General features: G+C 44.5%; 1 protein-coding gene across 13 annotated transcripts; it reads right to left on the bottom strand.

Annotated features, from left to right (window-relative positions):
- Window positions 1–25,961: 25,961 nt before the first annotated feature.
- LOC148525412 (uncharacterized) lies at window positions 25,962–45,019 on the bottom strand. 13 transcript variants are annotated; one of them, XR_015878283.1, is made up of 5 exons: window positions 44,078–45,019; window positions 40,005–43,994; window positions 39,262–39,311; window positions 29,998–30,171; window positions 25,962–26,440 (listed from the first exon to the last, which is right to left on the bottom strand). XR_015878283.1 is itself a non-coding variant. In XM_088471021.1 (4 exons), the coding sequence occupies exons 1-4, from the start codon at window positions 41,380–41,382 to the stop codon at window positions 26,335–26,337; spliced, it is 309 nt and encodes a 102-aa protein (XP_088327147.1). In that variant the 5' UTR covers window positions 41,383–44,992; the 3' UTR covers window positions 25,962–26,334. The 13 variants fall into 13 exon arrangements, 1 of the variants encoding a protein (XP_088327147.1); XR_015878284.1 differs by having other exon boundaries at window positions 40,005–41,551; window positions 43,929–45,010; XR_015878286.1 differs by having other exon boundaries at window positions 40,005–40,079; window positions 41,353–44,995.
- Window positions 45,020–72,089: the final 27,070 nt, after the last annotated feature.

Raw genomic sequence — 72,089 nt, 5'->3', positions numbered from 1 at the left:
AACAGCAAAGCCCCGCCCTGAAGGCAAATCAGTTTAATTAACAAGCCCAAGGCAGGAGCAGGATAGGAGAGAAGGAAGACTGGTACACTGTAGAATCACACTCTCAAACAGAGAAGGAAACAAGTGACCAAGAGAAGAAAGCCATAGAAGCCAGGTGCATCAGGGCGGGTGCCCTATGGACCCTATGGACTTCAAAGAAAGAAAGTTAATAAAGGTAAGTTTTACCATAACTCTCCTTTTCTTCTTCAGGGTCCATAGGGCTCCTCAGGAAGACAGTGGGGATGTCCCAAAGTAGTTGTTCAAGGTTGGGGATGCTCTTGAGCTGAGAGGAGAACGCAGTACCAGAAGGAAGCATCCTGAGAGGCAAATGTATCAAATGCATAGAACCTAAGAAAGATGTGGACAGAAGACCATGTGGCCACCTTGCATAGTTGTTCGGCAGACGTGCCACGGCAGGCTGCCCACGAGACACCCACAGAATTAGAATGAGCAGATACTGTAGCCAGCGCAGGAAGGCCAGTCTGCGTGTAAGCCTCTGAGATAGTCATGCGAAGCCATCTGGCCAGAGTCTGTTTGTTAGCTAGCCATCCCTTCTTGTGGAATCCATATAGGACAAAGAGGGAGTCCGATTTCCTGATGGAACTAGTACGGTCCACGTAAATCTTCAGAGCACAGACCACATCCAAAGAAGCCGCTCACCTGCCGAGAGGTCTGGTGATTGAAAGGCCGGAACCACAATTTCCTCATGAAGGTGAAATGGAGAAACCACCTTGGGAAGGAAGCCAGGGTATTCCAAATGGAAGGTCCACCTCATAGATAATGCATTCATGAAGGCTGCATCAGAGTCCCTCATCCTGATCCTGTCCACTGGAAGCTTCTGGTTGTGTCATGAGGCCATGAGGTCCACGTCCGGTAGACTCAATTTGTCCACCAGGAGCTGAAAGACTTCTGGATGTAGAGACCACTCCCCTGTATGCATGTCATGATGGCTGAGGAACTCCACCTCCCAATTGAGAATCCCAGAGAAGAACACTGTGGAGATGGCTGGGACTCAGGCCATGTGAGAATGTGGGACACTACTACCATTGCTGACTGACTTTGAGTGCCTCCTTGGTAGAGGTAGGCCACTGCGGTGGTGTTGTTGGACTGTACTTGTACTGGTCTGCCCTGATGAAGAACTTGAGCCAGAATGAGGGCTTTGTAAATGGCTCGGTGTTCCAATACGTTGATTGGTAAAACTGCCTCAGTTGGAGTCCAGCGTCCTTGGAAGGAGTGCTGGCCAGTCACTGTGACCCAACCGTGGAGACTTGCAACTGTGGTGAGGAGTGCCCAGTCCAGGATCCAAAAAGGGCAATCCCTGTTTAAGTGGGATGTCTGTAGCCACCAGGAGAGGGACAGGCAAACCTCAGAAGAGAGGCCCATTGTCTGGGATCTGCGCAGATGGGGCAGCCCATTCCACCTGGAAAGGATCAGGTGTTGTAGGGGCCTGGAGTGAAACTGAGCAAACTCCACCATGTTGAAGGAGGACACCATGGATCCCAAGATTTGCATTACAGAGTGAATTGACACTCGGCGACTGTGGAGTAATCTGCGCACTTGTTGCTGTAATGCACAGATTTTGTCTGCTGTCAGGAAGATTCTCTGAGCCTGAGAGTCCAGGAGGGCTCCCAGATGTACCATTCTTTGAGAAGGAGTCAGGGAAGACTTTTTCCAGTTGATCAGCCAACCATGCATTTGTAGAAAGGCAATAGTTACCTGTAGATGGCGGTGAAGAATTTCCGGGGAGCTTGCTAAGAGCAAGATATCATCCAAGTATGGGAGCAGTCTGATCCCTTGATAATGAAGATAGGCCGTCATAACTACCATGATCTTGGTAAAGACCCAAGAAGCTGTATAAAGCCCAAAAGGCAGAGCTTGAAATTGGCAATGTTGCTGTAGTATAGCAAATCGGAGATACTGCTGATGAGAAGATGCTATAGGTACATATAGGTGAGCGTCTTGAATGTCCAGAGACACCATAGAGTCCCCAGGCTTCATAGCCAGGACAATAGAGAGGAGGGTATCCATACGAAACCTCGGCACCCTGATAAACTTGTTCAGAGACTTGAGGTTGAGGATAGGCTGATGAGACCTGTTGGACTTCTGAACCAAGAAAAGGGTAGAATAATAGCCTTTCCCTTGCTGTGAGGAGGGGACCGGAATTATTACCCCCAAAAGCAGTAAGGACTGAATAGCCTTCTGGAGCAGCAGTGCTTTGCTTGGGTCCGATGGAGGTCCTGTGCAAAAGAACTGCTGGGAGGGGCGCCTCAGGAATGAGAGGGCATATCCTTGGGAGATCACTTCTTTTACCCAGATGCCTATGGTGGTCTGATGCCAGTACTGGGCGAACTGAAAAAGTTGGCCTCCCACACTGGAAGCCCCCAGTGAGAGGCCCACCCCATCAGGCTGAAGGCTTGTCCTCAGATTTGGTAGGTGGATGTCTAGTAGCCCAGGCCTGTTTGGTCCTAGGTTTGGAGGACTTAGTGGATGCCGACTGCCTTGGAAAGGACTGACCTTTAGCTTTTCCCTGAGGACAAAAGGACCGAATGGATGACATCCGAAGCTCCGTAGTAGATGCAGATGGCAAGAACGCCATCTTCGAAGCTGCCAAGATAGTCACAATCTTGTCCAATTCTGGACCAAACAGGATCTCCCCAGAATAAGGCAGAGACTCCAATGCCATTTTAGTGTCTGAATATGCCTTCCATGAGTGAAGCCAAACAATACAGTGGGCTACGGGCTACCACGAAGTAGCAAATGCCTTGGAAGCTAGGAGACAAGTATCCAAAGCCGCTTTACCTAAATAGGAGGCTGCATCTCTAATGTGAGATATGTAGGACAGCTGTTCCATCGAAGCATCAGAGGGAAATGTATCTCTAGGCCCTCTGCCCAAATCTCAATGGCTTTTGCCACCCAGGCCATATCCCTGGCAGGATGAGTAATAGCTCCTTTAAGAGATTATATAGATTTCAGGCAATCTTCAGTCCTTATATCCGTAGTCTCCTTTAAGGAGGTTGCAGTAAGGATAGGTGAGGTAGCGTTCTTAACTAGGCATGTAATGTGGGAATCCACTGCAGGGGGAACTTCCCATTTAGTAAAATCAGTAGCTGGAAGAGGGTAAAAGGAAATTTAGCATTTAGGCAGCTGAAACCTTTAACTTGGCATATTCCATGCCTCACTCATATGATCAGATAGCTGATAAGAGTGAGGAAACTCTGGCAAAATGACCATCTGTCACTTAAATAGTGGCTCTTTTGCCTTAGGAGTTGGTTCTGTCTCTTCTATTTGAAGAATAGATTTTATAGCTCTCCCATGTGCAGGTATATTTAATTTAGAGGGGAGTTCCTCATCTCCCTAGGGGGAGTCAGAGTGAGATAGGTCTGCGTCTTCTGCCTCCCCAGATGATAATTCAGAATCTGATAGCTGGGTGGACTAGGAACACAACACAGCACACTTAGTAGGTTTACTAGGTAAGGGTTTCTCTTTTTTTGCAGCATTTGTTTAAAAGCTGTAGTAGTATCCACCAGACTCTGCACTGAGGTAGAAAGTACATCTACCCATGGGGGAGGCAAATAATGTGCAGGGAGTACCTGCTGTGGCCATCCCATAGGGGGAGCTACCACAGAGACCTCTAGGTGGTCTGTAATTTTTGCCAACACCTGTGAAAAAGAAGCCATTGGGGGGTCCTGAGGAGAGGATGCAGGGGCTGAGGGCCAGGTGCCGTATAACAAGATGCAGTTGAGAATAAATAAACAGCAGCACTAGCACAAGTCACATACAATGCAGAGTATACAATATAACTGCAGTGGGCACTAAAATCAACTACACAGACTGCAGTGGCTGGTAGGAAATAACGTTGTATAACCTGGCTCCTAGGAAGAGAGGTATACAGGGAGACCAGACCCAGCATTCCCGAAGACTGAGGCTATAGCAGAAAATGGCTGCTGTGAGTCTCTGAGGGGGTGGAGGGTGAAGGAGGAGCAGCTCAGTGGTGGCAAGACTGCTGGGGAAGGGGCTGCAGGGAGAGTGCCTTCTCCCCTATGCTGACATCAACCACCGGGTCCTTGACTTTTTCTCTGTCCCCTGCGCCAGTATAGATTATGCCCTGGTGATCCAGTGGAGTCCCGGTAGAACCAGTGTCCACATCAGTGCCTCCAGTCTGTCTCCTGAGACCAGAGGTAAGACTGCCATTACCTGTCCCCTTGAGTCTGGGCAGCAGTCTGGGGTTCGAGGAACCCTGCTAGCTAGGTTCCCCTGGAGCCCCGCCGAGAGTACCTAGCCAGGGGCTGGAGTGTTGGCACCATGGAGGGGTGATGGAGCAGCATTGCAGACATCCAGAGGACTGTCTAGCGCTGCTTGTTCTGAAAAATGAAATAAAAAATAAATCTTAAACATAAAGCTTGGGCTGCTTTACAGCAGCCCCACTGTTCTGTTGTCATCCAGCTCCTGCCGGACACCAACAAAACTGATTTGCCTTCAGGCTGTGGGCGCAGTATAAGAGGAAGGACCAGAGCATCCTGGGATAGGAAAAAGCTTTGCTGTTGGTGTCATCCTCCAAGTACCACCTACACTCCATTGTCTCCTTGTGGAGCCCTATGGACCCTGAAGAAGAAAGATGTAATTATTTTTTTTTATAACCACTACAAATAAATACTTTGGGCAAAATTTACTAAGCAGTGGGTTCTAAACCCCCGCGGTTTGGTGGCGGTTTGACGGTGGGTTCTAAACCCCGAGGGTTTGGTGGCAGTTTGGCAGCGGTTTCTAAATGACAGCCCTGTTCTATTCTATAATTTGTTTTGACAGCGGTTTTGACCTTGGTAAATCTGTGGACAGCAAAACTGCCACCAAACCGCCGGGGTTTAGAACCCGCTGCTTAGTAAATTTTGCCCTTTGTTGTTAATCCACATTTCCAAAAATAAGAGTTATGGTAGTTAACCTTAGTTAACTCTTTTTCTTCGTTGTCCATAGGGAACTCAGGGATACAATGGGGGAAATGTGGCTGGAGTGATGCAGGCACCAAATAGTTAAGCATTCAGCTCCCAGGTTGCCTCAGTTCCTCCTCCACATACAGTTTTTGCTATCTCTCTGATGGGCTTGTTTTGATTTTTCAGCCTAATGATGGCTTGCTTCACTGACAGTGACAGCTCTTTGGATCTCATATTGAGAGTCGACAGCAACTGATTCCAAATGCAAATGTTACACCTAGAATCAACTCCAGACCTTTTACCTGCTTAATTGATAATGAAATAACGAGGGAATAGCCCACACCTGTCCATGAAATAGCTTTTGAGTTGATAGTCCCATTACTTTTGGCCCTTTAAAAAGTAGGAGGTACATATTGAAACTGTTGTAATTCCTACATCGTTCACCTGATTTGGATGTAATTACCCTCAAATTAAATCTGAAAGTCTGCAGTTAAATCACATCTTGTTTGTTTCATTTCAAAGCCATTGTGGTGGTGAATAGAGGCCAAAATCTGAAAATTCTGTCAATGTCCCAATATTTATGGACCTGACTGTATACCCTGCCCCCTGGCCACAGGCATTCAGTTTTATTGCAAACAAGCCTAAGGCAGGAGAAGGAAAGAGGAGAAGGAAAGATAATGTACACCAGAAACACTCTCACAGAAGATGAGGGAATCCATGACCGAAAGACAAATTACCCAATGCAGCCAGGTGAGTGGGTGCCCCGTGGACACAATGGACCTCGAAGAAAAACAGTTAACAAAGGTAAGTCTACCATAACTCTTTCTTTCAACAATACATTTTTATTGAATTTAAAAAGAAAATAGAATGGGGCGGGTTACAGAAGGAAAAGGGGACGGGTTAAAAAAAAGGGGGGGTAATAAAAGAAAGACATTAAAAAAAAGTACACAGTATCAAAACGTATGTAAAATACACCAATAATAAATTCAATAGTAAACATTAAGCAGTACAATGGTTTATCTATTATACGATTAACAATAAAACTGGAAAATCACAAGAGAAAAATTGCAATTAATCCCCAGATTTCGCTTCCTAATATTCGTTCCATCCAAACCATCTAATAAAGGAGGAGGAATAGGATACTCCCGCCACTTCAAACTCGTAATGAGATTATACATCTTTCTCAATAGCATCCAAACTGGGTTAATAGGGTGAACGCCAGTGTCGCACTAGCATTAATTTAGTGGCATGGAGGATATGACCCATAACATAATGATCATTATTGGTCAAGCCACCATGATATAGATGGAATATTGATATTAATGGATGAGGTGGGATAGATACATTCAGTATTTTGGAGATTAGACCAAACACTGATGACCATAAAGCAGTGATATGTGGGCATGACCAAAATATATGGGCTAAGGAACCCACATTTCCGCAGTTGCACCAGCATAAATTAGATTGGGAGGGCCAGAGATTGTGCATTAATACTGGTGTGAAATATAAACGATGAAGCAATTTATAAAATTGTTCTGAGTGGGAAATACACTTAGAAAGGTTAAAACAAGTTCTGAATCTTATATACCAATCTTCCTCAGGTATTATACAAGACAGGTCTGCCTCCCATTTCAGTAAAATATTACATTTGGTAAATTTGTGGGGTTTAGTTATACTGTATATGAATACCACCACTTAAAACCTCCTCTACTTCCAGTCTTACACAATTGATCATTAAGAAATGTGGGTAGTTTCTGCACTATATGTGGAGAAGGGGTAATACTACAAAGGCAATGTCTCAATTGTAGATACTAGAGGTCCCTGGAAGGGAGTGAATATAGTGATTGAATCTGGGTGTGTGACAATAAGGAGTCAGGGGTAGTTACTTCAGCCAAGATAAAAATTCCTCGAGCTCTCCAAGTATCAAAAGATACATTCGGGATCAAGGTGGCTAAGCCCTCAATGGAAAAATTAGTAGAGGGAAGGAGAATGTCCGGTGTCAGCATGGTTAATTCCATCCAGGCTTTGCGGGAGTTAGAGACAGACACTGACCTTTCCAAAGCCTTTACTGTAATTGATGAGGGTAGCCAAAGACAATCTTTAAGGGGGAATGGGGAGACCATACTGCTCTCCAATAACATTGGATTTATGACAATATAATTATGCATGATTCAGGTGAATTGATCACAAGTTGATATATTGAGATAAACTTTAAAATGTCAATTATAAAAGATAGAAAAATGATAATTAAAAATTAAAAACAGATAGCAAATAATCGTGACTGCATATTGAGAAAGTCTGATGGACTCCTTTGATTGTTTGGAGAATATAACCGTAATGTTGTGTCAGAATGTTGATTTAGGGGTTGCAACATTCAGACATAAATAGTCAGATTAAAAGTTATTTAATATCCAAGTGGATATACTTCCACAATGTAGTGGGTATAGGTAGCTGGTGACCTGTGAAATAGGTAATGGATAATACCTGACATCCGCGTGATCGATCTGCAGCAGCTGCAGATCGATCAGCCCATGTGACACTGCCCGGACTCATCCACACTTCACAGGACTCGGTCTCAGGAGGAACGGGCAGCCTCCACATTCGGAGCGGCAATCCGGACACTGCCCTCCGTTTCACCTCATCCGGCTAATACCACGCGGATGTCAGGTATTATCCACGACCTATTTCATATATTATCCATTATCATGTAGGATTTAAGTATTTTTTTGTTGATTCTGCTACAGTGTGCTGGAGGGCAAATCCCTTTTTTCTGTGGACCTCAGAGTCTGCATGCAAATTATACAAAGTAGTATAGTACTCAGCAAAAGTATCAGCTATAGAGAAGGGGTCCGTCACCTTCATGCCCTTCGTGTTAGTTATCAGTCCCTCACTCTTCCACCCCTTACTTTTCTTACAAGCATACGACCTGCCCTGTCTCCCTGACCATAAAACTTTTGCTTTAATCTGAATAGTGTTTTGTGAACCTCTTTCAGTGCTAAGGTCTTCCACTCCTCCTCCTTCCACTCCTCCTCCTCCTAAGAAGTTCACAATAGAGTTTGTTATTGGACAGGTCAAACTTATGTTTAGATTGTAATTCAGTTAGTATGGATTCAAAATCATCTTGGAATGACACTGCTGTTTTACGTATAGGCGCCGCTGCTTGAATGGCCGACCCTCTAACTACTGCTTTTAATGCACACCAGAATGTGAAGAAGGATGTATCCTCTGGTTTATTAGTCTCTAAAAATAAAGAGAGGGAATTGGAGATAGTTTGTTTAGCTTCTAGCTTGGAAAGGTGGTGTTCACCCAAACGCCAGGGACCTGGAGGGGTTCGGGAGCAGGTAACATCCCTGCATAGGCTCAGTGCTACATGGTCAGACCAGGCGACTGGTAATTTAGAGGATCGAGTAATGTGTTGTATGGTCCATTTGTCAGAGAGGGCCAGATCAAAACATGAATGGGATTTATGGATGTGAGAATAGAAGGTATAATCCCTCTCACCGGGGTGTTTGGCCCTCCAAATATCATATAAATCGTATTCACATAAGATATGTCTAAACGTGTGGGAATGATCCTGGGTGGGGTGAGAGCGGACTTTAATTTTTGTAGAAAATTTATCAAGAGAGGGGTCTATAGCCATATTAAATCTCCTAGGAGCAATAGTGATCCTTTACTACAAGATTGGAGAGCCGTACAAAATTTCCTAGTAAAAGCGGATTGTTTGGTATTGGGGACATATACCGATATAATTGTCACTGGTTTATCATCCAAGTGACCTATAAGTATTATAGGCCTGCCTTCCTGGTCTGTTATCTGATCCTGCAGGACAAAATTACAAGAATTGGAAATTAGTATCGCGACCCCCGCTTTCTTAAAGGGTCCATTAGACATATAGCAATTAGGCAATTGGAAATTAGAGAACTGGGAAGGAGAAGATTGGAGGAAATGTTTTTTCTGTAGAGCTACAATATGAGCCTTTGCTTTGGCAAAATATCTAAGGGCCAACGTTCAACGAGAGAACCTTAACCATTTAATGAAATACAAAGACATGCTGAGAACCATTGCATACAGAGATAAAGAAAAAAAATGTTGATCAGTGTCCCAGAAAAAGGGAGAAAAATTAAGAGACAAAAACAATAGGTAAGGAATACATGCATAAAAGGAATGAAAATAGTATCTAAAAATACCACCTCCAATGGTGATACATTGGGGCTATGTGGCAGAGGAAATGGACCTCCATCCATGAACAACTATACTAAGAAAAAAAAATATATGGAAAATAGCACAAATTACAGTGTATATTATTAAATAAACTTTGTCCGAATATATCTTGAACCCAGTAAAATTGAAGAGCTGTTACAAATCTGCACACTAATAGTGAGAATTATGGATTACCATGGGAAAAGAGAGAACAATTCCTACCCTGTAGTGGGTGGTATGCGAAGAAGTAAATGAAACCAATAGGAAAACCTATGGGGTATTTTACTATCCGTAACAGCAGAAATGAATAGGTAGAATTCATATACCCCGTAAAACCAGATATAGTAAACAAAACAAATCTCACAGTTTCCTCAATGGCTGTGGAAAGAAGATGGTTAAGCTCTTAGAGCAATAGTTTAAAATAATGGAAGTAAAGACAACCTTGGTGGTCAGTATCAATAATAAGCCCAACCTATTATAGAGCTTATATACTCAGGTGAGAATGATATTACATAAAAAAACACAGACATATAACATGAGCTGGGACTACAGAGTTGTTAGAATGATGTAAGTGAAAGGATATCAGGTCAATGAGCCTGCTTGCGACCAGTCCCTATAAATCCGCGGACTGCATGGGATCTTTAGTGAAATGTCCTGCAAGTTCCAGGACACCAAAAGCTGTATACCATCATCCGGGGTAGGAATGATGTTGGTAGAACCATTTCTCCTTATCAGCAATTTGGTGGGGAATCCCCAACGGGGAGCCCTAGTGACTGGTAGAAAGGATCTTCGAAGAGCCAGGGTAGCTGCAGAAAGGTCTCCAAATATTTGGAGGTCACCAAGGATCAGAGTAGATAGATCTGATGGTCTAGAGTATTGATTCTTTGATGTGGAAATAGTGAGATGCATTAAGGTGTCTCTAGGGGCTCCGATTAGTGCAGTACGTGCCTTGGGTAGGCGATGAATGCGATCCATGAGAAAGTCATTAATCGGAGTGGTTGGGAGTAGCTTTATAAACATATCTGTTGCATATTCTTTCAGATTAAATCTGAAAAAAGAGTGCTTGTGTCTGCGTGCAATTATTTAAAATATACCACGATGTAATTGTTGTAAAAAAAGATTATAAATGAATATTAAATGAATAATAAATTGCTTTCCACACCCCACTTGTTGTTTATAGCTCTTTTGTGAATTGTGGTGTGGAGTACAAGTTTCCATCGGTAACCGGGTAATGCTGGACTTTTAAAGCAGAACTAGCCCTATTCTTACCCTAGTAAAGCCGTCCCTCCGGTGTCCGATGTTTATAGGGAACATATTTTTTCAGGTCCACATTGGAGACTGGCTCCGGGATGCCGCAGATTTTAATAGTATTGCGTCTTGACCTGTCTTCGAGGTCCCCCACCTTACTTTTGAGTGAGGTTACTTCTACCTGAAGTTCCTCATGTTGGGTGATCAATTCATTGTGAGACTTAACCACCTCCTCTAATTTGTTCTTGAGAAGATCAGTGCGAGACCCCAAATCGTCAACTGATTGTTGGCACGTTTGTAGAGCGCCTTTGAAATCAGTGGAGATGTCTGCTTTAAAGGAGGCCAACAGCAGTTTCATGGACCCCAATGTGAGGAGGGCATCATCCGCCATATTGCTCTGTTGTGATGATGTAGGGGAAGAGTAGTCAAAAGGTGCAATGAGTGCAGACAGCTGTTTATTACTCCTATCTTGCGTTGAGCCTGCTTTAGAAGATTGAGATGATGGAGAAGGCTTAAAAAAGCTTATAGGAGGAACAGATGGGGGATGTTTACGACGTTTAGGTGCCATGGATAAATCGGACAGCAATCAGATGGAGAAAAAAGGAACTGATGATAGTTAGCAGTAAATATATCAGAATTAATGCAGACTGTGGTGTAATTTATACGTCAATAAAGTATCACATCACATCATAAAGGAGCGATGGAGGTCAGTAGCATATTTAATGCAGAAACATTTTCTAGGTAGCCGAATCAAGGGTATTATATATGTAGATGATAAAATGGAGGTCCTTTGGGCTGCTATGGAAAAAAGTGCCCACACTGCACAGCTCTTTGTATTGGGCCAGAGTGACCTCTAGATATCCCAGCTTAGTATCCCTCTACAGTAGCCCCTCTAATGTTGGAAAGATAGTCCAATTTACTACTTCAGTGAGGACTTGTGGGCTAGATGAAAACATCCACTAAGTAAGTGGGTAACACAAAGGGGGGGTACCTGTAGGTGCAGGGGTCCGTAGTCTTTAGTGTCTGTCCTCCGTGCTCTATGCAGCAACAGCGGCAATCAAGATAGCAGCCCTTTCCTGAGAGATCCATGCTCTTGTTCCGTAGCTGGGAGCAGTGCAGGATGATGCTGCTGGGTAAGGTTCCCGGCAGCATAGGTCCAGACAAAACTGCAGCTGTTGGCTGGGGGCACATTGCGGAGTCACAGGCCCAGGTTACCGGCAGTCACTAGTGACACTGCAGATGAGGGGGGAAGGAGGGTGCACCGCCAACCTCCGATGATGCCCAAGAGCTTAGTCGGAGAGTCGTGGGCAGGGAGACCAGCTACCCCACCCATCCAGGTACGTACTCTGGTAAGGGCGGGGGGCTCCGTCGATGGTGCAGCAGGGGGAGGGAGTCCGGAACAGGGAAAGGCAGCTGGGAGCAAAGGGCTCAGTATTCAGCCATCTCTATTCAGGGTCAGCCTCACTTCTGAGGTTCCCCCAACTCACCAAGCAGGGCACACAGGCACTCAGTAGGTCAGCGGGCACAAAATGAGGGGGTTCCCAATATGCTAGGAGCAGGCAAGGGTTACTTCTCTAGGAATCAATGTGGAGCTCAGGAGAAAGCATCCATCATCTTAGGCTACCAAGCCACACCCCCAACTCTTATTTTCTTCTTCAGGGTCCATAGGGGGTCCACAAGGATACCATGGGGATGTCCTAAAGCAGATCCCCTAAGGGTGGGGATGCTCCTGAGCAGAAAGGAGAATCCACCACCCAAAGGAAGCATCCTCAGAGGCAAAAGTATCAAAGGCATAGAACCTAAGAAAGGTGTGGACAGAAGACCACGTGGCTGCCTTGCAGAATTGTTCAGCAGAGGCATCATGTCAAAATGCCCACGATGGTCCCACAGACTGAGTAAAATGTTCTGTCACTGTGTTTGGAACAGGGAGATCAGCCTGTGTGTAAGCCAGAGAGATAGTCATGCGCAGCCATCGAGCCAGAGTCTGCTTGTTAGCTAGCCAGCCTCGTTTGTGAAAACCATAAAACACAAAAAGAGCATATGATTTGCTAAAAGAGTTTGTACGATCCACATAGATACGGAGAGTGCGAACCACATCCAGGGAGGCTTCACCTACAGAACGGTCTGAAGACTGGAAGTCTGGAACCACAATCTCCTCATTCACATGAAAATGGGATACTGCCTTAGGAAGGTAACCCACCCATGTATGGAGGACAGCTCTATCCTGGTGAAAAATCAAAAAGGGGGAGCCACAAGAGAGTGCTGCCAAATCAGAGACTCTGCGGGCAGAGGAGATAGGAGAAAAAGTGTCTTCACTGTCAAACACTTCAAATCTAAAGGTTCAACTTGGGGAGCCTGTAGCCCCCTGAAAACCAAAGACAAATCACATGGTGCCACTGGTGGGACAAAGGATGGCTGAACTCGGAAAACACTCTGAAAAAAAAAAATCTAACATCCGGCAGGGAAGCGATCCTTCGCTGGAACCAAACTGACAGTGCAGAAACCTGTACTCTCAGGGTGGCCAGGCGGAGACCGAGGTCTAACCCAGCCTGGAGAAAGGCAAGTACCCAGGAAACCCTAAAAACATTAGGGTCATACTTTCTGTGGGAACACCATTGACCAAAGGAGTGCAAAACTCTGTAATAGATGCGGGCAAAGGACGGCTTTCGTGCCCTAAGCATCATCTGAATCAGAGAAACCTTTGACTCTTAAGATGGAAGACTCAAGAGCCACGCCGTCAAAGACAGATGAGGTAAGTCTGAATGCAGGCAGGGACCCTGCACTAACATATCTGGCCATAGAGGAAGAGGAAACGGAGTGCCTATAGATAGATTCCGTATGTCGGTGAACTAATGGTGCCTAGGCCAAGCAGCTACTAGTATTACTGTGCCACCTTAATGTTTGAATTTCCTGAGGATCCATGGAAGGAGGGAAATTGGAGGAAAGAGGTATACCAGCTTCAAGTCCCACCTCACTGCCAGCGCATCCACGGAGGCGACTGAGTGATCTCTGGTCCTGAACCCCTACCTGGGAACCTTGTGATTGTTACGCGAGGCCATGAGGTCTACATCTGGTAGGCCCCATTTGTTCACCAGGAGTTTAAAGACTCCTGGGTGGAGAGCCAACTCTCTGGCATGTATGTTCTGACAACTTAGGAAATCTGCTTCCTAGTTGAGGACTCCCAGGATGAAAATTGCAGAGATGGCAAGAAGATGACGTTCTGCCCAAATCAGAATGTTTGAAACTTCCCTCATGGCTGCCTGACTTCGTGTGCCTCCCTGATGATTGAGATAGGATACTGAGGGCGTATTGTTGGACTGGATCTGGTCCGGCATGCATGGAGGAGGTGCTATGCCAGGATGAGTGCTTTGTATACTGCATGAAGCTCCAGGATGTTCATAGAAAGGTGACTTTCCTGATTTGTCCATCTTCCCTGAAAGGTATGATGACCTGTAACTGCCCCCCATCTGCAAAGACTGGCATCCTTGGTGAGGAGCACCCAATTTGGATTCCAGAATGGGCGACCCTTGTCCAGATGAGTCTTTTGTAGCCACCACGAGAGAGCCAAACCTCTGGAGTGAGAAGGATCCTCTGGGACCGTATTAGATGGTACTGCCCATTTCACCAGGAGAGAATCAATTGTTGCAGAGACCTAGAGTGGAAATGAGCATATTCCACCATGTTGAAGGTGGATACCATTGACCCCAGGACCTGCATCACTGAAAAAAGGATACCCTATGCTTACAGAGCAATTTGCGCACTCACAATAATAGGGCCAAAATATTGTCCTCTGGCAGAAACACCCTTTGTGCCTGGAATCCAGAAGTGTACCCAGATTCCCTATAGATTGTAAGCTTGTGAGATGGGCCTTCCTACCTATATATCTATCTGTTATTACCCAGTTTTTGTTCTATTTGTTTCCAATTGTAAAGCACAATGGAATATGCTATATAAGAATCTGTTAATAAATAAAATGTACCATCCGCTGTATTGGAGAAAGGGAGGATTTCTTCCAATTGATGATCCAGCCATGTGCTTGTAGGCAGCCAATGGTCAGAAATAGTGTTGTAATACAGCTGGATACTGTGCCAATATCAGTAGGTCATCCAGGTATGGCGGTATTCTGACTCCCTGACGCCTGAGGCCGTCATAACTGCCATTATTTTGGTGAAAACTAGAGGGGCCGTTGAGAGACCAAAGGGCAGTGCCTGAAATTGGTAATGTTGTTGCAGGACAGCAAACCGTACAAATTGGTGGGATGGCATAATAGGCACATGCAGATATGCATCCTGAATGTCCAGGGAAGCCATAAAATCCCAAGGTTCTATCGATAAAATAATTGACCGAAGAGTCTCCATACGAAACTTGGCTACATGGATAAACTTGTTGAGAGTTTTCACATTTAGAATAGGGCAATGAGACCCATTTGGTTTCTGAACCAAAAAACAGATTGGAATAATAACCCCTTCCTTGTTGAACCACAGGAACTGGGATTATCAAACCTGCCCGCAGCAGGGAGTAAATTACTTCCTGGTGGGCCAAGGCCTTGATAGAATCTGATGGGGGAGTTGTACAAAAAAACTTCTGGGGAGGATGCCTCCGGAAATTGACGGCATACCCCTGAGAGACCACTTCTCAGACCCAGGCATCTGTTGTTGTTTGATGCCAGCAGTCCGCAAAATGAAGAAGTCGGCCTCCCTCCCTGGGATCCCCCAGGAGGAGGACCCTCCCATCAGGCAGGGGGTTTGTCATCCTGCCTGGCAGCTGGACATCTGACCGGCCAGGACCTTAGTTTGCTGCTTGGTGGTCCTGGGAGGACTAGACGGTCTGGAGAAAGGCTGTCCTTTTCGGTTCTGTCACCCTCAGGGAAGAGCAAAAGAGGACTGCCTAGACTTTGATGTAGCTGTTGATTGCAGACCTGAAGATTTTGATATCTTATCCAATTCTCCAAAAAGTATGTTTCCAAAAAAAGGCAAGGATTCTTGGATCCAGCATCTGCTTTCCAGGACCTTAACCAAAGGGCTCTACGAGCAACAACCGATGCTGCAGATGCTTTAGAAGCCAGGAGTCCAGTATCTATTGCAGCTTCTCCCAATAGGAGGCCGCTTCCCTTATGTGGGAGATATATGTCAGCTGTTTTCTGGTAGCATTTTGTAGAGTATCATCCAATGCTCCCCTGTCCATTCTTAAACAGCCTTTGATACCCAGGCCACAGCCATAGCTGGCCGAGTAACAGCGCCAGACAATTAAAACACTGATTTAAGACCTGTTTCAAGTTTTCTATCTATAGGATCTTTAAGGGAAGATGCGGATGGTATAGGCAAAGTAGCACTCCTGACTAAATGTATCACATGAGCATCCACAGTAGGAGGGACTTCCCACTTAGTACATTCAGTAAGTGGGAAAGGATACAAAGATGCTAATCTTTTTGTAACATGGAACCATTTATCCGGAGTACTTCATGCTTCTCCCATAAGTTCAGTGAACTGCTCAGACTTAGGAAATTTAGCTATTACCAGCCTCTGGTGTTTAAACTATGGAGCCTTAGGTCTAGGAGCTGGCTCATCATCCTCTATCTTTAGGATTGATTTGGCTGCCCTCACCAAAGAAGGGACATATACTGTAGAAGGATGGTCCTCCTCTCCTGAGATAGTCCCTGGAGAAGAAGCTGGCGCATCATCTGACTCCTCCAATGATGTGTCTGAATCTACATTTTGGGCAGACTGACCAAATTATATCGTCCGCTTAGCCACTTTAATGGCTACCGGTCTGTTTGCCTGCAACATTAGTTGAAATGCAGCAGCTGACTGAGCCGTACTCTGACTTGAGTGGGCATAAACATCCTTCCAGGAAGGATGTATAGGGGGAACAAACATAGCAGGCTGGAACTGCTGTGGGTATCCCATTATGGGAGGCAGCATGGGAGTAGCCAAACAGTCCACCAGCTGCATCATAACCTGAGACAAGGAGGACACCCAAGATGGCTCCTGTACAGGTGCTGGTAGACTGGACTGGTGAGGTGGTTCTTTGTAACAAATAGCACACAAACCATCCTGTATAAAGTCCTGAGGGGACAAGCCGCTTTTACATGAATCCAGCACCGAGGCCAGTTTCCTGTTTACCCTTATTTTTTAGACATAATAAATAAGTGCAAATGTGACCACCTTCACATACAACAATAAATGTGAAGTACAATTTTGAGAACAATAAAAAAATTATTCCCCACACACCTGTAGCAAAGGATTGAGGAGAAATAGCAGTGATAGCTATACCTGACAGTACAGAAAATAAAGGCAGTAACAACACAGCAGAGCTAGCAAAAGTCACATACAATGCATATACAGTATACTTGCAATGGGCCCTGAATCAGCTACTCAAAACAGAAGGCTTGGTAGGATTTTGAACACTGTATAACCTGGCCTCTGGGGAGAGGTATACAGGGAGACTTCCCCAAAACCTCCTGAGATCAGCAACTTCAGCAAAGCACTGATAGTGGTCGCTGGGCATCTCATAAATAGAGGAGGGTTGGAGGAGCAACCCAGACGCGGGAAAACCTTAGCCGGATAGGTGTTATGTTCTGGGTTGTTTGTGGACCCGGGGTGGTAGCAGGAGCGATCACAGAAGCAGATTTGAAAATAAAACTAGGATTTTTAATAAGTGCTTGAGTAGACATAAAATGGCAGTAAATAAAAGTCCAGGAATAACAAGAGATATGGTAAGAACTTACCTTTGTTATCTCTGTTTCTACGAAGTCCATAGGGTCCACAGGGTTGACCTTGGGGTATAGCTGGATCTGGATCCACGGGCACCACGCAGTTAAAGCTTTGCTGCTCCCAGGATGCACTTGGGTCCGTCCTCCTCTATACCCCGCCCCGGCCACAGGCACCTCAGTTGGTAAGCAGCTAAGGCCGGAGGAGGAGACTAAACAGAGAGAAGGAAGACTGGAACACACAAGAAACCATACTCACAGAAATGGGAGACGGAAAACCGGTGACCAGCCACACAGCCCATTTGAAGCCAGGTGCGTCAGGGCGGGCGCCCTGTGGACCCTATGGACTTCGTAGAAACAGAGATAACAAAGGTAAGTTCTTACCATATCTCTTGTTTTCTACTTCAGGGTCCATAGGGGGTCCACAGGGTTGACCTTGGGGATGTCCCAAAGCAGTTTAACTAAGGGCGGGGACGCTCCTGTGCTGAAAGGAGTACCCGGCGCCCAAAGGATGCATCCTGAGAGGCGAAGGTGTCAAACGCATAAAACCTCAAAAACGTCTGAATTGAAGACCAAGTAGCCGCCTTACACAGCTGAACAGCGGAGGCGCCACGTCTAGCAGCCCAAGAGGGACCCACAGAACGAGTGGAATGAGCCTTAACAGAGGCTGGCACAGGTAAACCCTCCTGCGCATAAGCCTCACAAATAACTGAACGAAGCCAACGGGCTAACGTTTGCTTGTTGGCAGGCCAACCCCTCTTGTGAAAACCGAAGAGGACAAACAAAGAATCCGACTTCCTAACCGAAGCAGTCCGGTCCACATAGATTCTAAGTGCCCGGACCACATCCAAGGAAGCCTCACCAGCAGAAAGATCAGGTGACTGAAAAGCTGGCACAACAAGTTCCTGATTAATGTGGAACTTTGAAACCACTTTGGGCAAAAACTCAGGACGCGTGCGGAGCACTGCCCTGTCCTGGTGAAAAATCAGAAAAGGAGGGCGACAGGAAAGCGCCCCCAATTCTGAAACCCTCCTGGCCGAAGCAATTGCCAGGAGAAAAATGGTCTTAAACGTCAGCCACTTGAGCTCCACCGACTCAAGCGGCTCAAAAGGAGGACCCTGCAAGACCCTCAGTACCACCGTCAAGTCCCACGGAGCCACCGGAGGCACGAAGGGAGGCTGGATCCTGAGAACACCTTGGAAAAAGGTGTAAACATCTGGCAGTGTAGCAATCCGTCGCTGAAACCACACGGACAAAGCAGACACATGAACCTTCAGAGAGGCTAGGCGTAAGCCGAGGTCCAAACCCGATTGAAGAAATTCCAAGATTCTGGAAACCCGGAACACCTGCGGATCATAGTTTCTGGATTCACACCACTGAAAATAAGTGCGCCACACCCTGTGGTAAATCCGCGTGGAGGCAGGCTTGCGTGCCCTAAGCATGGTACCAATCACTGAACTGGAGAAACCCCTAGACCTCAAGACGGCTGTCTCAAGAGCCACGCCGTCAAAGACAGCCGACCCAGATCCGGGTAAAGGCAGGGCCCCTGAGACAACAGGTCCCGACGCTGAGGAAGAAGGTACGGAGCGTCGATGGAGAGGCACCTCAGATCGGAGTACCAAGGACGTCTGGGCCACGCCGGAGCCACCAGCACGAGCGTGCCGCCGTCCTGCTTGAATTTCCGCAGAACCCGAGGAAGTAAGGATATCGGAGGAAACAGATATGCCAGGTGAAACGTCCATGTCACCGACAGCGCGTCCACCAGACTTGCACCTGCGTCTCTTGTCCTTGACCCGTAAACGGGCAACTTGTGATTGTGACGGAAGGCCATCAAGTCCAGCTCCGGCAGCCCCCACCTGTCCACGAGTAGCTGAAACACCTCTGGGTGAAGCGACCATTCCCCGGGATGCACATCGTGACGGCTGAGGAAGTCCGCCTCCCAATTGAGGACTCCGGGAATGAAGACTGCCGAGATCGCTGGAACGTGACACTCCGCCCAAGCAAGAATGCGAGACACCTCCGACATTGCTGCCCGACTGCGAGTTCCCCCTTGGTGGTTGATGTACGCCACCATGGTAGCGTTGTCGGACTGCACCTGAACCGCCCTTCCGTGAAGAGCGGGGCCGGACGACTGCAGGGCCCTGTACACAGCCCGCAGTTCCAGGATGTTGATGGGGAGAAGTGCTTCTTCCGCGGACCAACGACCCTGAAGCGATAATGAGCCGGTCACTGCCCCCCAACCCCGAAGACTGGCATCTGTCGTGAGCAGGACCCAGTCCGGGATCCAAAAGGGGCGCCCCTCGACCAGATGCACCGTCTGAAGCCACCAAGCCAAAGACTGCCGAACCTCCGCGGACAACACCAGCATCTGAGAGCGGATCCGGTAAGGTAACCCGTTCCATTCCGATAGAATCAGCGCCTGCAGGGGCCGTGAATGGAACTGGGCAAATTCCACCATGTCGAATGTCGACACCATGGACCCCAGAACTCTCATAGCTGAATGGACCGACAGGCGGCAACTGCTCAGGCAACTGTGTATCCGCAGCTGCAGGGAGGAAACCTTCTCTGGAGTCAGGAAAATCCGCTGCTGACGAGAATCCAGCAGGGCTCCCAAATGAACCATCCGCTGTGATGGAATCAGGGAGGACTTCTTCCAGTTTATCAACCACCCGTGTGCTTGAAGACAAGCAATGGTCAGGTGGAGATGTCGAAGAAGCACCTCCGGGGAGCTCGCCAGCAGCAGAAGATCGTCCAGGTACGGCAACAGACGTAGACCCTGACCCCGAAGGTGGGCAGCCATAACCGCCATCACCTTGGTGAACACCCTCGGAGCCGTGGAAAGGCCAAAAGGCAACGCCCGAAATTGGTAGTGATGGTTCAGGATAGCAAACCTCAGATACCGCTGATGTGCCGGTGCTATGGGCACATGGAGATAGGCGTCCTGGATATCGAGGGAGACCATATAATCCCCGGGTTCCATCGCCAGAATGATGGAACGTAACGTTTCCATCCTGAACCTGGGAACTCTGAGGTATCTGTTCAGAGACTTCAAATTCAGGATAGGGCGATGAGAACCATTGGGTTTCTGTACCAGAAACAGAGTAGAATAGTACCCCGTCCCGCGCTGAGACTGCGGAATGGGAACAATGCCCCCTGCTTGTAGCAAGGATTCTATAGCTACCTGAATCTGACCAGCTTTGGTCTTGTCCAGAGAAGGACTCGTACAGAAAAACTGGTGGGGCGGCCTGAACCGAAAAGACAGGGCGTACCCCTGAGAGACTACTTCTCGAACCCAGGCATCCGTGGTGGTATTGTGCCAACACTGGGCGAATTGGAGAAGTCGGCCTCCCACTCTGGGGTCCCCCAGAGAGAGGCCCGTCCCATCAGGCAGCAGGCTTATCCTCCTGCTTGGAAGAAGGGCGTCGAGCACTCCATGCTTGCTTCTTGGGCTTGGGTGCGGCCTTGGTCGCCGAATGTCTCGGGAAGGACTGGCCCTTGGCCTTACCCTGAACCCGAAAGGACCGAAAGGCAGAGCTCCTCACTTTAGCCGGCGCAGAGGCCGAAGGGAGAAAAGCCGACTTGGACTTAGCCAAAGTATCCACTATTCTGTCCAAATCCGGACCAAATAGTAAATCACCATTAAAAGGCAAGGCCTCCAGACCCTTTTTTGAATCTGCATCAGCCCTCCAGGACCTCAGCCACAGGGAGCGCTGAGCAGATACCGCTGCAGCCGACACCCTAGAAGTGAGCAGGCTGGCATCCAAAGACTCTTCCCCAATATAGGAAGCTGCATCCCGCATCTGTCCCACTAACGCTCTCTGGATTTCCGGAGCCTCATCAGGAAAGGTATCCTCCAAGGCATTGGCCCATGCCTCAATGGCTTTAGCCACCCAGGAGATAGCCATGGACGGGCGAGCCACCGCCCCGGAAAGAGAATAAATGGACTTTAAACAAGTCTCCACCTTCCTGTCCGTGGGATCCTTCAAAGAGGAGATAGACGGCAATGGCAACGTCGCGCTTTTGATCAAGCGGGTAACGTGGGAATCCACCGCCGGCGGAGTTTCCCATTTCCTGCAATGAGCTTCAGGAAAAGGATAGTTCGCCGCCAACCTCTTCTGTGGATGGAACCTCTTACTAGGTAATTGCCAGGCCGCCGCCATATGATCCGATAATTGATCAGACAGGGGGAACACAGTTGAGGTCACCTTGGCCTTTTTAAAATTAGGAAACTTCGACCTAGGAGCCGGCGCATCATCCTCAACATGTAGGATAGCCCGCACCGCCCTAACTAAGGCTGGAACATTAATGGAGGACTTAGCTTCCACCTCCTGCCCCATGACATCAGAGTCAGAGTCCTCATGGATTTCTCCATCATCTGAGGACACTTCCGAGTCCGACAACTGCGCAGCTAGTGAACTCACAACCGGACGTTTAGACACCCTTGGTGGCACATCACCTTGCAACATGGACTGAAACGCCGAGGATGAAGCCGCCAGACTCTGTACGGAGCTGGATAGAACATCCACCCAAGGCGGAGGCTGCAAAGGCACTACAGACTGACACGTCCCTGGGGAAGACTGCACATACACAGGCAGTCCCGAGTAAGGACCCACAGTCTGGGCCCCGGGGGAAGACCGCAACATTTGTGGAACCCTCGGGGAATGGGGGATGGTGGGCTGCGGTAACGCCCTAGAAGGGACCGCTGATGGGACCGATAACCGGTCCGCAATAGACGCCAGCACCTGTGAAAACATCGCCCAAGGAGGGTCCTGTGATACAGGGGGGTTGGAGGGGCCCGGTACCAGCTGGCACCGCCCGCACAGACCATCCTGAGATAAGTCCTCCCCATCAACTCCAGCAGCACAGCGTCTGCAGGAAAATAGCACAGGAGCCACAGAGCGCTCAGTCTCCTCATCAGACATGATACCGTAAATCACAAGAAACAGGTATCACCAGAGGAATTACGGTTTTAACACCCGCGCACTCACCAGTATGTGACACAACAGCCCAGATATGGTACTGTGTAGCACACAACAGTATGTGACTGACCCCACAAATACGTGTTTTATATAAGTGAGGGTCTCAGAAAAACGCCCTTCCCCCACACACCTGCCGGGCCGTAGGAGAAGGAAAGGGATAGGTATAAGCTGACAGTAAAGGAGAATAAGTCACAGACAGGCAGCACTAGCAATAGTCACATACAATGCAGAAAAGTTATACTCACTGCACCTTCCGCTACAATCAACCGCCCAGATTCAGTGTCTGGGAGGGCTATAGCGCTGTGTACACTGTCCTTTAGCAGGGGAGAGGTACACAGGGGGACCGGTCCACTTGATACCGCCTGGGAGTCTGCGATGTGCCAGTAAAGATGGCCGCCGGAGACCTCAGAGGAGGAGTGGCCGAGAGATAAGAGCAGCTCAGCGACGCCAGACTCCTAGTTGAAAGGCGCGCTGAGCTGAGGGGAGGAGCCGCTAGACAGGGAAGGCTGCCTCCCCTGGCTAGCAATTAACCCCCGGGTTGCCGGTCCCGCTACCAGCCTGATACCCTGGTGGTCTAGCGGACACGCGGGGTATTCCTCAATTGAGGGGGAGCCCGCCGCCGCCGCTAGCGCCTCCGGTCTGTCCCCAGAGACCGGAGGCTCCTGACTGCATTGAAGTATCTTACCTGATCCCCGTCGCGTCCGGCAGCAGTCAAGGGAGTCCCCAGAGCCCGGCTAGTACAGGCTCTGGGGTCCCGCCGCGATCCCCAGAGCTGTACTGGCGTCACGGCGCCAGCGGGGAGAAGGAGCGGCAGCGTGGACGTCCTAAAGGACAGTCTGATGCTGCCGCTCTAACAGTGTAAAAAAAGAAGAAAAAAATAAAAAATTTCTCTTTTAAAATAAAGCTTAGGGGCTGCTCCTGCAGCCCCACTGCGACAGGGTGACCCGACTCTGGCCGGGCACCAACTAAAACTGAGGTGCCTGTGGCCGGGGCGGGGTATAGAGGAGGACGGACCCAAGTGCATCCTGGGAGCAGCAAAGCTTTAACTGCATGGTGCCCGTGGATCCAGATCCAGCTATACCCCAAGGTCAACCCTGTGGACCCCCTATGGACCCTGAAGTAGAAATATAAATGTGCACAAGAGTTCTGTGGTGGGAGTAAGAGGGTTAATGTCCAAGTAGAAACAATTAAAGCTGTCCAGGTGTGCAGGTAGTGAAACTGAAAATAATCAAGCCAGGTATGCAGGTAGTGAACTGAAAATAATCAAGCCAGGTATGCAGGTAGTGAACTGAAAATAATCAAGCCAGGTATGCAGGTAGTGAACTGAAGCACAGGATGTCAGCAGGCTCAGGCACTCAAGGATGGGCAAGGGTGATGGAGGAAGCGGGGTAGTCCAGTGGGAGCTAGGAGCTGACAGGCAGACTGGCAGACAGCGAATTCACAGGAACAGGATAAGCACAGAGAACTCCCTCTCAGCTAGGCTGAGATACACGTTGCACTGGCAAAGAAGGAAGGCACTGACCCTTCCTAAATACCCCATGCCGTGCTGTTACTGGCCGGAGGGAACATGTGACTCACCAGGATTGGCCACCCGCATCACATGGCCAGAAGGCAAGATGGTGGCGCCCATGCTGAACGGAATGGAGACGCCGCCAGGCCTTACCAGCACAGAGTGACAACAGGCCCGCACAACAACGCGCGCAGCCAAAGCCCCCCGCCAGACACCAGCTCCGCCACCAGACAGCCCGCGCCACAATGACCTCACAGGTAACACTAGCCTAGCGCCATGCTGAAATACCCTGGCCGCGACAATAGGCATCTGGGTTGGGGGAGGGGCTGCCAGGGAGAGCCTACCTCCCCTATGCTGTTTTAACCCCCCCTTATAACATGGCTGCTGCCACTGTTTCAGTTGCCAGACTGACTTGCCCCGGTGGTCTAGTGGGGTAGTGGACGCCCCACTATAGCAACCTCTGGCAGGTCTCCAACCACCGGAGGTACGGACTGCCACGTAGCTCCCCACTAGGAACCACCTTACCTGCATCCCTGTGCTTCAGGCTGCAGTCCCGGGTCCCAGCATTGCCACTAGCCAAACTCTGCTGGTGCCCACCATAATCACCAGTCCTGTTACTGGTGTTGCGGCTGGAGTAAGTGGAGCTGCAGCAGCACAGGCGTCCCTTTAGGATGCCTAGTGCTGCTTGCTCTGAAATAAACATAAATAAAATAAAACAAAATAAAAAGCTTGGGACTGCCTGAGCAGTCCCGCTGTTATAAAGGTGCACCTGAATCCTGCCACACCAAATGAAAAAACTGAATGCCTGTGGACAGGGGCGGGGTATATGTGGAGGAGGACCTGAGGCATCCTGGGAGCTTAAAGCTTAACTGTTTGGTGCCTGGATCACTCCAACCACATTTCCCCCATGGTATCCCTAATGACCCTGAAGAAGAAATAGCCGACTAGAGGCTTATACATGTAAGTTTACACCAAAAAACATGCACTTGAAAACTATTATCCTTTTTTTTTTTTTCTTAATTTTTTACATCTCAAGTTAAACTCTTACTATGTGTAGGAATAATATTGTGGCCCACCAATGCCTACAATTTCTTAAAATAGACAATGAGGGTAAACGTTTTCTTATTTGACACAAGATGGGCTTTAGATCCCACCCTCTACTTTTCCAGTTATTGTCTTGCGATCATCAGACAATAATTACAAAAAGCGCACATTGTTTGAAAGAAGAGACTCCCCTCTTTCAATGCAGTGTGCCCCATGTGTGTGCAGGCCAGTATGGGGAATACAGGACACAATGTTCCCTTCACCCATCTATGGAAAACTGGGTGATATTGCCTGGTGATCAGCAGACAATAGCTGGTAAGGAGACCACATCATTTGATCTGTTGCAGCTGTGATAGGATGATAGGATACATAGTGAGTTACCCCGACATAAGGAAAAGTTATGTTTTCCATAGTGTGGGGTAAAAAGTGATCACTAGACAATAGGAGCCCCAAAATTTGAAAGAGGGGATCCTCCTTTTTCTAAAATGGATACCCCTTAAATATTTGTAGCCAGGTTGGGAAGATCTTCCCCCATGCCAGCACTACATTATTTTTCTGTAGAGCTAGTGGTTAATGTCTAGTGATCAGTGTGCTCACCAGACATTAACTTTTATATGGGCATAAAGTTTGAAAGCGGGGACTTCCCATCTTTCTATGTGATATATGATGGGGGAGATAGAGGAACTATTCTCCATCCCATCACCATTTTTTTTCCCTTTGACAACAGTGCTGCCAGCACACCTGTGTGCACCAGCGGTCCTTCCATCTTAATTGCTGGTGTTATAACCGCCACTGCAGAGTATGAGTAGGGCTTGTACTCCTCATTGTGGGTGTATATACGAGGATGAGCCCCATTAGCAGTCCCACAGTGAAGTGGTTAAAATTACAATTAAACACACACGGGTATTTTTTCCCCAAAAGTATGTTTCTGTTATTTTTTAGGAGACAGCACATACCCTTTGCACCCTTGGCTCCTCACTACTATATTACATCCAGACACAGGGCAAGAAAATTAAATACAAAAGCTTCTGCCAGGTTGGTCATTGAACACACTTTTGGGGCTCTAAAAGTCTGGTTGAGTCCTCATGTATGCAATATTATTACATTTACCCTTATTCATAACATTGATATTAGAAGTAGGGTGCCTTTGGAGTAAGAGGTTGCTGTCCTGGGAACAGATGACATTGACAGAGCATGGGGACTTTCAAGAGCATCTTAGTTACTGTGCTTTACCTATAACTTTAGTTGTAAGTGCAGGTTAATCATACATTTAATGAAAAATGAAGAATATACACAATAACTTTTTATTTTAATGGGTTATTTTAATTATCTAATTGTAATAGAATAAGAATTATTTTCCTTTTTATCAAACTTTTCCTCCCAGGGCTGATGCCAGATGGAGCCCTTTGTCTGAGCACTGGGGGATGCAGGAGCAGAGGCAGGTATTGAGCCCTCTCCTCCTTCAGTCCCACTGGGGACAGGTGGGTGGTCACTACATGGGCTGCTGGGACCAGCAGCTGATTCAGAACTGATGTGCCAATTCCCTCTATAGCTGTTATTATGCTCTCCTGTTGGCCCTCCATCGCTTGTAGTCTTAGACTATTGTCTTTCATAATGTCTTTAGTCTCAGTTGTACTATTTTCAGATGCCTCCAGGAGGTGCACAGATTGTGAAAGTGCACTATCCACAAGGGAAGAGGAGCTTCCTGAACCATGGGAGGTCCACATCCACCTTTCTCCTCCAAACCCTCCTCTGGTTCCTTCTCCTATGGTCTTCCACAGTGCAACTAATAATACAAAAATAAAATGTAAACATTTTTAACTATTTATTTTCACTTGTACAGTTAATTTTTAAAAGATATTCAAATACAATGATTAAGAAATATTAATGTTATACATTTCTACATATATATATACACACATCTTTGTACTAATAAGTCATCTGGGCCTGATTCAGCTTGGATCGCAACTGCTGACACGCACGCAATCGGCCGATTGTTGCGTACTGCACATGCATATGCATCCCAGTGTGAGAGCGCAAACCGGCCACTGCGATCGGGACTGCGATCACAGTGACTATGCAGACCCATCGCAGAGTGATTGACAGGAAGTACCGTTTGTAGGTGGTGACGGGGGGGGTGGTCGGGGAAACGCAGACGTGCCAGTGTCCCGGATACACTCTGTATTGGCTCCCAGGCAAAACCTCCAGACAGGTAACTCGTCCAACCAGGGTGAAGTAAATTGAAGTAAAGGCATTGATTGAATACTGTCGATGCGTTTCGAGATGTCCCAGTCTCTTCTTCAAGGCAATAAGTCTTCCTCAGCCACTTTTTTTTATTATTACTCATTTATATGTTTTGTTGTCTATGAAATGATGACTTATATATGAAATATTTTTTTACTCGATTGTACCGATGGTTTTGCAGTCTTGCTAAACATTATGGATGTGTGTAAGGTAAAGTGGGCGTCCGTATGTAGTGCTGCGGCTGCATAGCGATTGCAATGAATTAGCATATGATCACAGTGAGACTGCGTGCGCAATCGCTATTGCAATCGCAGTTGTGATCCTTACTGAATCAAGCCCTCTGTGCATTATTTTATCTGATATTTAAAACCTTGGTCCTAAACGCTGACAACACTACTGGGAAATTATAGAATCAGACATATTGTGTGTAATTTAATCAAGTCAGGTCATGATGAATAACCATTTAAGGTGGGTTTTGATTTACAAACACAGGATCATATTGTAGGACAAACATTTAATTTGGAAAAAGTACCAAAAGTGGTATAAGGGTCAATTGCTAGATTCCTTAATGGTTTTGTTAATATTGATGTTTATGGCCAAATATTCTCTGTAAAGCGCTGCGGAATATGTGTGCGCTACATAAATAACTGGTAATAATAATAATATTGACATTTGTCTGTTTATCTTCCTCTCTATTTAATATTTTTCTAGCTTACTTTAATATGTAAATTTCCCATAAAATACCAACAAATGTACTTAGACAAGACCTATAATCAACATTTGAACCTTCATCACCAAAATTACTATTTATCACCTGATTCAGAGCCGCTCGTAAGCGGCCGCTCGCTCGCTCCGTGTTCGCACATCTGCGCATGCGTATGGGCCAACCAGTCATTGCGGTCGGAAATCGTGCACTCGCAAAACAGCGAGGGCCTGCTAATTTGAGTGACAGAATGAGGCATTTGTGGGTGGTAACAGGGGAAGGTGCTTGAAAACGGGGAGTGATCCGAACGCAGGCGTGCCAAACGGTCAAAACGGGCGTTTAATGGGTGTGCATAATTAACAAAGCAGCGTCATCAACCACGTCACTTGGTTGTCTTTTAGCCTGAACTGCTCGCAGTGATTGCGGGAAGTAAAAGTAAAACCTACCACAAGCACTGCGAGCAGTTCAGACGCCTTTTGATGTACTCGATTAATCTAATAAATAGCGGAGATGACGTATGATGCGAACGGCCAGGGGGCGTCTTTACAAAATAGCGAGCATATGTTTTGTTCGCTCGCTCAGACATAGAGGCGTCAACAGACCGCAAAGAGCAAGCGCTCAATTTTAATAGCCGGACCCTTTTTCTGAACGACCGTTCGCAAATAGCGTCCGGCTCTGAATCAAGCCCACTGTTCAAAACAGTTTAATCCACTAATACTAAAGGCACTCATTTTATATTGTACAATCAGGGGTGCGGAATGGGGGGCGGGCAAGTTTGGTGGGGCCTGGCCGGGGACCGGTTCCTGTAGCCTAACCCCGACGCTACTACTTTGTTCGGGCAGGGAGAGAGATCTGACTGCTGCTGTAGCTGCCTCTCTCCCCAGCCCAGCACACACGCTGCTGTCACACTGTGCTGGGCTAGGGAGAGAGGCTGCTGCAGTAGCAGTCAGATCTCTCAATATATGTGAGGGGGGCGATTTCACCGCGCACCCCAGGACACTGGCACCCCCCTGTGCGAACATGTTACTTTTTTATTTTTGGAAGGATGGCATCTGGCCACACCTTCCCAGATTGGCCACACCTCCTCCCTGTACGTGGGCCCGGTAGAGCTGTAGGCAGCCCTGTGTACAATAATATAGGACTATTCACACTCCCCAACATAGTGATGTAGTCAATCGTTATCTGTGCATGCTTAGTTCTGCAGGGGGGGGGCGGGGGGGTAATTCACTCAAGTGGTGACAAATCCAGTAGTGCAAGGAACACCTGTTAAGAGGAAAAAAGAACTCATGTCTTGTTTTGTAAAACTGAATACAAAAGGAGGAGGGAGGGAGAAAGAGAGGTACAAAAATAGAGAGGGAGTGGTAATATAACATACATGTAGAGAGAGGCAGATATGTGCCTGGGTTTTTTTTTGTACAGATATAATTGGCCCAATTACAGGACAATAAAACCTATAAACATCTTATGATAGTAAACAAATAAGTCTATGTAGTTACAAATAAGTCTGTTTCTTAAAAAAAAAAACTCCATGACTGCCCTGATAATTAGAGATGTGCGAGTTCTTTTCAACCAGATTAGTTCGGATTTATCCTATTGGCTATCTAAAACACGCGAGAGTCTGATAGCCAATAAGATAAATCCAAATTAATCCAAACTTGCGCTAATGAACCGATTAAAACCGAACCCGCACATCTCTACTTACAATGGGTAGCTTATCTTCTAAGTTAGGTAGAGACAGCTAGATAGAAAAGAAAAACCGCAGTTGGATGGTAAATAATGTGGCTCAACCTCTTTCCCTGTGTCTTTTTTTTTTTACTTCCCAGCCTGCCTCTGAAATATATATAACGTCTGAACAACGTGGTTGGGAAAACAGTATATAGGAGAAAGAGGAATTATTGGTAACTATTTTTGCTGTTTTTCCCCACAATATTCCATGGAATGTACCCAAGCAATGCATTAAAATGTGCCACAAAGAAAAAACAAAATCACTTACAGTATGCTTCATAATCAAACAACTAAATGGCTATGTGGAGAATGTGTATCCCAAACTGAGAGTCAGTATAGGATAAAACAGTGGTTCTCAAACTCAGTCCTCAGGACCCCAAACAGTTCACGTTTTCCAGGTCACATAGAAAGATCCACAGGTGGAGCTAATGATTTCACTTGTGATTCTGTGAGGGATCTGGAAAACATGCTTGGGGTCCTGGGGGCCGAGTTTGAGAACCTGTGGAATAAAAGATCCAAATGATAATGACCACAGAAGGTATGTGATAGATATTCATCTGCTGCCTTGCAAACATCTGTCACTAAGGCCAGGGCACTATTTGCCCAAGAACTTGCCACCACTTAGGTTGAATGAGCTGTAATTACATATTTCTGTCACCTTATGCACCCACCTTCTTACATGACTGTATGAATAACTCCTGTAACCCATCTGGAAATGGCTTCTTTGGAAGGGACATGACTGTTCCAGGGTTTTGTTGGAATCTCTAATAACTGTTCTGTATCCCTGTATGAAATACATGAATTGCTCTCACTAAATTCAGTTTCTTCTCTTTCCCATCCACCGGCTGTGGGTAAAACATGTTAAAACAATCTACTGGTTAATATAAAATATGGATAAAATAGTTTGTCAAGAAAGTTAGATTGGTTCTTAGAAACACTTTGGGTTATATTTACAAAGTGGTGGCTTTTGTAAGTTGCCACTTCTCAGTGGCAGAGCCGGCCCTAGGCATAACAGGCAAATGCCTAGGGCATTTGCAATGCCTTAGGGGCATTCCACCGCTTGGCAGCAGGGCCCACAGCCAGCAGTACTAATAATGAGTTAAACTGACTCATTATTACAGTACTCTCTCTGCGCTGCCTGCGGCTGGCCGTACCGAGGAAGCAGGATGAGGGGGGGGGCTTCTTATCCTCACTGTACATGACCAAGCTGTCACTAGACTCCCCTCTGGTCCAGGCCCCCTCCTCTCCGTCTATTCTACATGCACTCTGATTTCCCTGCCTGAGCCTACGCCCCCTAACCCCGGGTCCTCACCCCTTCCTTTCCAGTCTAGCCCTCTCTGTCACTGTGTCACAGCCTCTCCTCTTCTTTCATCATGTGCCATGGAGCCCAGCCCCAAGCAGGGACCACACATCCTCTTCCAGGACAGGTAAGTGCCAGTGTCATCTAGGGGGTGGTATCTATATGCAATGGGGAGGGGTGTATTGTTTTATTTTTCTGGGTGAGGGGGGGCTGGAGTGTGTTTTACTGTCTGTGGTGGGGTGGTGTATTAATGTAGTGTGTGTGTGTGTGTGTGGTAGGGGGTGTATTAATTCTATGTGTATGTGAGGGGTTTGTTCATATTATCTGTGCTATAAGTTATATGAGGGTCAGTGATGTTCTTTGTTATATGGCTCTCACTGCAAGTCTCTCTGCATTATATGCCGCTCACTGTGACATTCTCTGCATTATATGGCGCCTTTGCATTATATGGTGCTCACTGTGGTGCTCTCTGCATTATATGGCACTCATTGCAACTCTCTGCGATGCTCTCTATCATATATTTGCCGCTCACTGTCCGCCAGATCAGACGACATAACATCTAGTGCGTAGCCGGCATAAGGGCCCCATTTATTAACAAAACTAAACACCATAAGCATTTTTTTATTTAGAGTGGCAGTGACACAAACGAAAATGCCCCTCTGGCTAGTTGCAACAAAGTCCTCCATGTCGGCCACATCCTCCGCTCAGCTGCTGGCAGCCTAAAGTTGCCAGAAATGGGCTTCTGTGTAATGCACATGCGCTACGATCCTTCAGTGCATGTGCATGCAACTTAACCCAGAGGGGACCCGGTAGTTCCTGGAAGGCTTCGCTAAAGCCGGAAAGGCAGTGCTGTATCCCCATTGCCGGTAATGATGCTGTGACAAACAGCAGTAATAAGATTACCGCTGTTTGTTAAATACAGAAAGAATGACATAACCCTTTTAGCGAGCACTAAAGGGGTTATGCATCATTGATAATGGGGCCCTAAGTAAGTCAGCTGAGCTCTCAGCTGGTAGAGGGGTGCTGCTGGATGACTGAGAGGCGCTGACTGTGCTGGGATGCATAGAGGCCAGGGATGCTGACTATGCTGGATGACTGATGGGTGCTGTGCAGGGAAAGGGGTGCTGTGCTGAATGGATAGTGTATAGATCCCCTTCAATATTTGTTCCTGGAAGTGACATGCAGTGAGGGTGGAAGTTCCATGCCCATACAGTCCACAAAAGGAAGAAATTTGTCCACTTGCAGGCTCGTTTCACTCGCCATGCTTCGGGCACAATGGCTCGCTTTGCTCGCCACAGGTTTATATTCCCCTTTTATGCCCATGTGGATAGTAGTGAATGACTTTGGACAGTAACTACTGACCGTGCTCAATGAGGGGTTCTGACTGCTTGATAAGGGGTACATAATGAGGCCAGGGGTGCTGTTCTGGATGTGGGGTGCTGGATGAGGCCAGTGGGTGGGGTGCTGTGCTGGGAAAGGGGTACTGGATGAGGCCAGGGCTGCTGTGTTGAGAGAGGTGCTGTTCTGTGAGGCGGGCAGTGAAGGGGTAGTATGTGGTGCTGTGAGGTGGGCAGCAACTGGATCAGTGTGTGATATATATATGTGTGTGTACATGTAGCCATATCTATCTATCTATCTATATATATAGAGAGAGAGAGAGAGAGGGAGATGTAATAAATGTCAAAATGGGGGCAAATGAATCACAATTTTATGTCCTCTGCCAGACTCCTAAAGAAAGAAAGAAGAGAAAAAAAGAAAAGTAAATGAACACCTAAGAGGTAAGTGAAAACTGAGTATCATGTTTTGTAGAGGTGTGGGAGAGTGTCTGTAGAGTGTATAGTGTGGTGGGATTATCTGCTAGGGGCACCAGCCAAAATCTTGCCTAGGGCACCAAATTGGTTAGGGCCGGCTCTGCTCAGTGAGTTTGGGCTGAATATTTAAAACGGCACCAACATTCAGTATAGATCATGGCATGCTTTACACTGAATGTTTGTGCAGCTTTACATTTACAGCTCCAACATGCTGAGAGCGGTAGCTTACAAAAGCCACCACTTTGTAAATATAGCCCTTTATCCTAAATATATCTTCTGAGAGGCATGGGTGGGACCAGCATTGGGAGGGTGTGCTGGTTCCTGTAGTGCTATTTGGAAGCTTTTGTGGTACCACCTAGGTGAGTTGGCTCTTAACTGAAATATATTTACGTATGTGCTGTTATCATATGGCACAAAGGGCCTGATTCAGAGCTGGTCGCTATTTGCGGTCGTTCGTTCAAAAAAAAGGGGTGGCTATTCAAATGAACCGTTCGCTCTTTGCGGTCTGTTCACGCCTCTAGGTCTGAACGAGCGAACAAAACTTGCGGTCGTTTTTTGGGAAACTACGCCCCCTGGTGCTCGCATCCTACGTCATGTCCGCTATTTATTAGATTAATCGAATACATCGACCAGGATATGAGCTGCTCGCTATTCTTGTGGTTGGTTTTTGCTACCACAATTTTGCGAGCAGTTCTGGCTATAAAATAACTAGGGGTGAGCGGGTTCGGATTTCTGAAATCCGAACCCCCCCGAGCCCCCCCGATCCGAGTCCGATCCGAGTCAGGCTCGACTTTTCCCGCCTGACTCGGATCTGACATCGAGGCAAAACGTCATCATCCCGCCTTCCGAGTCTCGCGGGTTTTGGATCCTATATAAGGTACCCGCGTCGGCGCCATTTTCTCACTCGGCTGTGGACAGTGAAGAGGGAGGGTGGGAGTTAGTGCTGTGTAGTGTAGTGTAGTGTAGTGCTGCTGTTGTCCACTACTTCAAAGTCCATAGGGGCTGGCTGTGTTGTGCTGTGCTGCTGTTGTTAATAGGGGCTGTGTCCACTACTTCAAAGTCCATAGGGGCTGGCTGGACTGTGTTGTGCAGTCAGTTCCAAAGTCCTGTGCAGTGTCCCAGTCCTAAAGGGGTGCTGTAGTGTTGTCCAGGGGGTGCTCTGTCCATCAGGGGTGCTCCCCCCAAGTGCTAAAAAAATAATATATTTTCTGTGTTTGTGAATTGTGTGCGCAGTAGCCGCACGTGCATCAACAAAGTAGTGCCAAGCGTGCGCCTGTGTCATAAGTAAAGGGCCGGCTGGCTTGACCGTTAAGGGTGCTGTAACCCCCGAAAGTACACTCCAGTCCAAACCAAAAAAAAAATTATTTTCTGTGTTTGTGAATTGTGTGCGCAGTAGCCGCACGTGCATCAACAAAGTAGTGCCAAGCGTGCGCCTGTGTCATAAGTAAAGGGCCGGCTGGCTTGACCGTTAAGGGTGCTGTAACCCCCGAAAGTACACTCCAGTCCAAACCTAAAAAAAAATTATTTTCTGTGTTTGTGAATTGTGTGCGCAGTAGCCGCACGTGCATCAACAAAGTAGTGCCAAGCGTGCGCCTGTGTCATAAGTAAAGGGCCGGCTGGCTTGACCGTTAAAGGGTGCTGTAACCCCCGAAAGTACACTCCAGTCCAAACCAAAAAAAAATTATTTTCTGTGGTTGTGAATTGTGTGCGCAGTAGCCGCACGTGCATCAACAAAGTAGTGCCAAGCGTGCGCCTGTGTCATAAGTAAAGGGCCGGCTGGCTTGACCGTTAAGGGTGCTGTAACCCCCGAAAGTACACTCCAGTCCAAACCTAAAAAAAAATTATTTTCTGTGTTTGTGAATTGTGTGCGCAGTAGCCGCACGTGCATCAACAAAGTAGTGCCAAGAGTGCCCCTGTGTCATAAGTAAAGGGCCGGCTGGCTTGACCGTTAAAGGGTGCTGTAACCCCCGAAAGTACACTCCAGTCCAAACCAAAAAAAAATTATTTTCTGTGTTTGTGAATTGTGTGCGCAGTAGCCGCACGTGCATCAACAAAGTAGTGCCAAGCGTGCGCCTGTGTCATAAGTAAAGGGCCGGCTGGCTTGACCGTTAAAGGGTGCTGTAACCCCTGAAAGTACACTCCAGTCCAAACCAAAAAAAAATTATTTTCTGTGTTTGTGAATTGTGTGCGCAGTAGCCGCACGTGCATCAACAAAGTAGTGCCAAGCGTGCGCCTGTGTCATAAGTAAAGGGCCGGCTGGCTTGACCGTTAAGGGTGCTGTAACTCCCGAAAGTACACTCCAGTCCAAACCAAAAAAAAAATTATTTTCTGTGTTTGTGAATTGTGTGCGCAGTAGCCGCACGTGCATCAACAAAGTAGTGCCAAGCGTGCGCCTGTGTCATAAGTAAAGGGCCGGCTGGCTTGACCGTTAAGGGTGCTGTAACCCCCGAAAGTACACTCCAGTCCAAACCAAAAAAAAAATTATTTTCTGTGTTTGTGAATTGTGTGCGCAGTAGCCGCACGTGCATCAACAAAGTAGTGCCAAGCGTGCGCCTGTGTCATAAGTAAAGGGCCGGCTGGCTTGACCGTTAAGGGTGCTGTAACCCCCGAAAGTACACTCCAGTCCAAACCTAAAAAAAAATTATTTTCTGTGTTTGTGAATTGTGTGCGCAGTAGCCGCACGTGCATCAACAAAGTAGTGCCAAGCGTGCGCCTGTGTCATAAGTAAAGGGCCGGCTGGCTTGACCGTTAAAGGGTGCTGTAACCCCCGAAAGTACACTCCAGTCCAAACCAAAAAAAAATTATTTTCTGTGTTTGTGAATTGTGTGCGCAGTAGCCGCACGTGCATCAACAAAGTAGTGCCAAGCGTGCGCCTGTGTTATAAGTAAAGGGCCGGCTGGCTTGACCGTTAAAGGGTGCTGTAACCCCCAAAGTACACTCCAGTCCAAACCAAAAAAAAATTATTTTCTGTGTTTGTGAATTGTGTGCGCAGTAGCCGCACGTGCATCAACAAAGTAGTGCCAAGAGTGCGCCTGTGTCATAAGTAAAGGGCCGGCTGGCTTGACCGTTAAAGGGTGCTGTAACCCCCAAAGTACACTCCAGTCCAAACCAAAAAAAAAATTATTTTCTGTGTTTGTGAATTGTGTGCGCAGTAGCCGCACGTGCATCAACAAAGTAGTGCCAAGCGTGCGCCTGTGTCATAAGTAAAGGGCCGGCTGGCTTGACCATTAAAGGGTTCTGTAACCCCCAAAGTACACTCCAAACCCAAAAAATATATATTTTCTGTGTTTGTGACTTGTGTGCACTGTGGCTGCACGTGCATCAACAAAGGAGCAGCGCCAAGCGTGCGCCTGTGTCCCATAAGTAAAGAGCCGGATGGCTCATTTCTTAAAGGGTGGTGTAACCCACAAAGTGCACTACTCTCCAGCAAAAATAAAAAAATATTTTCTGTGTTTGTGTGCGCTTTAGCCGCACGTATATATATCAATATAACATAAATGGAGGACCAAACTTTCTCTGATAAAAATAAAATAGGGAAAGATCAAGAACCACTTCCTACTAGTGCTGTTGCTGCTGCTGGGAGTTGTTCATCATCCCAGAGAGGAAGTAGGAACATCACTACTTTTACTAAACAATTGACCCTCCAACAGTCCCTAGCGATGAGGATGAAGTACGACAGCAGTCATCCTGAAGCAAAACGTATAACTGAGGCCTTGACTGCTATGTTGGTGTTAGACGTGCGTCCGGTATCCGACATTAGTGCAGTGGGATTTAGACAATTGATGGAGGTAGTGTGTCCTCGGTTCCAAATCCCGTCTAGATTCCACCTGCATCCTCAAAGCAGCAGCGACAAGCGTGCGTCTGTCTGTTAAAGGGTGGTGACACCCTCAAAGTGTGCTACACAAACAATTAAAATATTGTTCTTTTTTTTTCTGTCTTTGTGAGTTGTGTGGGCTGTAGCCGCACTTGCATCCTCAAAGCAGCAGCGACAAGCGTGCGTCTGTCTGTTAAAGGGTGGTGACACCCTCAAAGTGTGCTACACAAACAATAAAAATATTCTTCTTTTTTCTGTCTTTGTGAATTGTGTGGGCTGTAGCCGCACCTGCATCCTTAAAGCAGCAGCGACAAGCGTGCGTCTGTCTGTTAAAGGGTGGTGACACCCTCAAAGTGTGCTACACAAAGAATAAAAATATTCTTCTTCTTTTTTCTGTCTTTGTGAATTGTGTGGGCTGTAGCCGCACTTGCATCCTCAAAGCAGCAGCGACAAGCGTGCGTCTGTCTGTTAGAGGGTGGTGTAACCCTCAAAGTGTGCTCCACAAACAATAAAAATATTCTTTTTTTTTTTCTGTCTTTGTGAATTGTGTGGGCTGTAGCCGCACTTGAATCCTCAAAGCAGCAGCGACAAGCGTGCGTCTGTCTGTTAAAGGATTACATCGGTGACAGCATCCAAGTAGGCATGTCAGACAGTCCGTACCTGTACTGGCAGGAAAAAGAAGCAATTTGGAGGTCCCTGTACAAACTGGCTCTATTTTACCTGAGTTGCCCCCCCTCCAGTGTGTACTCCGAAAGAGTGTTTAGTGCAGCCGGGAACCTTGTTAGCGAAAGGCGTAGGAGGTTGCTTCCACAAAATGTGGAGAAGATGATGTTCATAAAATGAATGATCAACTCTTCCAGGGAGACCAGCCTCCAGAACGTACAGAGGGACCTGTGGTTCCAGCAGGGACGAATTAATACTCTGTGAGGATGAGGATGTACATAACACTGAAGAGGGTGAGGAATCTGTGGATGAGGAGGATGAGGACGACTTCTTGCCTCCGTAGAGCCAGTTTGTGCAGGGACAGATTAATTGCCAGCTTGTTTTGTGGGGGCCCAAACGAACCAATCATTTCAGCCACAGTTGTGTGGCAGACCCTGGCGCTGAAATGATTGGTTTGTTAAAGTGTGCATGTCCTGTTTATACAACATAAGGGTGGGTGGGAGGGCCCAAGGACAATTCCATCTTGCACCTCTTTTTTTTCTTTGCATTATGTACAGTTTGGGGCCTAGTTTTTCAATGCCATCCTGTCTGCCACTGCAGTTTCACGCCTAGATGGGTCACGTGTTTGTGCCGCCCACTCGTGTCGCTTAGCATAGTCATCCAGCTACCTCGGTGCAACCTTTTGGACATAAAAACACTATTGTGAGGTGTGAGGTATTCAGAATAGACTGGAAATGAGTGGAAATTAAGGTTATTGAGGTTAATAATAGCATAGGAGCAGAAAAACCTACAAATTCTGTGATTTTAGCTGTTTTTATGCTTTTTTTCAAAAAAATACAGATCCAAAACACAAAACCCAGAACCCAAAACACGGAAGGGTGGTTTTGGCAAAACCAATCCAGATCCAAAACACGAAGAAAGATCCAGATCCAAAACCAAAACACAAAACACGAAAAGTGGCCGGTGCACACCCCTAAAAATAACCCAGTGACGTGCACAATGACGCTGCTGATTTAATTATGCACACCCATAAAACGCCCATTTTGACCTTTAAGCACGCCTGTGATCGGATCTCCACTCCCCATTTTCAAGCACCTTCCCCTGTAACCACCCACATACGCCTCTTTCTGTCACTCAAATTATCAGGCATTCGCTATTTTGCGAGCACATGAATTTCGGCCGCACTGACTGGTTCGCGCATGCGTATAACGATCCGTACGCATGCGCAGTTGGGCAAACATCGCTCGGAGCGAACGAGCGGCCGCTTACGAGCGGCTCTGAATCAGGCCCAATATGCAATTATGACCCAGAGTGGGTGCTATTACTATGTAGCATTAGGGAAGCCGGTATTGAGGAGCCTTGACGCGGCCCGGCGCTTAACCATACATTTGCAAATATATGCAACAAAGACATCTGGATTTCTATCATCATGTACTATTCAAGCCTTTCTGCTGTTTTTTTTTGCAGTGTGCTGGAGGTAAACTTTTTTTTTTCTTTCATTCTGTAGTCCAGAGTAAACCACTCCCTTTACAAGTACCTGTAAAAAACCATTAACCTGATATGAGCAACTACTATTGTGTATTAACAATAATAATAATAATAATTTTATTTATATAGCGCTTTTCTCCTAAAGGACACAAAGTGCTGTACATTTGCCTTTACAGCACAAAATACAAAATAAGCTTAAACAAGGGACATTAGTGAAATGCTTGGGTGAAGATATGTCTTGAGTCTATTTTTGAAGGATTCTAGAGTATTGCTGTCCTAAAAATATCTATAAAGCTTTCCATGTACCTTAGTGCATGTAACTTTCCAATCCTTCTGGCAGAAGAAATTACCACCAGGAACACTACCTTCAGTCACTCAGAGAGACTTCTTGTTTTGGCTCAGATTATGTATTTATTAGAGAATTAAGTACTAGATTGAGATCTCATAGGGCCACAAAAGATTAAGCAGAGGAGCAAATACTCTTCACCATATGTAACAAACTGATTATATTATCATCTGAGGCTTGAGTGTAACTGTTGGATTTTCGCACTAGGAAAGTCCTTTCACACAAAACAAATTCCATAAAAGCTTCCAAAAATAAATTAATCAATTTAACAGATGAAATCAGTTGTAAGCCTTGAACTTTAAATGAGATGTACACCTTAGTATTAGCAGGTAACTGTTGAGAACAATAAGACAACCAGTTTCCAAGTAACCCATCACAACTGATCTACCCAGTTTTGGTAAAGGTACTTGCAATATTATGTAATTAAACATTTATCAATGTTTTCTAGCACAGAACAAGCCATTCAGTCTGAAAAATATTGATAAAAAGCAGCCTATATTCTATGCAACTCACCAAAACAGTGACATAATGATCTTCCTTAGTCTTGTCTAAATTAGGTACACCTGTGAAATATTCATACAGAGAGGGCTTTTTATCAATCAAATTTATTGTCACATCCATATTACAATGTGTCAGCGAAATTGTAGTGCAAGATACTCACAGTCATATAAATTACATAAAATCCAGCAAAATGTAAAAATGTAAACGAATATTTGTGGCAAGGAAAAAACTGTTTTGCATTCTACTAGTTCAATACCTAATACATCCTCAGTTCAACCTCATATCTCAATATTCCTTCAATTTCAATCATCTCCCTGTAGCCCAGTGATTCCCAAACACGGTCCTCAAGGCACACTTAAAGCCCCCATACGTCAGCAATTGATTTCAGCAATCGTGCAATTTGCAATCGATTGTGTATAAAAATCTTTCCCTTTTTCAATCGATTGTGGCATCTCTGCAATCGATTGAAAAAGGGAAAGATGTTTATACACAATTGATTGCAAATTGCACGATTGCTGCAATCAGTTGCTGATGTATGGGGGCCTTAACAGTCCTGGTTTTAGTGATATCCATGTTTCAGCACAAGTTGTTAAATCAAAATAACTGAAATACTAATTGAGTCATCTGTGCTCAAATGTGGCTGTCCTTAAAACATGGACCGTTAGTGTGCCTTGAGGACCGTGGTTGGGAAGCCCTGCTTTAGCCATTGAAATAGAAATTAAGGTACACGTTGAGGCTGATCACGACACACTTACATTAGTGGCTGAGATGTTTAGTGGGCATCATGAATTCTGAGAAATCTGCTGATGAAAAACAAGGCAACTCCAAACCTAAAACATACACCTACAATATTTTAAATCCTCATCATGTAGAACAAACATATCAAGAAACACAGAGGTAATAACTCTTTGCGCTAATTTTGTCCAGTGAATATTCTATTCTTTCATATTTCTGAAGTTTTCTTCCACAAGCATATCTTCCACAAGCATATCAAAAGATGCTCGGGAACGAGAGGCAGAAAAAAACAGAAATGTAATGTGTTAAAATTAAGTAATTAGTGGAATGACAATCCCAAAAGACTGTATTATAACACCAGTGTTCTTTTAATACGAATGAACCACTGTATTTCTACTCCTGTTGTTCTCATGCAAGAAAAAATAATTCTGCTCACATTTATGCTTACATAAAAAATGTGATGATCCTCATATAAAGGTATCTTGAAAAAGACACACATATTGTGTTGAAACATGTCGGAGGAGTGACAAGGAAATACTACATCTAATTACATCGGTTACCAGTCGAACCAGAACCTCTTCAGCTTTGGAAGTACTCGGGTTCTATAGCTGCATATAGTTATGTTGATTGTCATTTTCACTATCTGGTATGAAGTAAATCTCTCTTTTTTTCTGCTTTTCAATTTAATAAAACCGTTATTTGGAAAAACTGCACCATGAGAAGTTTTCATGTGTTTGTTTACATGGCTTTCCTGTGACTGAGTATAAATCGTAAAGGCCATAAAGAAACCGTTATAGGAGTACGCATATTCACCTCTATGTAAGACACTGTGTGAGCATCCATATGTATATTATTTGCATGGTATATCACATAGGAGGTTATATGGTCATTTGTAGACAAATTAAAGATACCTTTATATGAGGATCATCACATTTTTTATGTAAGCATAAATGTGAGCAGAATCCTATTCATTCCATTAATTTCTTAATTTAACACATGTTACATTTCAGTTTTTTTCTGCCTCTCGTTGTCAAGCACCTTTTGGTCTAACCAGAGGTATTCGCTGGACAAAACTGTTGCAAAAAGTTATTACATCTGTTTCCTGATATGGTATATTATTTCAAGTTAAGCTGATTTGGTTAGAGGTTTTTTCTATGCTGACAATTTGGTAGTGCCTGGTTAAAATCTATATATTTTTCTATATGTAGAACAAACATGTTACAAGAAATCTGTTGATGAAAAACAAGGCAAATATATCCCAAAACATACACAAACAAAATTGAAAATCCTCATCATATAGAAAAAAAAAGTTATAGAAAGGGAAAACACATAGATAGATATTCCATAGAAGTTCATACAAAGAGGTACCATAACATCCATATGACTTGGGCCTGGCATATCTTCTGCCTCGAGCTCCACTGTTGGATATCAAGAACAAACAGCACTTCCAAACAGAAACCAAATTCCGAAGCAGCTTCCAGAAATGAAGTGAACTATTTACCAGAAGAAGAAATTAGTTGGGAGGCCTCGAAGTTTGAAAGCTGTCCATCCTGGCATTAGCAGGTAACTGTGGAGATCAATAAGAAGGCAGGTTCACACCAACCCCGCACAAACACAATTAATCTACCAAACTTTATTTAAGGTACTTGCAATATTGTTGTCACAGTTGGTGCTTATGAGTTACCTGTATCAGGTGATGAGCTGGAATCACTGGAGGCCGGCTGGACTGGAACCATGGTAAACATAAATAGCTCTTTATTATAAGAAGTGGGTAGCAGTGAGAACTGCCTTTGGTGATGAGTGACTGGAACTGGAAACTGGAGACGTTGGAATGAGACCAGAAGGAACTTGGAGGGACCGGACTGGGACCGGCAGGTAGGCTGACTGAGCTGGTCGGGGTACCAGTAGATGAGCCTGCAGATGGATGGTAGCACGGAAGCTACTTGGTGCAGCTAATGAGCCGTGAGCTTAGTGGACTTGGAGGAACCGGACTGGGACCGGCAGGAAGGCTGGTATCTGGATTGCTACGTGGAGCGGCTGGTTAGCCGTGGGTAGACGCTGGTAGCTGGGTGGCTACGTGGAGTGGCTGGATAGCTGTGGGTAGATGCTGGTAGCTGGGTAGCTACTTGGAGCGGCTGGGTAGCCGTGGGTAGACGCTGGTAGCCGGGTGGCTTCGTGGAGCAGCTGGTTAGCCTTGGGTAGACACTGGTAGCTGGGTGGCTACGTGGAGCGGCTGGATAGCCGTGGGTAGATGCTGGTAGCTGGGTAGCTACCTGGAGTGGCTGGATAGCCGTGGGTAGACGTTGGTAGCTGGGTGGCTACGTGGAGCAGCTGGATAGCCGTGGGTAGATGCTGGAAGCTGGGTAGCTACGTGGAGCGGCTGGATAGCCGTGGGTAGATGCTGGTAGCTGGGTATCTACGTGAAGCGGCTGGATAGCCATGGGTAGACGCTGGTAGCTGGGTGGCTACGTGGAGCGGCTGGATAGCCGTGGGTAGACGCTGGTAGCTGAGTGGCTACGTGGAGCGGCTGGATAGCCATGGGTAGACGCTGGTAGCTGGATGGCTTCGGGGAGCGGCTGGATAGCCGTGGGTAGACGCTGGTAGCTGGGTGGCTACGTGGGTAGACGCTGGTAGCGTGGAAGCTACTTGGTGCTGCCTGGGAGCCGTGGGTGAGAGATGGTAGCGTGGAAGCTACTTGGTGCGGCCTGGGAACCGTGGGTGAGAGATGGTAGCGTGGAAGCTACTAGGAGCGGCCTGGGAGCCGTAGGTGAGAGTCTGGTAGCGTGGATAGCTGAACGCAGCAGGCTTACGGATAGCACTGGTCTAGGAACCAGCAGGAGCCTGGGACATACTGGCACACAGAGGTACAGCTATAGCACAAGCAGTACACCACGGAACATAACAAGATGTTCAAGCATTGAGTGCTATTAGAGGAGGATCTATATACCTAGAGTAAGGCAGCGATTGGTGGATACAGACAGGTGGTCTGGCAGTGACATTCAGAGTGGAGCAAGGCACAGCATGCAGAGGGAGTATTCATCTCTGCAGCCCTTGAGAATCAGGACCACACCTGTGATTCCAATTAAGACTAGCAATGCTCACAGACAGAGCAGGGTCCAGGTGTTTAATCAGTGTGGGGAGGTGAGAGCTCTGCACACACAGAGATGTAACAGCCAGCATGATTCAGCCAGAGCAGATGTCCCAGGAGAATTACAAACACAGATCCATGGAGCAGCTGGCAGAGGTAGGTCACAAAAGGTAAAAACTAGCCAGGATTGTGACAAATGTGAGTGATTGAAACTTCACCCTTTTCTTCAAGTACAGATCTAGTTAATTAAGAGTCTGAAAAATATTGATAAAGAAGCAGCCCATATCCTATGCAACTCACCAAAGCTGGAAACCAAAACAGCTACCTAAATATCTTCCCTCATCTTGTCTGAACTAGGCACAACTGTGAAAAACTCATTCCTCCTCATAGCAATCATCTCTCTCTTTAGCCATTAAAATAGAAATTAAGGTACACATTAAGGCAGATCAAGACACTTACAGTAGTGGCTGAGATGTTTAGTGGGCATCTTGAATTCTAAGACATCTGTTGATGAACAACAAGGCAAATCCATCCCAAAACATACACATACTGTATAATATTTAGATTTCTCATCATGTAAAACAAACATGTTACAAGAAATCTGTTGATGAAAAACAAGGCAAATCCATCTCAAAACATACACATACAATATTGAGAATACTAATCAAATAGAACAAACATGTTACAGAAAGGAAAAACACAGAGATATTCAATAGAAGTTCTTATAATCATCCAAACTACTTGGCCTGGCATGTCTTCTGCCTCGAGCTCCACTGTTGGATATCAAGAACAAACAGTCCTTCGACACAGAAATCAAATTTCATTACAGCTTCCAAAAATAAATGTAACTATTTACCAAAAGAAGAAATTAGTTGAGAGGCCTCGAAGTTTGAAAGATGTCCATCCTGACATTAGCAGGTACCTGTGGAGAGCAAGAAGAAGGCAAGTTCCCACCAAACCCTCACAAACACAATTGATCTACCAAACTTTATTTAAGATACTTGCAATATTGTGTGTGATTCAACCTTCATCCATGTTTTCATCTTCTGCCTCAAGCTCCACTGTTGGATATCAAGCATAAACAGTCCTTCCACAAAGAAATCAAAATCGAAGTTTGAAGGATGTCCATCCTGGCTTTAGCAGGTAACTGTGGGGATCAATAAAAAGGCAAGTTCCCACCCACCCGTCACAAACACAATTGATCTAACCAGTTTTATTCAAGATAAATGCAATAATGTAAGGTTCAACCTTCATCCATGTGTTCAGGTACAGATCAAGTCAATTAGAGTCTGAAAAATATTGATAAACAGCAGCCCATATTCTATGTAACTCACCAAAAAATAAACCAAAACAACTACCTAATTATCATCCTTCATCTTGTCTGAACTAGGCACAACTGTGAAAAACTCATTCCTCCTCATAGCAAACATCTCTCTTTTTAGTCATTGAAATATAAAATAAGGTACACAGTGTGGCAGATCAAGACACTTACAGTTGTGGCTGAATTGTTTAGTGGGTGTCATGAATTCAGAGAAATCTGTTGATGAAAATGAAGGCAATACATCCCAAAAGATACACATACCATAATTACAATCCTTATCATATAGTACAAACATGTTATAGAAATGGAAAACACATAGATTATCTATAGAAGTTTATATAAAGAGGTACCATATCATCCATATGATTTGGGCCTGGCATATCTTATGCCTCGAGCTCCACTGTTGGACATCAAAAACAAACAGTCCTTCCACACAGAAAACAAATTCCATAACAGCTTCCAAAAATGAATATAACTATTTACCAGTAGAAGAAATTAGTTGGGAGGCCTCGAAGTTTGAAAGATGTCCATCCTGGCATTAGCAGGTATCTGTGGAGATCAATAAGAAGGCAAGTTCCCACCAACCCCTCACAAACACAATTGATCTACCAAACTTTATTTAAGATACTTGCAATATTGTGTGTGATTCAACCTTCATCCATGTGTTCAGGTACAGATCAAGTCAATTAGAGTCTGAAAAATATTGATAAACAGCAGCCCATATTCTATGTAACTCACCAAAAAAGAAACCAAAACAACTACCTAATTATCATCCTTCATCTTGTCTGAACTAGACACAACTGTGAAAAACTCATTCCTCCTCATAGCAAACATCTCTCTTTTTAGTCATTGAAATACAAATTAAGGTACATGTTGTGGCAGATCAAGACACTTACAGGAGTGGCTGAAATGTTTAGTGGGCATCTTGAGTTCTAAAAAATCTGTAGATGAAAATAAAGGCAAATCCATCCCAAAACATACACATACCATATTTGGAATACTCATCAAATAGAAGTTCATATAAAGAGTTACCATATCATCCAAATTACTTGGCCTGGCATATCTTCTGCCTCGAGCTCCACTGTTGGATATCAAGAACAAACAGTCCTTCCACACAGAATCAAAATCCAAAACAGCGTCCAAAAATTTATTGAACTATTTACTATAATAAGAAATCATTTGGGAGGCCTCGAAGTTTGAAGGATGTCCATCCTGGCTTTAGCAGGTAACTGTGGAGATCAATAAAAAGGCAAGATCCCACAAACGACTCACAAACACAAACCCAGTTTTATGCAAGGTACTTGCAATATTGTGAGTGATTCAACTTTCATCCTTGTCTTCAAGTACAGATCAAGTCAATTAGAGTCTGAAAAATATTGATAAACAGCAGCCCATATTCTATGTAACTCACCAAAAAAGAAACCAAAACAACTACCTAATTATCATCCTTCATCTTGTCTGAACTAGGCACAACTGTGAAAAACTCATTCCTCCTCATAGCAAACATCTCTCTTTTTAGTCATTGAAATATAAAATAAGGTACACAGTGTGGCAGATCAAGACACTTACAGTTGTGGCTGAATTGTTTAGTGGGTGTCATGAATTCAGAGAAATCTGTTGATGAAAATGAAGGCAATACATCCCAAAAGATACACATACCATAATTACAATCCTTATCATATAGTACAAACATGTTATAGAAATGGAAAACACATAGATTATCTATAGAAGTTTATATAAAGAGGTACCATATCATCCATATGATTTGGGCCTCGCATATCTTATGCCTCGAGCTCCACTGTTGGACATCAAAAACAAACAGTCCTTCCACACAGAAAACAAATTCCATAACAGCTTCCAAAAATGAATATAACTATTTACCAGTAGAAGAAATTAGTTGGGAGGCCTCGAAGTTTGAAAGATGTCCATCCTGGCATTAGCAGGTATCTGTGGAGATCAATAAGAAGGCAAGTTCCCACCAACCCCTCACAAACACAATTGATCTACCAAACTTTATTTAAGATACTTGCAATATTGTGTGTGATTCAACCTTCATCCATGTGTTCAGGTACAGATCAAGTCAATTAGAGTCTGAAAAATATTGATAAACAGCAGCCCATATTCTATGTAACTCACCAAAAAAGAAACCAAAACAACTACCTAATTATCATCCTTCATCTTGTCTGAACTAGACACAACTGTGAAAAACTCATTCCTCCTCATAGCAAACATCTCTCTTTTTAGTCATTGAAATACAAATTAAGGTACATGTTGTGGCAGATCAAGACACTTACAGGAGTGGCTGAAATGTTTAGTGGGCATCTTGAGTTCTAAAAAATCTGTAGATGAAAATAAAGGCAAATCCATCCCAAAACATACACATACCATATTTGGAATACTCATCAAATAGAAGTTCATATAAAGAGTTACCATATCATCCAAATTACTTGGCCTGGCATATCTTCTGCCTCGAGCTCCACTGTTGGATATCAAGAACAAACAGTCCTTCCACACAGAATCAAAATCCAAAACAGCGTCCAAAAATTTATTGAACTATTTACTATAATAAGAAATCATTTGGGAGGCCTCGAAGTTTGAAGGATGTCCATCCTGGCTTTAGCAGGTAACTGTGGAGATCAATAAAAAGGCAAGATCCCACAAACGACTCACAAACACAAACCCAGTTTTATGCAAGGTACTTGCAATATTGTGAGTGATTCAACTTTCATCCTTGTCTTCAAGTACAGATCAAGTCAATTAGAGTCTGAAAAATATTGATAAACAGCAGCCCATATTCTATGTAACTCACCAAAAAAGAAACCAAAACAACTACCTAATTATCATCCTTCGTCTTGGCTGAACTAGGCACAACTATGAAAAACTCATTCCTCCTCATAGCAAACATCTCTCTTTTTAGTAATTGAAATACAAATTAAGGTACACGTTGTGGCAGATCAAGACACTCACAGTAGTGGCTGAGATATTTAGTGGGCATCATGAATTCTAAGAAATCTGTTGATGAAAATAAAGGCAAATACATCCCAAAATATACACATACCATATTTAGAATCCTTATCATATAGAACAAACATGTTATAGATAGGGAAAACACGTAGTTTATCCATAAAAGTTCATATAAAGAGGTACCATATCATCCATATGACATGGGCCTGACATATCTTCTGCCTCGAGCTCCACTGTTGGATATCAAGAACAAACAGTCCTTCCACACAGAAATCAAATTCCTTTACAGCTTCCAAAACTGAATATAACTATTTACCAAAAGAAGAAATAACTTGGGAGGCCTCGAAGTTTGAAATATGTCCATCCTGGCATTAGCAGGTATCTGTGGAGATCAATAATAAGGCAAGTTCCCACTAACCCCTCACAAACACAATTGATCTACCAAACTTTATTTAAGGTACTTGCAATATTGTGTGTGATTCAACCTTCATCCATGTTTTCTAATACAAATCAAGTCTTTCAGAGTCTGAAAAATATTGATAAAGAAGCAGCCGATATTGTGTGTAACTCACCAAAGTTGAAAACCAGAACAGCTACCTAAATATCTTCCTTCGTCTTGTCTGAACTAGGCACAACTGTGAAAAACTCATTCCTCCTCATAGCAATCATCTCTCTCTCTAGCCATTGAAATACAAATTAAGGTACACGTTGAGGTAGATCAAGACACTTACAGTAGTAGCTGAGAGGTTTAGTGGGCATCTTGAATTCTACGAAATCTGTTGATGAAAAACTAGGCAAATCCATCCCAAAACATACACATACAAAATTTAGAATACTCATCAAATAGAACAAACATGTTAAAGAAAGGGAAAACACAGAGATATTCAATAGAAGTTCATATAATCATCCAAACTACTTGGCCTGCATATCTTCTGCCTCAAGCTCCACTGTTGGATATCAAGCACAAACAGTCCTTCCACACAGAAATCAAAATCGAAGTTTTAAGGATGTCCATCCTGGCTTTAGCAGGTAACTGTGGACATCTATAAATAGGCAAGTTCCCACCAACCCCTCACAAACACAATTGATCTACCCAGTTCTATTCAAGACAAATGCAATAATGTGGGTGATTCAACCTTCATCCATGTGTTCAGGTGCAGATCAAGACACTTACAGTTGTGGCTGAGATGTTTAGTGGGTGTCATGAATTCAGAGAAATCTGTTAATGAAAATAAAGGCAAATACATCCCAAAACATACACATACCATATTTAGAATCCTTATCATGTAGTACAAACATGTTATAGAAATGGAAAACACATAGATTATCTATAGAAGTTCATATAAAGAGGTACCATATCATCCATATGATTTGGGCCTGGCATATCTTATGCCTCGAGCTCCACTGTTGGATATCAAGAACAAACAGTCCTTCCACACAGAAAACAAATTCCATAACAGCTTCCAAAAATGAATATAACTATTTACCAGTAGAAGAAATTAGTTGGGAGGCCTCGAAGTTTGAAAGATGTCCATCCTGGCATTAGCAGGTATCTGTGGAGATCAATAAGAAGGCAAGTTCCCACCAACCCCTCACAAACACAATTGATCTACCAAACTTTATTTAAGATACTTGCAATATTGTGTGTGATTCAACCTTCATCCATGTGTTCAGGTACAGATCAAGTCAATTAGAGTCTGAAAAATATTGATAAACAGCAGCCCATATTCTATGTAACTCACCCAAAAAGAAACCAAAACAACTACCTAATTATCATCCTTCGTCTTGGCTGAACTAGGCACAACTGTGAAAAACTCATTCCTCCACATAGCAAACATCTCTCTTTTTAGTAATTGAAATACAAATTAAGGTACACGTTGTGGCAGATCAAGACACTCACAGTAGTGGCTGAGATATTTAGTGGGCATCATGAATTCTAAGAAATCTGTTGATGAAAATAAAGGCAAATACATCCCAAAATATACACATACCATATTTAGAATCCTTATCATATAGAACAAACATGTTATAGATAGGGAAAACACATAGTTTATCCATAAAAGTTCATATAAAGAGGTACCATATCATCCATATGACATGGGCCTGACATATCTTCTGCCTCGAGCTCCACTGTTGGATATCAAGAACAAACAGTCCCTCCACACAGAAATCAAATTCCATTACAGCTTCCAAAACTGAATATAACTATTTACCAAAAGAAGAAATTACTTGGGAGGCCTCGAAGTTTGAAAGATGTCCATCCTGGCATTAGCAGGTATCTGTGGAGATCAATAAGAAGGCAAGTTCCCACCAACCCCTCACAAACACAATTGATCTACCAAACTTTATTTAAGGTACTTGCAATATTGTGTGTGATTCAACCTTCATCCAATTTTTTTGAATACAAATCATTTCTTTCAGAGTCTGAAAAATATTGATAAAGAAAACAGCTACCTAATTATCTTCCTTCGTCTTGTCTGAACAAGGCTCAACTGTGAACGACTCATTCCTCATCAAGCAATCATCTCTCTCTTTAGCCATTGAAATACAAATTAGTGTACACATTGGGGCAGATCACGACACTTACAGTAGTGGCTGAAATGTTTAGTGCGTATCGATTTCTGAGAAATCTGTTAATGAAATATAAGGAAAATACATTCCAAAACATACAAATACAATATTTAGAATCCTCATCAATGTAGAACAAACATATTACAAGAAATCTGTTGATGAAAAACAAGGCAAATCCATCCCAAAACATACACATACAATATTGAGAATCCTCATCATGTAGAAAAAACATATTATAGAAAGGGAAAACATAGAGATATTCCATAGAAGTTCATATAAAGAGGTACGATATCATCCATATGACTTGGGTCTGGCATATCTTCTGCCTCGAGCTCCACTGTTGGATATCAAGAACAAACAGTCCTTCCACACAGAAATCAAATTCCAAAACAACTTCCAGAATTGAATTCAACTATTTACCATAAAAAGAAATCAGAGATTTGGAAAGTTGGAAAAATGTCCATCCTGACATTAGCAGGTAACTGTGGAGATCAATAAAAAGGCAAGATCCCACAAACCACTCACAAACACAAACCCAGTTTTAAGCAAGGTACTTGCAATATTGTGAGTGATTCAACTTTCATCCTTGTCTTCAAGTACAGATCAAGTCAATTAGAGTCTGAAAAATATTGATAAACAGCAGCCCATATTCTATGCAACTCACCAAAGCTGGAAACCAAAACAGCTACCTAAATATTTTCATTCGTCTTGTCTGAACTAGGCACAACTGTGAAAAACTCATTCCTCCTCATAGCAATCATCTCTCTTATTAGTCATTGAAATACAAATTAAGGTACATGTTGTGGAAGATCAAGACACTTACAGGAGTGGCTGAAATGTTTAGTGGGCATCTTGAATTCTAAAAAATCTGTAGATGAAAATAAAGGCAAACCCATCCCAAAACATACACATAACATATTTTGAATACTCATCAAATAGAAGTTCATATAAAGAGGTACCATATCATCCAAATTTCTTGGCCTGGCATATCTTCTGCCTCGAGCTCCACTGTTGGATATCAAGAACAAACAGTCCTTCCACACAGAATCAAAATCCAAAACAGCGTCCAAAAATTTATTGAACTATTTACTATAATAAGAAATCATTTGGGAGGCCTCGAAGTTTGAAGGATGTCCATCCTGGCTTTAGCAGGTAACTGTGGAGATCAATAAAAAGGCAAGATCCCACAAACTCCTCACAAACATAAACCCAGTTTTATGCAAGGTACTTGCAATATTGTGAGTGATTCAACTTTCATCCTTGTCTTCAAGTACAGATCAAGTCAATTAGAGTCTGAAAAATATTGATAAACAGCAGTCCATATTCTATGTAACTCACCAAAGCTGGAAACCAAAACAGCTATATAAATATCTTCCTTCGTCTAGTCTGAACTAGGCACAACTGTGAAAAACTCATTACTCCTCACAGCAATCATCTCTCTCTTTAGCCATTGAAATATAAAATAAGGTACACAGTGTGGCAGATCAAGACACTTACAGTTGTGGCTGAGATGTTTAGTGGGTGTCATGAATTCAGAGAAATCTGTTGATGAAAATAAAGGCAAATACATCCCAAAAGATACACATACCATAATTACAATCCTTATCATATAGTACAAACATGTTATAGAAATGGAAAACACATAGATTATCTATAAAAGTAAATATAAAGAAGTACCATATCAACCAAACTACTTGGCCTGGAATATCTTCTGCCTCGAGCTCCACTGTTGGATATCAAGCACAAACAGTCCTTCCACACAGAAATCAAAATCAAAGTTTGAAGGATGTCCATCCTGGCTTTAGTAGGTAACTGTGGAGATCAATAAAAAGGCAAGTTCCCACCAACCCCTCACAAACACAATTGATCTACCCAGTTTTATTCAAGATAAATGCAATAATGTGAGTGATTCAACCTTCATCCATATGTTCAGGTACAGATCAAGTCAATTAGAGTCTGAAATATATTGATAAATAGCAGCCTATATCCTATGCAACTCACCAAAGTTAGAAAACAAAACAGCTATATAATTATCTTCCTTCGTCTAGTCTGAACTAGGCACAACTGTGAAAAACTTATTCCTCCTCATAGCAATCATCTCTCTCTTTAGCCATTGAAATACAAAATAAGGTACACAGTGTGGCAGATCAAGACACTTACAGTTGTGGCTGAGATGTTTAGTGGGTGTCATGAATTCAGAGAAATCTGTTGATGAAAATAAAGGCAAATACATCCCAAAACATACACATACCATATATATAGAATCCTTATCATATAGTACAAACATGTTATAGAAATGGAAAACACATAGATTATCTATAGAAGTTCATATAAAGAGGTACCATATCATCCATATGATTTGGGCCTGGCATATCTTATGCCTCGAGCTCCAATGTTGGATATCAAAAACAAACAGTCCTTCCACACAGAAAACAAATTCCATAACAGCTTTTAAGATACTTGCAATATTGTGTGTGATTCAACCTTCATCCATGTGTTCAGGTACAGATCAAGTCAATTAGAGTCTGAAAAATATTGATAAACAGCAGCCCATATTCTATGTAACTCACCAAAAAAGAAACCAAAACAACTACCTAATTATCATCCTTCGTCTTGGCTGAACTAGGCACAACTGTGAAAAACTCATTCCTCCTCATAGCAAACATCTCTCTTTTTAGTAATTGAAATACAAATTAAGGTACACGTTGTGGCAGATCAAGACACTCACAGTAGTGGCTGAGATATTTAGTGGGCATCATGAATTCTAAGAAATCTGTTGATGAAAATAAAGGCAAATACATCCCAAAACATACACATACCATATTTGGAATACTCATCAAATAGAAGTTCATATAAAGAGTTACCATATCATCCAAATTACTTGGCGTGGCATATCTTCTGCCTCTTGCTCCACTGTTGGATATCAAGAACAAACAGTCCTTCCACACAGAATCAAAATCCAAAACAGCGTCCAAAAATTTATTGAACTATTTACTATAATAAGAAATCATTTGGGAGGCCTCGAAGTTTGAAGGATGTCCATCCTGGCTTTAGCAGGTAACTGTGGAGATCAATAAAAAGGCAAGATCCCACAAACCCCTCACAAACACAAACCCAGTTTTATGCAAGGTACTTGCAATATTGTGAGTGATTCAACTTTCATCCTTGTCTTCAAGTACAGATCAAGTCAATTAGAGTCTGAAAAATATTGATAAACAGCAGCCCATATTCTATGTAACTCACCAAAAAAGAAACCAAAACAACTACCTAATTATCATCCTTCGTCTTGGCTGAACTAGGCACAACTGTGAAAAACTCATTCCTCTTCATAGCAAACATCTCTCTTTTTAGTAATTGAAATACAAATTAAGGTACACGTTGTGGCAGATCAAGACACTCACAGTAGTGGCTGAGATATTTAGTGGGCATCATGAATTCTAAGAAATCTGTTGATGAAAATAAAGGCAAATACATCCCAAAACATACACATACCATATTTAGAATCCTTATCATATAGAACAAACATATTATAGAAAGGGAAAACACACAGATAATCCATAAAAGTTCATATAAGGAGGTACCATATCATCCATATGACTTGGGCCTGACATATCTTCTGCCTCGAGCTCCACTGTTGGATATCAAGAACAAACAGTCCTTCCACACAGAAATCAAATTCCATTACAGCTTTCAAAACTGAATATAACTATTTACCAAAAGAAGAAATTACTTGGGAGGCCTCGAAGTTTGAAAGATGTCCATCCTGGCATTAGCAGGTAACTGTGGAGATCAATAAGAAGGCAAGTTCCCACCAACCCCTCACAAACACAATTGATCTACCAAACTTTATTTAAGGTACTTGCAATATTGTGTGTGATTCAACCTTCATCCAATTTTTTTGAATACAAATCATTTCTTTCAGAGTCTGAAAAAACAAGAGATATGGTAAGAACTTACCTTTGTTATCTCTGTTTCTACGAAGTCCATAGGGTCCACAGGGTTGACCTTGGGGTATAGGTTGGGAACCAAATCCGGGCACCACGCAGTTAAAGCTTTTAGCTCCCAGGATGCACTGGGTCCACTCTCCCTATAACCCCACCCCCAAGCCAGAGGCACCTCAGTTTGTAAGTAGCCAAAGGCCGGAGGAGGAGAGAAAAAGAGAGAGAAAACTGGAACACTCAATAACCATACTCACAGAAATGGGAGACGGAAAACCGGTGACCAGCCACACAGCCCATATGAAGCCAGGTGCGTCAGGGCGGGCGCCCTGTGGACCCTATGGACTTCGTAGAAACAGAGATAACAAAGGTAAGTTCTTACCATATCTCTTGTTTTCTACTTCAGGGTCCATAGGGGGTCCACAGGGTTGACCTTGGGGATGTCCCAAAGCAGTTCAACCAAGGGTGGGGACGCTCCTGTGCTGAGAGGAGAATCCGTCGCCAAAAAGGAAGCATCCTGAGAGGCAAAGGAAACCAATGCCTAGAACCTTAAAAAGGTGTGGACAGAAGACCACGTGGCCACCTAGTAAGGCAAAACAGCCGAGGCGCCACAGCGAGCCGCACCCGAGGGTCACATGGCCCGAGAAAAAACAAGCATCAACAACAGGAAGACCTACCCATGGGTAGGCCCCTGAGGAAGACCTACGAGGCCATCCAGCCAACATTTGGTTATAGGCCGGCCATCCTTTCCTGTGAAAACCAGAAATCTCAGACCACCAATAAGGAGTCCGATTTCCGTAAGGAACCTGAACGGATCACATAAATCCAAAGAGGCCAGACCACAGTCAATGAGGCCACACCAGCCGAGAGGACTGGGGACAGAATGACCGTACCATAAGTTCCAGAATAATATGGAACCTGAAAACCACTAAGAAGAAACACAGGGCGAGAGCAACTCCCACCCTGACATGATGCCCTCCAGAAGAGGGAGCCACATGAGAACGCTCCCAATTCAGACACTCTCCTGGTTGATATAAACACCCTGAGAGAAAGAGAGAGCCTAAGCAATAGACCATGTAATGGCTATCACAACCAGCGGTTCCATTGACTGTCCCCGGAGGTAACGAAGAACCACTACTTACTCCCAAGGAGTCCCTAGGGAGGACAAATGGAGGCATAATCAAGAAAACACTCCAAAGGATGAACTGGATACCAGAGTGGAGCAATTCCATATCTTAACCATACTGACAGTGTAGAGATCCGCACTGTCAGGAAGACCAGGCCAAGTGTGAAACCCAAGCCAGCCGGAAGGAATGCCAGAATATCTGGAAATCCTGGACACCGGAGGATTGTATCGACAGGTACAATACCATAAGATTTATGGCTGCCACAGTTTGTGGTAGGTCCCAGCAAAAGCTGATCCATGTGCTCTAATCATTCCAACGATGACAAAGCCAGGGAAGCCGTAAGACCACTGTAAGGACACAGTCAAAGACAAACGACCCAGGTCCAAGGCAAAACCAAGGACCCTGAGACAACAGGTCCGGGCAATGAAGCATCAGGGATGGAGTATCGATGTAGAGACTCCGAAGATCCAAGTACCCCTGACATCTGGGGCAATCAGGAGCCACCAGCAGGAAAGCATCTCCGTCTTGATTGAAAACACTTCCAAAGACCTCGAGGAAGAAGGGAGACCGGAGAACACAGGTACACAAAGTGGAAGGACCACTTCACAGACAAAGAGTCGCTGAAGGTTGCTTCAGAATCCCCAGAGCTGGACTGTAACACCATAGTGTGATAAAGTCAGAAGGCCATGAGGGTCACCTCAGGGGGGCCCCCCCTGCTCACCAGGAGATGAAACCTCTCTTGGGGAAGAGACTAGTCCCCGGGATGCACGTCGTGACGGCTGAGGACTCCCGCTTCCCAATGGAGAGCTCCTGAAATGAACGCTGCCGAGATGGTCGGGAGGAGACCCTCGGACTATGTCCGAATATGTGACATACCTGTCATTGCCACCCAACGAACAGTGTTGCTAAAAAGGAAGCCACTGTCCTGACCCTGTCGGACTGAACCTTTTCAGGTTCACCGGGAAACAAGAGTTATGCCAGAGTAAGTTAATTGACAGGGTGGAATCGACAGACGTCCAACTGCACTGAAAAGGATTCGATCCAGACACTGTCCATAGCAAAGAAAACCCTGGACGAGATGGCCATAGCCACCCGGACAGGGACCGACTTGCCTCCAGAGAGAGCATCATCGTTTGAACAGTTATCCGACAGAAAAAACTCATTCCATCTGGAGATGAGCCAATTATGGAAAGGCCTGGAATGGAACTGAGCCCATTCCACCATGCATCCCAGAGTGTAAAGACATCTGTCGACTGCGCAGACAACCATGTACTCCTAATGGAAGAGAGGAGATTCCGTCTTACGCCAGAAGAATTCTCAGATTCTGAGAATCCAGCAGGGATCCTAGATGAAGAATACCCAGAGAGGGATGCAGGGAGGACTTTTTCCCCGTTGATTAAACGTCTGCACCCTGAAGAAGCCACAGTCATCCTGACCTGGCCGTAAAGTACCCCGGTGATCCCGCTAAGAGCAGGAGGCCGTCCAGGTACAGGAGCATTGGGATATACTGAACAGAAGAACTGTCAGAAAATCCAAAACGCTGGTAAACCCCTCTGGGGCTGAGGTCAGTCCCAACAGGCAGAGCCCGAAAAATTGTAAGTGTTGCTGTGATACAGCAAACCTCAGCCCATGCTGAGGAAAGGTCTCTGTAAGTACCCGTAGGCACGCGTCCTGTATATCCAGTGATACCATAAAGTCCCCAGGTTCCAAACATCGTATGATGGAGCATAGGGATTTCCTCCTGAGCCCAGGTAGCTTTAGGAACTGGTTCAGGGAATTGAGACAGAGAATAGGCCAAAGAGGACCATTCAGCCACCGCACCAGAAAGAAAGCAGAACAACCAGTCCCTCACTGAGATAGTGGGGATGGCCTAATTAGCTCCGCTTACCGCAACAACTGCATAGCTTTCTGGATCTGTAAGGCCCTTGTAAAGAGGGCGTACCCTCCTACCCACGTAGCCGCGGCAACTTGACACTAATACCGGGCGAACTGAGAAAATCGGTATCTCCCAGTTGTAGGCCTGTCCCGTCAGGCTGAAGAGATATCCGTAGGTTCAGAAGCAGGATCGGCTGGCAGTCCAGGCCTGCTCGGTACTGGATATGTCGGCCCTTGTAGATGCCGACAGTCTACGAAGAAACAGACCTTTAGGCTGACCCAGAGGACAAAAAAGACTTAACAGACTTAGTCTGAGGCCTTGTAGTGGGCATAGCTGAAAGCGGTAAACTTGTCGTTAGTAATACTGCCAATGTTACTACAATCTTGTCAAGGTCAGGACCAAACAATATCAACCCTAAAGATGGTATCTGCACCTCTGCATTCCCAGAGCGCAGCCATAGGGTATTACGGAGGATACAGTCGCAGCCGGAACTCTGAAAGTTAGGAGACTGGTATCCAATATAGGCATTTCCACCTATGACAACAGCATATATTACGTGAGCGACCAAATACATTTGAACCCCCGACGTGTTGGAGGGGAAAAAACGTTACAAATGCATCAACCCAATATGCAATAGTATTAACCAACCATGCTATAGCCATGGTAGGATGGGTAACAACTCCTGAAAGCAAGTATACTGATTTCAGGCAGAGTTACCACCTACGGATCCGAAGAATCCGACCACGCAGGAATGGGAGGCGTAGTAAAGTCTGTAATCAGACGAGTAACACGCCCATCCACCCCAGGAGGGGCTCGTGATGACCCTCAGGGAATTTAGGACAGGAGGCCAAACACTGTTGTAACACCTCCTATCTGGCAACAGCCAGAGTCCCGCTATGCGATCCACCCGCTAGTCAGCAACAGGGAACCCGAAGGCACGCAATACTGAGGGTGTATGATACAGGTGCAGGTCAACATTCACTCTAACCAGAATGGACCTGCTACCAGCCCTAAAGCAGGGATAATAATACCTGAAATAGGCTTCCCCCCGTGTAAGAGGGAAAGAGCCCCAAACAGTACCCAGTTCACGGCAGAGCCAACTGGGAAGTAACCACAGGGCGTCAACCACGCCAATTAGCGTTTCGTAGAAAACGACATCCACCCAGGGTGGCTGTGGTAATCCCTGCAAGGGGAATGACAGACTATTGTGGCACCAGGGGGAATTCATATACTGCGAAAAACCCCTGCAGGGAGCGGTAGTCTGTGTCACAGGGGAAGAGTGCAAGAAGCTGCGAGATACCCTGAGATGAAAAGGGCAGTATGGTGAAGTAACCCCAAGTGAGGTACAACAATGGGGCCCGCCCGGCGATCCGCAATTGAGAGGATCCCGAGAAAACAAACCGCCCAAGGGGGTCGTGAAAGAGGCCAGCACCAGATGACGCCACATACAGAACCCTTTATGAGTCAAATCCTCCGCACTAACACCTGCAGCACATGACTTGCAGGATAGTAAAAATGGGTGCAGTATAACGCTCTATCTCCTGGTCAGACATATCTGACCAATCTTGGCGGAAATATTAAGCAGCACTATACTGGTCCTGACTGATGCCAAAAATTAGCTGCAGGGACCCATTTTCAGCGTATGCAACACACAGTTCCATCTAAAATATGGCAACGTGCAGCACGCAACAGTATGTGACAAACCACACAAATATTAACAAGTATATAAATGTGAGGTCTCAGAACCACCCTAAGTACAGCTGTATTAGGGCAGATAAAGAAAAGGGATAGATATACACTGACAGGTGAGAGAATAAAGTACAGACAGTCAGCACTAGCATAAGTCACATACAATGCAGATATATACATATATACATAAACATGTCATATAATATACTGCACTATTACACTGCATTCAACTGCCCAGATTCAGTGTCTGGGAAGGCTACAGCGCTGTGTACACTGACCTGATGGTGCGGTACGCAGGGGGACTGGACCAACTGCCATCCTGAGAGATTTCTGCTGCACCACAGAGATAAAATGGCCGCTGGAGACCTCAGAGGAAGCGTGGCCCGCGGAGGAAGCAGCTCAGCGACGCCAGACTATGGATACTGAAAGGCGCGCTGAGCTGAGGGGAGGAGCCGCTGTAACAGGGAAGGCTGCCTCCCCTGGCCGGCTATTAACCCCCGGGACGCCGGCTCCCTGCACCGATCGTTAAGTCCCTGGTGGTCTAGTGGACACACGGGGTATGGGGGGCCCGCCGCCACTGCCGGCGCCTCCGGTCTGTCCCCTGAGACCGGAGGCACAGGACTGCATTTGAAATGCGCGGATATCCGCGACCTTACCTGCTCCCCGTGGATCCGGCAGCAGTCCTGGGCGCCCACAGAGTCCGGCTAGTACAGACTCTGGGGTCCCGCTGAGATCCCCAGATCTGTACTGGCGTCTCAGCGCCAGCGGGGTGACGGAGCGGCAGCTTAGACGTCCTATGGACAGTCCGACGCTGCCGCTCTGAAGAGTCCAAAGTCCATGGAAAAAACTTTGTCCCTAAAAAAATTAAAATAAGCTTAGGGGCTGCTAATCAGCTCCCCCTGCGCTAACGGTGACCCGACTCCGGCTGGGCACCAACTTAAACTGAGGTGCCTCTGGCTTGGGGGTGGGGTTATAGGGAGAGTGGACCCAGTGCATCCTGGGAGCTAAAAGCTTTAACTGCGTGGTGCCCGGATTTGGTTCCCAACCTATACCCCAAGGTCAACCCTGTGGACCCCATATGGACCCTGAAGTAGAAATATTGATAAAGAAAACAGCTACCTAATTATCTTCCTTCGTCTTGTCTGAACAAGGCTCAACTGTGAACGACTCATTCCTCATCAAGCAATCATCTCTCTCTTTAGCCATTGAAATACAAATTAGTGTACACATTGGGGCAGATCACGACACTTACAGTAGTGGCTGAAATGTTTAGTGCGTATCGATTTCTGAGAAATCTGTTAATGAAATATAAGGAAAATACATTCCAAAACATACAAATACAATATTTAGAATCCTCATCAATGTAGAACAAACATATTACAAGAAATCTGTTGATGAAAAACAAGGCAAATCCATCCCAAAACATACACATACAATATTGAGAATCCTCATCATGTAGAAAAAACATATTATAGAAAGGGAAAACATAGAGATATTCCATAGAAGTTCATATAAAGAGGTACCATATCATCCATATGACTTGGGTCTGGCATATCTTCTGCCTCGAGCTCCACTGTTGGATATCAAGAACAAACAGTCCTTCCACACAGAAATCAAATTCCAAAACAACTTCCAGAATTGAATTCAACTATTTACCATAAAAAGAAATCAGAGATTTGGAAAGTTGGAAAAATCAGGATTTTGGTACTTACCGATAAATCCCTTTCTCCGATTCCACAGGGGACACTGGAGTTCAAGACAGTGGGGTATAGACGGTGGTAGAGTAGAGCCTGGCACTTTAAATAATTTAGAAGTGTGACTGGCTCCTCCCCCTCTATGCCCCATCAGCCCCAGTTTAAGAACTGAGCCCGAGAGGAGACGGAGGACAATAGGAAAATGAGAAGGAGAGGACCACAGAACGGAACAATACCGACTGAAGGAGAACAGAGGAACTCACTGCAGGGAACACATGCAGTCACACAACCATATAACGACCCAAACAAGACAGCAGGTACGCAGCGCTGGGCGGGCGTCCAGTGTCCCCTGTGGAATCGGAGAAAGGGATTTATCGGTAAGTACCAAAATCCTGATTTCTCCTTCATCCACTAGGGGACACTGGAGTTCAAGACAGTGGGGACGTCCCAAAGCCAACCTCCCGGGTGGGAAGCGCGGAGAACTCGCCGACCCTTTGGCAAACCCGAAAACCAGGAGCGCCAAGAACTGTAGGCCCAATGGAAAGGCAAGAGCTGAGAATCAAGAGTCGCAGAGGAGACAATCACAACTCCCTGCTAAACAGCGGAAGAATTCCACAACTTACGGCGTAATTCGAACGTAATAACGGCTAATGTAAGCTCAGCTGAAAACAGACCCAGGCCAAACTAGAGTCGAACATAGGAAGCTGTATAATTCGCAGACAGCAGCAACCCAGCACTGCTGGACAGAATTCATATAGATATACGTATATAATACCAATCTACAGATACAGAGCTGATCCTGTCCACAGACTCCTAATAAGGAGTATACAACGAGGCAAAAGTCAAGACCGAACAATCGCCGAGGCCCAAGTACTACCAGGTTGACAACCAGCGGAAGGGGTTAAACCATAGAAGTTCTCAACAATGGAGATCCCGCTGGGTATGATGCAGAGGCGGCTGTGAAAGAATTGAAACCACAATTCCTTTCAGAGGGTCAGACCGCAGTACAACCACTCTGAAACAGAGGGATCAAACAGCAACTGAAACCCTGCAGCTATAATTCCCCATAGCAGACTACTGGCAGTGTGTCACTACCGCTTGGGGCGGGTCTCAAACTCGTGTATTGGGCGCCCCATACGGGGACTTTACGGCACACCCCCTGTGCCGGCCTAAAAAGAAAACCATAGCAACAACCCCAAACAACTGACATGTCCATCATGATGGAAGTGCGTAGTCAGTACAAACTGCTGGTCCGAACATAGTATGAAAACAACTCGGATACCCTGGCAGTTAAAGAGCACGGATGCAACAGCCACCCAAGGAGAGCTACCAATATAGGGAAGCATCCCGTACAACAAGGCTAGGACAACCATAAAGGTACACATCAGGAACCTGTCAGTGTGATGAAAATATCCACAGATACTGAACAGGAATCAGGCTCCCAGCGCAGAACATAATGACTGTCACACTTTAATGTAAAGATGTGCCGTAGCCCATAGATGCGCTACAGTCCTTTATCACCCCAACAGAGTCTAGTAGAAGAAAGTGATAATTAAATATGGAATGCTTCACGAATTTGCGTGTCATCCTTGCGTTTCAATTTTTAGTATATGTGCTGCAGAAGCGAGCACTCTCAATGTTGGAACTATGCACCCACACACCAGGAAAGCTCTAAAGTGTAGTAGAGCCAACTGATTACGAGAGCGGATGGCTGCTAGGACGGCAGCTAGGGTGCGGAAGGGAGACTTGTAATGTCAGGTTGCATGAAATTGGAGCATCTGCCGAGGCATTAGTGAGGTACCGCTTACCTGTGAGCAACCAGAAGCCCTCTAGACGAGATGTAGGTCACTAACCTTTTCCATCTCACAGCAACCCGTCACGTCAGGTATAGAGAGTAGTTCAGTGGGCTAAGAACCAATGCTCTACAGCACAGACTTCAGTCTGGCGATGTTGTCTGGGAAAACACTGTAGAAAACTAGCAAATTGTTAGGAGACAAGAAGGTTGTACAACAGGACTCTATACCTGAGCATGTAACAGTAGGGATGAGTAGACATCTAGAGTTTATACATATACTCCAAATACAGTCTGCTAGTGTATCAGTACATTATCACTTATAATGGTGAAGTGCGTATTAGTTAACAGGCGGATTTAAGTAAGACCTTGAATAGGTCAAGATACACACAGAATATTAAATATTTGATGATGGATCCCCACCAGTGACCCTTGAAAGTTATAGTGTTCACAACGAGAGGGATTCAAAAGTGAACACCAGGGCCAAGGATTTACCTGATACTCACCAATCTAATCAAGCCAGGCCTGACCCTGCCTTTTCGGCGGGTGGCCGTAGGCCTTCAGGGACAGGAGCAGTAACTGCAGTCTGTTGTCATTTAAACAATTAGGTCCTGAGGATGGAATAGAACCTGCATTCTCTATGTACTGATAGGAAGAGAACCTAGGGACACTTATAGCCTCATTTTATTGAGATAATATTGAGTACTGGAACCTATACTGAGAAGGTACCTGTACATAGACATTGCATTAGGCTATAGTGATACCCCCAGTTAGGGTTAAAACAGGTTTTCCCATTATTAGGAAATATTCATACAAGGAATGTGAATATATATTATACATATACACACGCACACCTGGACAAACATAGTTGCATGAGAAGGCAATCTGTTAGTACCAACCAAGGAAGCTTACCTGTCAAGACTCCTGCCCAGGAGATTAGCATATATACAGCATATCTGATGCATTCTTAGAATGCCACAAGTTTGCTCCATTATATACATGTGTGGACATCATATATGGATATCGCCTACAGTTTCTGGTAATCCCAGGCGGCTTCCCATCCATGGACTTATAGGTAAACCTAATGATTGTGGAAGTATAGACACACCTATACAATTCCCAACACGTTTTATTAATATACATATACATAGATATATATATATACATATATACACATACACACATTACACATACCTACACATACACAGGTACCCATGTAAAGCGGAGTTATTGTACCAAACAACCGCATCAGGAGAGTCCAGCCTCCAATCGCAGGATGCTTCTTTTAAAATATGTAGGTATGAGACAAGACGGATAACAGATCCTCCTCTGCCCTTACGGTAAGGATAAGAAGCGATACATACATTCATACATATATATATATATATATATATATACACACATATATACATATACCAAATACTAACCAGGCCTGACCCTGCTTAGCTTCCAAGATCAGACGAGATCGGGCGTGTTCAGGGTGGTGTGGCCGTAGGGACCACATACCCACACATATTTAACATGAGCAACAGTAAGAGCCAAGAACTGAGCAAAGACCTTGGTTGAGCCCAGGACAAAATTCATATGCATAAAATACAGATATCTACATACATGTGGCTTACCTCCACGCAGGGAGACTGCTCATGTGTCGCGTGTGGCCGTCAATCTGCTACGGCGTATGGGCCTGGATATTTGAACAGCGTGATGACCCAGATTGGTTTCGATCCTGGGACCCTTCTGTCACTGGAGTACCCGCCTTTTCGAGTGAGCCATTTGAGCTCCAGTTGAACCCGCTTTTTTAAAGTGGGAATCAAGGAGACGACCTTAGTGCAATGAAAATTCCTGCAGTATACTTGATGTATATAGGCCCATCTGACACAGACATAGATCAATCGGCAGATCATGCGGAGGGTAAGTGACATGGACACATCCTCTGTATTAGGCTGCGGCATGTTCCTCCCTGAGCTAGTGTCAGGGGCCCGTACACTCACTCTATAATAGTGGCGGCGGGTCCCATGATATGTAGAGGTGTTGCTCTTCAATATGAGTACTGATTAATACTTAATCAAACAGTGCAGCCATTTTGATAGACAATTTTAAAATAGACATAACTATCCTCTACACAGTAACATCACAATGACGTAGGGCAGCAGTTAGGAGAGTTGTGGCTGACTGTTTTGCGGTGCTCTCCCCTCTACAAGATCATTGTGGAATCTGACCACCATATAGGAACTACCGAGATGAGTCAAGTTCAATATGGACCTTGTCGCTGCGTAACTCAGTAAGCAGGAAGACTGCTACACTGCGCTCAGTATGCATCAGCATAATCTATCTCAGCATTTACCAAACTAGGTTCTATCTAGATACTGCAGCTGCCCAGATATTCCAAGTACTGACCAGGCCTATTAAGGGTGGTGTAGTAACAGTTTCTTACACAGCACAGCGTATTCTAAGCGGAGTTATCCTAGCATGCGCAACCACATGAAGGTGGAGTGCACTCTCTATAACTGAACTTCCCGCGGTGCAGTCACTCCAGGGGCTCAGACCTCTCGCTGCTCTAGCAGGCACAGTCCACACTGCATTCACCCTGCACTAAACTGCGTTTACGCAGGTAATATACTGTACCCAATGCTGCCCTTAAGAGGAAGCTGGATATAAAACTCTCCTTACTGGGAGATCTCATGAAGTGCGCAGCCCAAGGGGAGACTGTGTAGAATTAAGCGGCGCACTTCCGGGCGCAGCAATGGACTAAGCCCCGCCCCTACATCGCCGAGAACGGAGCCCCCCGGCGAAAGCTGTTGACTCTTAGGGTCCTTACCTTTGGCTGCTCTGTAAGGAGCCGCAACCAGGGCCGCACCCCATGCCTCCTACAGCAAGCCCAACTTCGGCAGCCCGCCTAACCGGAAGCCAGCACCTCCTTGAGAACGCCGCTGCTTAGGAGCTCTCCACTGGAACCGGAGATCGCTATATAGCAGCAGCGCTGTTTTACAGTGAAGCGCACAGAAGAGGGAGAGCCCGCCTACAGATGGCGCCGCTAGAATGCGAGACGCGCCCTAATAAGCTCCGCCCCCGCTCACTCCGGTATACTGACCGGGATTGTCTCTTTAGTTCGGGGAGAAGGTAGTGCGGCAGGCGCGGGGGGTGGGGGTTGCAGCAACAGACCGCCTCTATTGCAGAGAGAGTTGTCTCACTGTAAACGACAGCCGCAGCAAGGCACCGCGCTGTCACAGATGCAGGATAGCGGTGTCCCTGCATGGAGAGTGCAGGGATGTTATTACAGTCCTTCTCTGAGGGGGATTTTGACTGTGAAGCGCGACTTTATGCGCGGTGGCTCCGCCCCCTTGTTAACCGGCATAAGGAATATTTTCTATGCCGGGCATAGAACCAGGGACCTTCTAAAATAAGGACCCAGGTTGGTAGTTTGCTGAGCTCAGTAGTTCAGCTATATGGGGGCGGAGGGGCCGCAGATCTAGTCCCCCGCTAGTCAGGGGAAGAGATTATACTTACCACTGCTGGCATCAGGGCTGCGGCTAGGCATTCGGAAGCACGGACACAGCCTCTATATTAAGCTGTGGCGTGTCCTCCCTGAGCTACTGCCAGGGTGCCTGGGACTCCGACACGCACTCTTTTTTAGTGGTGGCGGGTCTCCTGATGCCTCCATGTAGCAGGCTGACAGACGCAGTTCTCTGTCAGCCTGTCCTCAATGCTTTGTGAAAGCTATAAAATAAAATAAAGTGAAAATAAAGATAAAAATACTAAGTGTGGGCTGGAGCTCAGCCCTATGTGACCGGCTCTCTCGGGCACATTCTAAAAACTGGGGCTGAAGGGGCATAGAGGGGGAGGAGCCAGTCACACTTCTAAATTATTTAAAGTGCCAGGCTCTACTCTACCACCGTCTATACCCCACTGTCTTGAACTCCAGTGTCCCCTAGTGGATGAAGGAGAAATGTCCATCCTGACATTAGCAGGTAACTGTGGAGATCAATAAAAAGGCAAGATCCCACAAACCACTCACAAACACAAACCCAGTTTTAAGCAAGGTACTTGCAATATTGTGAGTGATTCAACTTTCATCCTTGTCTTCAAGTACAGATCAAGTCAATTAGAGTCTGAAAAATATTGATAAACAGCAGCCCATATTCTATGCAACTCACCAAAGCTGGAAACCAAAACAGCTACCTAAATATTTTCCTTCGTCTTGTCTGAACTAGGCACAACTGTGAAAAACTCATTCCTCCTCATAGCAATCATCTCTCTTATTAGTCATTGAAATACAAATTAAGGTACATGTTGTGGAAGATCAAGACACTTACAGGAGTGGCTGAAATGTTTAGTGGGCATCTTGAATTCTAAAAAATCTGTAGATGAAAATAAAGGCAAACCCATCCCAAAACATACACATACCATATTTTGAATTCTCATCAAATAGAAGTTCATATAAAGAGGTACCATATCATCCAAATTTCTTGGCCTGGCATATCTTCTGCCTCGAGCTCCACTGTTGGATATCAAGAACAAACAGTCCTTCCACACAGAATCAAAATCCAAAACAGCGTCCAAAAATTTATTGAACTATTTACTATAATAAGAAATCATTTGGGAGGCCTCGAAGTTTGAAGGATGTCCATCCTGGCTTTAGCAGGTAACTGTGGAGATCAATAAAAAGGCAAGATCCCACAAACTCCTCACAAACATAAACCCAGTTTTATGCAAGGTACTTGCAATATTTTGAGTGATTCAACTTTCATCCTTGTCTTCAAGTACAGATCAAGTCAATTAGAGTCTGAAAAATATTGATAAACAGCAGCCCATATTCTATGTAACTCACCAAAGCTGGAAACCAAAACAGTTATATAAATATCTTCCTTCGTCTAGTCTGAACTAGGCACAACTGTGAAAAACTCATTACTCCTCACAGCAATCATCTCTCTCTTTAGCCATTGAAATATAAAATAAGGTACACAGTGTGGCAGATCAAGACACTTACAGTTGTGGCTGAGATGTTTAGTGGGTGTCATGAATTCAGAGAAATCTGTTGATGAAAATAAAGGCAAATACATCCCAAAAGATACACATACCATAATTACAATCCTTATCATATAGTACAAACATGTTATAGAAATGGAAAACACATAGATTATCTATAAAAGTAAATATAAAGAAGTACCATATCAACCAAACTACTTGGCCTGGAATATCTTCTGCCTCGAGCTCCACTGTTGGATATCAAGCACAAACAGTCCTTCCACACAGAAATCAAAATCAAAGTTTGAAGGATGTCCATCCTGGCTTTGGTAGGTAACTGTGGAGATCAATAAAAAGGCAAGTTCCCACCAACCCCTCACAAACACAATTGATCTACCCAGTTTTATTCAAGATAAATGCAATAATGTGAGTGATTCAACCTTCATCCATATGTTCAGGTACAGATCAAGTCAATTAGAGTCTGAAATATATTGATAAATAGCAGCCTATATCCTATGCAACTCACCAAAGTTGGAAAACAAAACAGCTATATAATTATCTTCCTTCGTCTAGTCTGAACTAGGCACAACTGTGAAAAACTTATTCCTCCTCATAGCAATCATCTCTCTCTTTAGCCATTGAAATACAAAATAAGGTACACAGTGTGGCAGATCAAGACACTTACAGTTGTGGCTGAGATGTTTAGTGGGTGTCATGAATTCAGAGAAATCTGTTGATGAAAATAAAGGCAAATACATCCCAAAACATACACATACCATATATATAGAATCCTTATCATATAGTACAAACATGTTATAGAAATGGAAAACACATAGATTATCTATAGAAGTTCATATAAAGAGGTACCATATCATCCATATGATTTGGGCCTGGCATATCTTATGCCTCGAGCTCCAATGTTGGATATCAAAAACAAACAGTCCTTCCACACAGAAAACAAATTCCATAACAGCTTCCAAAAATGAATATAACTATTTACCAGTAGAAGAAATTAGTTGGGAGGCCTCGAAGTTTGAAAGATGTCCATCCTGGCATTAGCAGGTATCTGTGGAGATCAATAAGAAGGCAAGTTCCCACCAACCCCTCACAAACACAATTGATCTACCAAACTTTATTTAAGATACTTGCAATATTGTGTGTGATTCAACCTTCATCCATGTGTTCAGGTACAGATCAAGTCAATTAGAGTCTGAAAAATATTGATAAACAGCAGCCCATATTCTATGTAACTCACCAAAAAAGAAACCAAAACAACTACCTAATTATCATCCTTCGTCTTGGCTGAACTAGGCACAACTGTGAAAAACTCATTCCTCCTCATAGCAAACATCTCTCTTTTTAGTAATTGAAATACAAATTAAGGTACACGTTGTGGCAGATCAAGATACTCACAGTAGTGGCTGAGATATTTAGTGGGCATCATGAATTCTAAGAAATCTGTTGATGAAAATAAAGGCAAATACATCCCAAAACATACACATACCATATTTGGAATACTCATCAAATAGAAGTTCATATAAAGAGTTACCATATCATCCAAATTACTTGGCGTGGCATATCTTCTGCCTCGTGCTCCACTGTTGGATATCAAGAACAAACAGTCCTTCCACACAGAATCAAAATCCAAAACAGCGTCCAAAAATTTATTGAACTATTTACTATAATAAGAAATCATTTGGGAGGCCTCGAAGTTTGAAGGATGTCCATCCTGGCTTTAGCAGGTAACTGTGGAGATCAATAAAAAGGCAAGATCCCACAAACCCCTCACAAACACAAACCCAGTTTTATGCAAGGTACTTGCAATATTGTGAGTGATTCAACTTTCATCCTTGTCTTCAAGTACAGATCAAGTCAATTAGAGTCTGAAAAATATTGATAAACAGCAGCCCATATTCTATGTAACTCACCAAAAAAGAAACCAAAACAGCTACCTAATTATCATCCTTCGTCTTGCCTGAACTAGGCACAACTGTGAAAAACTCATTACTCCTCACAGCAATCATCTCTCTCTTTAGCCATTGAAATATAAAATAAGGTACACAGTGTGGCAGATCAAGACACTCACAGTAGTGGCTGAGATATTTAGTGGGCATCATGAATTCTAAGAAATCTGTTGATGAAAATAAAGGCAAATACATCCCAAAACATACACATACCATATTTAGAATCCTTATCATATACAACATACATGTTATAGATAGGGAAAACACATAGATTATGCATAAAAGTTCATATAATGAGGTACCATATCATCCATATGACTTGGGCCTGACATATCTTCTGCCTCGAGCTCCACTGTTGGATAACAAGAACAAACAGTCCTTCCACACATAAATCAAATTCCATTACAGCTTCCAAAACTGAATATAACTATTTACCAAAAGAAGAAATTACTTGGGAGGCCTCGAAGTTTGAAAGATGTCCATCCTGGCATTAGCAGGTATCTGTGGAAATCAATAAGAAGGCAAGTTCCCACCAACCCCTCACAAACACAATTGATCTACCAAACTTTATTTAAGGTACTTGCAATATTGTGTGTGATTCAACCTTCATCCATGTTTTCTAATACAAATCAAGTCTTTCAGAGTCTGAAAAATATAGATAAAGAAGCAGCCGATATTGTGTGTAACTCACCAAAGCTGGAAACCAAAACAGCTACCTAAATATCTTCCTTCGTCTTGTCTGAACTAGGCACAACTGTGAAAAACTCATTACTCCTCACAGCAATCATCTCTCTCTTTAGCCATTGAAATATAAAATAAGGTACACAGTGTGGCAGATCAAAACACTTACAGTTGTGGCTGAGATGTTTAGTGGGTGTCATGAATTCAGAGAAATCTGTTGATGAAAATGAAGGCAAATACATCCCAAAAGATACACATACCATAATTACAATCCTTATCATATTGTACAAACATGTTATAGAAATGGAAAACACATAGATTATCTATAAAAGTAAATATAAAGAGGTACCATATCAACCAAACTACTTGGCCTGGAATATCTTCTGCCTCGAGCTCCACTGTTGGATATCAAGCACAAACAGTCCTTCCACACAGAAATCAAAATCAAAGTTTGCAGGATGTCCATCCTGGCTTTAGTAGGTAACTGTGGAGATCAATAAAAAGGCAAGTTCCCACCAACCCCTCACAAACACAATTGATCTACCCAGTTTTATTCAATATAAATGCAATAATGTGAGTGATTCAACCTTCATCCATATGTTCAGGTACAGATCAAGTCAATTAGAGTCTGAAATATATTGATAAATAGCAGCCTATATCCTATGCAACTCACCAAAGTTGGAAAACAAAACAGCTATATAATTATCTTCCTTCGTCTAGTCTGAACTAGGCACAACTGTGAAAAACTTATTCCTCCTCATAGCAATCATCTCTCTCTTTAGCCATTGAAATACAAAATAAGGTACACAGTGAGGCAGATCAAGACACTTACAGTTGTGGCTAAGATGTTTAGTGGGTGTCATGAATTCAGAGAAATCTGTTGATGAAAATAAAGGCAAATACATCCCAAAACATACACATACCATATATATAGAATCCTTATCATATAGTACAAACATGTTATAGAAATGGAAAACACATAGATTATCTATAGAAGTTCATATAAAGAGGTACCATATCATCCATATGATTTGGGCCTGGCATATCTTATGCCTCGAGCTCCACTGTTGGATATCAAGAACAAACAGTCCTTCCACACAGAAAACAAATTCCATAACAGCTTCCAAAAATGAATATAACTATTTACCAGTAGAAGAAATTAGTTGGGAGGCCTCGAAGTTTGAAAGATGTCCATCCTGGCATTAGCAGGTATCTGTGGAGATCAATAAGAAGGCAAGTTCCCACCAACCCCTCACAAACACAATTGATCTACCAAACTTTATTTAAGATACTTGCAATATTGTGTGTGATTCAACCTTCATCCATGTGTTCAGGTACAGATCAAGTCAATTAGAGTCTGAAAAGTATTGATAAACAGCAGCCCATATTCTATGTAACTCACCAAAAAAGAAACCAAAACAACTACCTAATTATCATCCTTCGTCTTGGCTGAACTAGGCACAACTGTGAAAAACTCATTCCTCCTCATAGCAAACATCTCTCTTTTTAGTCATTGAAATACAAATTAAGGTACACGTTGTGGCAGATCAAGACACTCACAGTAGTGGCTGAGATATTTAGTGGGCATCATGAATTCTAAGAAATCTGTTGATGAAAATAAAGGCAAATACATCCCAAAACATACACATACCATATTTGGAATACTCATCAAATAGAAGTTCATATAAAGAGTTACCATATCATCCAAATTACTTGGCGTGGCATATCTTCTGCCTCGTGCTCCACTGTTGGATATCAAGAACAAACAGTCCTTCCACACAGAATCAAAATCCAAAACAGCGTCCAAAAATTTATTGAACTATTTACTATAATAAGAAATCATTTGGGAGGCCTCGAAGTTTGAAGGATGTCCATCCTGGCTTTAGCAGGTAACTGTGGAGATCAATAAAAAGGCAAGATCCCACAAACCCCTCACAAACACAAACCCAGTTTTATGCAAGGTACTTGCAATATTGTGAGTGATTCAACTTTCATCCTTGTCTTCAAGTACAGATCAAGTCAATTAGAGTCTGAAAAATATTGATAAACAGCAGCCCATATTCTATGTAACTCACCAAAAAAGAAACCAAAACAGCTACCTAATTATCATCCTTCGTCTTGTCTGAACTAGGCACAACTGTGAAAAACTCATTACTCCTCACAGCAATCATCTCTCTCTTTAGCCATTGAAATATAAAATAAGGTACACAGTGTGGCAGATCAAGACACTCACAGTAGTGGCTGAGATATTTAGTGGGCATCATGAATTCTAAGAAATCTGTTGATGAAAATAAAGGCAAATACATCCCAAAACATACACATACCATATTTAGAATCCTTATCATATACAACATACATGTTATAGATAGGGAAAACACATAGATTATGCATAAAAGTTCATATAATGAGGTACCATATCATCCATATGACTTGGG

This window comes from Taudactylus pleione, unplaced genomic scaffold (assembly GCF_031769625.1).
Source record: "Taudactylus pleione unplaced genomic scaffold, aTauple2 ptg000109l, whole genome shotgun sequence".
Lineage (NCBI taxonomy): Eukaryota > Metazoa > Chordata > Amphibia > Anura > Myobatrachidae > Taudactylus > Taudactylus pleione.
This window is presented reverse-complemented; position numbering and strand designations above follow the sequence as displayed.

What these genes read in the sequence shown, in the direction of transcription:
- LOC148525412 (XM_088471021.1), bottom strand. Translation starts at nt 41,382, where the DNA reads ATGCCAGGCCCAAGTCATATGGATGTTATGGTACCTCTTT. An exon ending in ATCATTATGTCACTGTTTTG is followed by an intron (nt 30,111 to 39,261) that starts GTGAGTTGCATA and finishes TATTTCATACAG; the next exon opens with GGATACAGAACAGTTATTAG. An exon ending in TCATACAGTCATGTAAGAAG is followed by an intron (nt 26,441 to 29,997) that starts GTGGGTGCATAA and finishes TTGTATTATTAG; the next exon opens with TTGCACTGTGGAAGACCATA.